Source organism: Telmatherina bonti (genome assembly GCF_933228915.1).
Source record: "Telmatherina bonti genome assembly, chromosome: 17".
NCBI classification, from domain to species: domain Eukaryota; kingdom Metazoa; phylum Chordata; class Actinopteri; order Atheriniformes; family Telmatherinidae; genus Telmatherina; species Telmatherina bonti.
The window spans coordinates 6,318,531-6,379,478 of NC_136615.1; the positions used below are offsets into that span (position 1 = coordinate 6,318,531).

Genomic DNA, 60,948 nt, shown 5'->3' on the forward strand with positions numbered 1-60,948 from the left:
GTCTCGTCTCTGTGGGACAGAAACTCTGGAAGACGTCTGTCTCGTCTCTGTGGGACAGAAACTCTGGAAGACGTCTGTCTCGTCTCTGTGGGACAGAAACTCTGGAGACGTCTGTCTCGTCTCAGTGGGACAGAAACTCTGGAAGACGTCTGTCTCGTGTCGGTGGGACAGAAACTCTGGAAGACGTCTGTCTCGTCTCTGTGGGACAGAAACTCTGGAAGACGTCCGTCTCGTCTCTGTGAGACAGAAACTCTGGAAGACGTCTGTCTCGTCTCCGTGGGACAGAAACTCTGGAAGACGTCTGTCTCTTCTCTGTGGGACAGAAACTCTGGAAGACGTCTGTCTCGTCTCCGTGGGACAGAAACTCTGGAGACGTCTGTCTCGTCTCCGTGGGACAGAAACTCTGGAAGACGTCCGTCTCGTCTCTGTGGGACAGAAACTCTGGAAGACGTCTGTCTCGTCTCCTTGGGACAGAAACTCTGGAAGACGTCTGTCTCGTCTCCGTGGGACAGAAACTCTGGAAGACGTCTGTCTCGTCTCCGTGGGACAGAAACTCTGGAAGACGTCTGTCTCGTCTCTGTGGGACAGAAACTCTGGAAGACGTCTGTCTCGTCTCTGTGGGACAGAAACTCTGGAAGACGTCTGTCTCGTCTCTGTGGGACAGAAACTCTGGAAGACGTCTGTCTCGTCTCCGTGGGACAGAAACTCTGGAAGACGTCTGTCTCGTCTCTGTGGGACAGAAACTCTGGAGACGTCTGTCTCGTCTCCGTGGGACAGAAACTCTGGAGACGTCTGTCTCGTCTCTGTGGGACAGAAACTCTGGAGACGTCTGTCTCGTCTCTGTGGGACAGAAACTCTGGAAGACGTCTGTCTCGTCTCCGTGGGACAGAAACTCTGGAAGACGTCTGTCTCGTCTCTGTGGGACAGAAACTCTGGAAGATGTCTGTCTCGTCTCTGTGGGACAGAAACTCTGGAAGATGTCTGTCTCGTCTCTGTGGGACAGAAACTCTGGAAGACGTCTGTCTCGTCTCCGTGGGAAAGAAACTCTGGAAGACGTCTGTCTCGTCTCCGTGGGAAAGAAACTCTGGAAGACGTCCGTCTCGTCTCTGTGGGACAGAAACTCTGGAAGACGTCTGTCTCGTCTCTGTGAGACAGAAACTCTGGAAGACGTCTGTCTCGTCTCTGTGGGACAGAAACTCTGGAAGACGTCTGTCTCGTCTCTGTGGGACAGAAACTCTGGAAGACGTCCGTCTCGTCTCTGTGGGACAGAAACTCTGGAAGACGTCTGTCTCGTCTCTGTGGGACAGAAACTCTGGAAGACGTCTGTCTCGTCTCTGTGGGACAGAAACTCTGGAAGACGTCCGTCTCGTCTCTGTGAGACAGAAACTCTGGAAGACGTCTGTCTCGTCTCCGTGGGACAGAAACTCTGGAAGACGTCTGTCTCTTCTCTGTGGGACAGAAACTCTGGAAGACGTCTGTCTCTTCTCTGTGGGACAGAAACTCTGGAAGACGTCTGTCTCGTCTCTGTGGGACAGAAACTCTGGAAGACGTCCGTCTCGTCTCCGTAAGACAGAAACTCTGGAAGACGTCCGTCTCGTCTCTGTGGGACAGAAACTCTGGAAGATGTCTGTCTCGTCTCTGTGGGACAGAAACTCTGGAAGACGTCTGTCTCGTCTCCGTGGCAAAGAAACTCTGGAAGACGTCCGTCTCGTCTCTGTGAGACAGAAACTCTGGAAGACGTCCGTCTCGTCTCTGTGGGACAGAAACTCTGGAAGACGTCTTTCTCGTCTCTGTGGGACAGAAACTCTGGAAGACGTCTGTCTCGTCTCTGTGGGACAGAAACTCTGGAAGACGTCTGTCTCGTCTCTGTGAGACAGAAACTCTGGAAGACGTCTGTCTCGTCTCTGTGGGACAGAAACTCTGGAAGACGTCTGTCTCGTCTCTGTGGGACAGAAACTCTGGAAGACGTCTGTCTCTGTGGGACAGAAACTCTGGAAGACGTCTGTCTCGTCTCTGTGGGACAGAAACTCTGGAAGACGTCTGTCTCGTCTCTGTGGGACAGAAACTCTGGAAGACCTCTGTCTCGTCTCTGTGGGACAGAAACTCTGGAAGACCTCTGTCTCGTCTCTGTGGGACAGAAACTCTGGAAGACGTCTGTCTCGTCTCTGTGGGACAGAAATTCAGGAAGACGTCTGTCTCATCTCTGTGGGACAGAAACTCTGGAAGACGTCTGTCTCGTCTCTGTGGGACAGAAACTCTGGAAGACATCCGTCTCGTCTCTGTGAGACAGAAACTCTGGAAGACGTCCGTCTCGTCTCTGTGGGACAGAAATTCAGGAAGACGTCTGTCTCATCTCTGTGGGACAGAAACTCTGGAAGACGTCTGTCTCGTCTCTGTGGGACAGAAATTCAGGAAGACGTCTGTCTCATCTCTGTGGGACAGAAACTCTGGAAGACGTCTGTCTCGTCTCTGTGGGACAGAAACTCTGGAAGACATCCGTCTCGTCTCTGTGGGACAGAAACTCTGGAAGACATCCGTCTCGTCTCTGTGGGACAGAAATTCAGGAAGACATCCGTCTCGTCTCTGTGGGACAGAAACTCTGGAAGACGTCTGTCTCGTCTCTGTGGGACAGAAACTCTGGAAGACGTCCGTCTCGTCTCCGTTGGACATAAATTCAGGAAGACGTCTGTCTCGTCTCCGAGGGACAGAAACTCTGCCAGCCACACATCACACATTATAAAATGAATCATGATGGTCCTGCAAGTTTCCATGGAAACTAAGGTCGTGCTAGTTTCCATGGAGATGAAGGTCCTGCTAGTTTCCATGGAGACTAAGGTTGTGCTGGTTTCCATGGAGATGAAGGGAGTTTTATTGTTTTGTATTCTCTCCTCCGATCATGATCTATCCTGCTCTTCACGTCTGTCTGGACCCTCATTGTGTTTCTGAGGTAAATATGGGATCTAAACCTGGATCCTCGTGACTCTGACCGTTGATGGAGGTGTCCATCTTCATCATCATCATCATGGGGCGATGGCTTCCTGAGATATTTACCTGGTACCACTTAAACACCTGGAAACCTGCTCCCCTGACCTTATCTGCACAGCTCCATGGTCTGATCAGTTAAAATCTCTGCAGGTTGAAGTGAAAAAGATGATGATGATGATGATGATGTAAAAATAGTTTGAAGCCTCCTGTTTTCAAACTGGCAGGTTAAAATGAAACTAACTCAAAGGAATTTTTCTAGGAAACAGCTGGAAGCTTTGTGATCTCTTGATCAGACTCTGGTGATTCAGATAGAAAACAAAAAGAAGCTGACTACCTCTTCTTCTTCTTCTTCTTCTTCTTCTTCTTCTTGTCTTCTCAAAGGGGGCACCATGATGACCTTCAGCCTGTGGGCCTTCCTCCCCCCCCTCTTCTCTTTGGGCACCGCTGCTGGATTATGGATTGTGTAAGTTCACCTTTGGTTCTGTCTGGTTCTTTCCGGTTCTGTCTGGTTCTATCCAGTTCTGTCTGGTTCTGTCTGGTTCTTTCCAGTTCTGTCTGGTTCTATCCAGCTCTGTCTGGTTCTATCCAGTTCTGTCTGGTTATTTCCGGTTCTTTCCAGTTCTGTCTGGTTCTATCCAGTTCTGTCTGGTTCTATCCGGTTCTGTCTGGTTCTATCAAGGTCTGTCTGGTTCTTTCCAGTTCTGTCTGGTTCTTTCCAGTTCTGTCTGGTTCTATCCAGTTCTGTCTGGTTCTTTCCAGTTCTGTCTGGTTCTTTCCAGTTCTGTCTGTTTCTTTCCGGTTCTTTCCAGTTCTGTCTGGTTCTATCAAGGTCTGTCTGGTTCTATCCAGTTCTGTCTGGTTCTATCCAGCTCTGTCTGGTTCTATCCAGTTCTGTCTGGTTATTTCCGGTTCTTTCCAGTTCTGTCTGGTTCTATCCAGTTCTTTCCGGTTCTGTCTGGTTCTATCCGGTTCTGTCTGGTTCTATCAAGGTCTGTCTGGTTCTTTCCAGTTCTGTCTGGTTCTATCCAGTTCTGTTCTATCAAGGTCTGTCTGGTTCTATCCAGTTCTGTCTGGTTCTATCAAGGTCTGTCTGGTTCTATCCAGTTCTGTCTGGTTCTATCCGGTTCTGTCTGGTTCTATCAAGGTCTGTCTGGTTCTATCCAGTTCTGTCTGGTTCGATCCAGTTCTGTCTGGTTCTATCCAGTTCTGTCTGGTTCTATCAAGGTCTGTCTGGTTCTATCCGGTTCTGTCTGGTTCTTTCCGGTTCTGTTTGGTTCTTTCCGGTTCTGTCTGGTTCTTTCCGGTTCTGTCTGGTTCTATCAAGGTCTGTCTGGTTCTATCCAGTTCTTTCTGGTTCTATCCAGGTTTGTCTGGTTCTATCCAGTTCTGTCTGGTTCTATCAAGGTCTGTCTGGTTCTTTCCGGTTCTGTTTGGTTCTTTCCGGTTCTGTCTGGTTCTTTCCAGTTCTGTCTGGTTCTGTCTGGTTCTTTCTGGTTCTATCCAGGTCTGTCTGGTTCCTAACCGGTTCTGTCTGGTTCTTTCCGGTTCTGTCTGGTTCTATCCAGTTCTGTCTGGTTCTTTCCAGTTCTGTCTGGTTCTATCCGGTTCTGTGAGGTTCTTTCCAGTTCTGTCTGGTTCTTTCCGGTTCTGTCTGGTTCTATCAAGGTCTGTCTGGTTCTTTCCGGTTCTGTCTGGTTCTATCCGGTTCTGTGAGGTTCTTTCCAGTTCTGTGAGGTTCTTTCCAGTTCTGTCTGGTTCTATCAATGTCTGTCTGGTTCTATCCAGTTCTGTCTGGTTCTATCAAGGTCTGTCTGGTTCTATCCAGTTCTGTCTGGTTCTATCAAGGTCTGTCTGGTTCTATCCGGTTCTGTTTGGTTCTATCCGGTTCTGTTTGGTTCTTTCCAGTTCTGTCTGGTTCTTTCCAGTTCTGTCTGGTTCTATCCAGTTCTGTCTGGTTCTATCCGGTTCTGTCTGGTTCTATCCGGTTCTGTCTGGTTCTATCCAGTTCTGTCTGGTTCTTTCCAGTTCTGTCTGGTTCTTTCCAGTTCTGTCTGGTTCTATCCGGTTCTGTGAGGTTCTTTCCAGTTCTGTCTGGTTCTATCAATGTCTGTCTGGTTCTTTCCAGTTCTGTCTGGTTCTTTCCGGTTCTGTCTGGTTCTATCAAGGTCTGTCTGGTTCTTTCCGGTTCTGTCTGGTTCTATCCGGTTCTGTGAGGTTCTTTCCGGTTCTGTGTGGTTCTTTCCAGGTCTGTCTGGTTCTTTCTGGTTCTTTCCGGTTCTGTCTGGTTCTATCCGGTTCTGTGAGGTTCTTTCCGGTTCTGTGTGGTTCTTTCCAGGTCTGTCTGGTTCTTTCTGGTTCTTTCCAGTTCTGTCTGGTTCTATCCGGTTCTGTCTGGTTCTATCCAGCTCTGTCTGGTTTTTTCCGGTTCTTTCCAGTTCTGTCTGGTTCTATCCAGTTCTTTCTGGTTCTATCCAGGTCTGTCTGGTTCTATCCAGTTCTATCCAGTTCTGTCTGGTTCTTTCCAGTTCTGTCTGGTTCTTTCCAGTTCTGTCTGGTTCTTTCTGGTTCTATCCAGGTCTGTTTGGTTCCTAACCGGTTCTGTCTGGTTCTTTCCGGTTCTGTCTGGTTCTATCCAGTTCTGTCTGGTTCTTTCCAGGTCTGTCTGGTTCTTTCTGGTTCTATCCGGTTCTGTGAGGTTCTTTCCAGTTCTGTCTGGTTCTATCAATGTCTGTCTGGTTCTTTCCAGTTCTGTCTGGTTCTTTCCAGTTCTGTCTGGTTCTTTCCGGTTCTGTCTGGTTCCATCCGGTTCTGTGAGGTTCTTTCCGGTTCTGTCTGGTTCTTTCCGGTTCTGTCTGGTTCTTTCCGGTTCTTTCTGGTTCTGTACAGGTCTGTCTGATTCTTTCCGGTTCTGTCTGGTTCTATCAAGGTCTGTCTGGTTCTTTCCGGTTCTATCCGGTTCTGTGAGGTTCTTTCCGGTTCTGTGTGGTTCTTTCCAGGTCTGTCTGGTTCTTTCTGGTTCTTTCCGGTTCTGTCTGGTTCTATCCGGTTCTGTGAGGTTCTTTCCGGTTCTGTGTGGTTCTTTCCAGGTCTGTCTGGTTCTTTCTGGTTCTGTCTGGTTCTATCCAGTTCTGTGTGGTTCTTTCCGGTTCTGTGTGGTTCTTTCAAGGTCTGTCTGGTTCTTTCTGGTTCTGTCTGGTTCTATCCGGTTCTGTGAGGTTCTTTCCGGTTCTGTGTGGTTCTTTCCAGGTCTGTCTGGTTCTTTCTGGTTCTTTCCGGTTCTGTCTGGTTCTATCCGGTTCTGTGAGGTTCTTTCCGGTTCTGTGTGGTTCTTACCAGGTCTGTCCGGTTCTGTCTGGTTCTATCCAGGTCTGTCTGGTTCTTTCCAGTTCTGTCTGGTTCTGTCCGGTTCTGTGTGGTTCTTTCCAGTTCTGTCTGGTTCTATCCAGTTCTGTGTGGTTCTTTCCAGTTCTGTCTGGTTCTATCCAGGTCTGTCTGGTTCTGCTTTTTGGTGTTGTGAGGAAAAGGAAGACATGTTCATTCTGAGGAGCTTCAGCTGCAATCAGACTGAAACCAGAGACCGCTTCAGAACGTAGTTCGGATCAGATTTGCCAAAATCAATGATCATTTTTTTCTGTTCCGATTTTCTGTCATTGGATATGAAGCAATTTTGACGTGACGGACATCTGCAGTTCTGTTGTTACATGTCAGGATCCCTGGATAATCAGACTTTTCACAGGTTGTTGTTTAAAATATCTGAATTCAAAAGGAAAAAGATTATTTGGATTTCCTCCGTTCAGTGCAAATCTGAAAGTAACTAAATCCAAAATGATTCATTAAATTACTTTACAACCTTTTAACGTGTTATTCAACAAAGTAGTTTACACATGAATAAAACATGTCATCATTCAGTACAAAGAAGAATTAAATGCATGATTGGAAAAAATGTAAAAGCAAAACTATAAATAAATGAATAAAATGAATGAAAATAGGTCATAAAATAAAAATGTAATGTAAGTTTAGATTAGTAACACAAAGTTTGAAATCATGCAACTTGAAATTAAAGCAGAATTATTTTTATCTGTTCATAATTTAGTCTCCTTCAGGCCTCCGTAGGTTGAACCAAATTCGGCTGAAATCCGGTGAAATGTTCTCGTTCTTTTTACATCTTTCACTGTAAAGCTCCAGATGCAAACTGAGCTCTGAGGTTAAGGGACGGTAAAATCCTCCTGGATGGTCTCATCCGGCTGCAGCAGTGTGTTTCTAAGAAACCTTCCTGTTTCGCTGCTTTCCATCAGATACATCATGGCTGTTTTCCAGGGGAGCGTCACACCGCTGACTACAGTAGAGTACAGGTATGAATCTCACGCCATCATTTAACGTAGCACATGATTCCATTCATCTCCTGGTTTCATCTCTTCTCACCTCCTCCAGCAGGAAGAACGGATCTTTGTTTCCTCCCTTCATCAGGTAGGCATCTGCTTTCATCCCGTCAAACAGTAGAAGAAGAGCGGTGTGTCCATTAAACTCCTCTTCCTCCCGTTTGCTCCCCTTTCCTCGCATTTCCTCCCGTTTGCTCCCATTTTCTCCCATTCCCTCTTGTTCCCTCCCGTTTGCTCCCCTTTCTTCCCGTTTGCTCCCCTTCCCTCCCGTTTGCTCCCCTTTCCTTCCGTTTGCTCCCCTTTCTTCCCCTTCCCTCCCGTTTGTACCCCTTCCCTCCCGTTCGCTCCCCTTTCTTCCCCTTCCCTCCCGTTTGTACCCCTTCCCTCCCGTTTGCTCCCCTTTCCTCCCGTTTGCTCCCCTTTCTTCCCGTTTGCTCCCCTTTCTTCCCGTTTGCTCCCCTTCCCTCCCGTTTGCTCCCCTTTCCTTCCGTTTGCTCCCCTTTCTTCCCGTTTGCTCCCGTTTGCTCCCCTTTCCTTCCGTTTGCTCCCCATTCTTCCCGTTTGCTCCCGTTTGCTCCCCTTTCCTCCCGTTTGCTCCCCTTTCTTCCCGTTCCCTCCCGTTTGTACCCCTTTCCTCCCGTTCCCTCCCTTTCTTCCCGTTCCCTCCCGTTTGTACCCCTTTCCTCCCGTTTGCTCCCCTTTCTTCTCGTTCCCTCTTGTTCCCTCCCGTTTGCTCCCCTTTCCTCCCGTTTGCTCCCCTTTCTTCCCGTTTGCTCCCGTTTGCTCCCCTTCCCTCCCGTTTGCTCCCCTTTCCTCCCGTTTGCTCCCCTTTCTTCCCGTTTGCTCCCCTTCCCTCCCGTTTGCTCCCCTTTCTTCCCGTTTGCTCCCCTTTCCTTCCGTTTGCTCCCCATTCTTCCCGTTTGCTCCCGTTTGCTCCCCTTCCCTCCCGTTTGCTCCCCTTTCTTCCCGTTCCCTCCCGTTTGTACCCCTTTCCTCCCGTTCCCTCCCTTTCTTCCCGTTCCCTCCCGTTTGTACCCCTTTCCTCCCGTTTGCTCCCCTTTCTTCTCGTTCCCTCTTGTTCCCTCCCGTTTGCTCCCCTTTCCTCCCGTTTGCTCCCCTTTCTTCCCGTTTGCTCCCGTTTGCTCCCCTTCCCTCCCGTTTGCTCCCCTTTCCTCCCGTTTGCTCCCCTTCCCTCCCGTTTGCTCCCCTTTCTTCCCGTTTGCTCCCGTTTGTACCCCTTTCCTCCCGTTTGCTCCCCTTTCTTCTCGTTCCCTCTTGTTCCCTCCCGTTTGCTCCCTCCCGTTTGCTCCCCTTTCCTCCCGTTTGCTCCCCTTTCCTCCCGTTTGCTCCCCTTTCTTCCCGTTTGCTCCCGTTTGCTCCCCTTCCCTCCCGTTTGCTCCCCTTTCCTCCCGTTTGCTCCCCTTCCCTCCCGTTTGCTCCCCTTTCTTCCCGTTTGCTCCCGTTTGCTCCCCTTCCCTCCCGTTTGCTCCCCTTTCCTCCCGTTTGCTCCCCTTTCTTCCCGTTCCCTCCCGTTTGTACCCCTTTCCTCCCGTTCCCTCCCTTTCTTCCCGTTCCCTCCCGTTTGTACCCCTTTCCTCCCGTTCCCTCCCGTTTGTACCCCTTTCCTCCCGTTCCCTCCCTTTCTTCCCGTTCCCTCCCGTTTGTACCCCTTTCCTCCCGTTTGCTCCCCTTTCTTCTCGTTCCCTCTTGTTCCCTCCCGTTTGCTCCCTTTCCTCCCGTTTCCTCCCGCAGCCTGTCAGGAAACTTCCCGCCAGCCAGCTGCTTCTTCAGCGAGGTCATGGACCTGGCAGCGTTTCTGGGTAGGAAAGCATCCAGCTGATGTTGGAAGTCCCGCTCTGCTGCCTGTGACTCGTGCGCTGCTTCTGTTTCAGGGTTTGTCATCGGCATCCTCAGATACCTCCAGCTGAGGAACAGATTAGACAAAGCTTGGCTCAACTTTGTTAGCATGCTAGCTTTCTGCGCCGGCTGCTTCGGGATGACCATCGTTGGAAACTTCCAGGTAAAACAACCTCTGCGGGATAAATCCAGACCGCAGACGAACTCCAGCTCACTGACGCTGATTTCCTAGATCCTTAATATGCTGATGATCCACAACGTGGGCACGCTGATGACGTTTGGACTGGGCACGCTGTACTGCTGGGTGCAGTCTTACATCACCCTGAAGGTCAGCCAGAAGCATGAGGGGAGGAGAGTCGCCATCCTTCGCTTCGGGCTGTCTACGTGCATCACTCTCTGCTTCATACTCACATTCGGTATCCTTTCCTGCACAGTTGTGCACCTCCAACACGCTAACATCACACTGAGGAGCCTCATGGGACACCTGAAGAGTCTAACTGTGTAAATGCGTCAAATAAATAAAAATCCATCCATCTTCTGCAGCTTATCCGGGGTCAGGTCGCGGGGGCAGCAGCCTAAGCAGGGAAGCCCAGACTTCCCTCTCCCCAGCCACATTTACCAACTCTGTGGGGGGATCCCGAGGCGTTTCCAGGCCAGCTGAGAGATGTAATCCCTCCAGCGTGTCCTGGGTCTTCCCCGGGGTCTCCTCCCAGAGGGACGTGCCTGTAACACCTCACCAGGGAGGTCCAGGAGGCATCCTGACCAGATGCCCGAGCCACCTCAACTGGTTCCTCTCGATGCGGAGGAGCAGCAGCTCTACTCTGATCTCCTCCCGGATGACCGAGCTCCTCACCCTATCTCTAAGGGAGAGCCCGGCCACCCTGCGGAGGAAACCCATTTCACCCGCCTGTATACGAGATCTCCTTCTTTCGGTCACGACCCACAGCTCATGACCATAGGTGAGGGTAGGAACGTAGATCGGCTGGTAAATCGAGAGCTTCTCCTTCTGGCTCAGCTCCTTCTTCACCACGACAGACCGGCGCAGAGTCCGCATTACTGCAGACGCCGCACCGATCCGTCTGTCCATCTCACGCTCCATCCTTCCCTCACTCGTGAACAAGACCCCGAGATATTTAAACTCCTCCACTTGAGGCAGGACCTGACTCCCGACCCGGAGAGGGCAATCCACCCTATTCCGGCTGAGGACCATGGTCTCAGATTTGGAGGTGCTGATTCTCATCCCAGCTGCTTCACACTCGCCCAAGCGAGAGCTGGAGATCACGGTAAAAAATGTACCAGTGAAGTATAAAACAGAAATCTAAACATATTTCAAACACATGAACAGGCTTGTCCGAAGTCGGTCGTCGATGTCCTGCAGGTTTTCCATGTACCCCTTTCAGACACATTAGGGATCCAGCAGCCAATGCAGACTGACAGATTCATTTGGGTGTTGCAGCAGGGAAACATGGAAACTGCAGGACTGTGGCCCTCGAGGACCTGATTAAGGGTCGCGAGAGGTGGACTGGGACAATGTTGAGTAACCAGTCAACCTAACATGCATGTCTTTGGATGGTGGGAGGAAGCCGGAGAACCACAAGCAACCTTCTTGCTGTGAGGCTGCAGTGCTAACCACTTCGCTACCATGCAGCCTCCGTGCCAACAAAGTTTATTTAACTATTGATCAAATTGGTCAGTTTTCTAAATTACGATATAAATTTACTGAATACATATTTTTTAGACAGTCTGGTGAATCCGACACCTGTACAGATGTACGACGCCTCCGTCACATCACTCATCATATTCCTCATATGCTCCAACAGGTTTAATGTCTGGCAGCTGTTTGTCAGTGGTTGCCATGGTGAATGCAGGAATCAGAGCCTTATTGATGATGGCTTGTTACTGAGAATGAAGATACTTGGAGTAGCTGGAAGCAGCTGATCCGCTGACATGTTGCTAACGTTTCCCTTAACTCCTGATGCAGCGCTGATCCATGTCTCCATCATGCACGCAGCTCGCTGCCAGTGGGCGCTGGTCATGTTCTTCCTCATCTTCATCAGCACTTTCGCAGTCGAGTTTCGTCACATCCACTTCAAGGTGGTGTGCAGCGACACCAAAAGGTCTTCCCTCAGCGAGTGGGACGCCTCGCAAGTGTTCAGAGAGTCGGAGGACCAGCATGAGGACCAGGCGTGGGACCAGCATCAGGATCAGCCCCGGGACCTGCTTTAGGACCATCTGTAGGAATGTTGAAAGATCCAAAGACTGGACCGGCGGGACCGATCAGTCCTCGTTTGTGTTCTGATGAAGCTTTAAGTGTGTCCTCCAGCCTCTCTGGAGAAAAACCGAATCACTACGTCGTTGTCTGGAGGCTTTCTACGCGTCTCTGCATTTAAAAGTCAACATGATATGCATTTTGTCTAATTGTATCCAATTATTCTGCTTATATGTCTAAAAATACATAAAACTGAGATGCATGGATCCAGTATCAGTTCTCAGTGTTCATCAGTAAAATACAGAAACATTTGTTTTTGACATTTCTGTGTAAACGAACAGTTGAAGTAAAACTGGACCTGATCACTTCCACTCTTATCTCTGCCCTCATTTTTACTCCTGATAGACTCAGTTTCTTTCTAGTTGGTTAACACAAACATCTGCCAAAGACATGTGAGCGTCTCGGACGACTCGCAGCGTCTCGGACGACTCGCAGAAGCTCAGACGACTCGCAGAAGCTCAGACGACTCGCAGCGTCTGACGACTCGCAGAAGCTCAGACGACTCGCAGAAGCTCAGACGACTCGCAGAAGCTCAGACGACTCGCAGAAGCTCAGACGACTCGCAGAAGCTCAGACGACTCGCAGAAGCTCAGACGACTCGCAGCGTATGACGACTCGCAGAAGCTCAGACGACTCGCAGCGTATGACGACTCGCAGAAGCTCAGACGACTCGCAGCGTCTGACGACTCGCAGAAGCTCAGACGACTCGCAGCGTCTGACGACTCGCAGAAGCTCAGACGACTCGCAGAAGCTCAGACGACTCGCAGAAGCTCAGACGACTCGCAGCGTCTGACGACTCGCAGAAGCTCAGACGACTCGCAGAAGCTCAGACGACTCGCAGAAGCTCAGACGACTCGCAGCGTATGACGACTCGCAGAAGCTCAGACGACTCGCAGCGTCTGACGACTCGCAGAAGCTCAGACGACTCGCAGCGTATGACGACTCGCAGAAGCTCAGACGACTCGCAGCGTCTGACGACTCGCAGAAGCTCAGACGACTCGCAGCGTATGACGACTCGCAGAAGCTCAGACGACTCGCAGAAGCTCAGACGACTCGCAGAAGCTCAGACGACTCGCAGCAGCTCAGACGACTCGCAGCAGCTCAGACGACTCGCAGCTCAGACGACTCGCAGAAGCTCAGACGACTCGCAGCAGCTCAGACGACTCGCAGCTCAGACGACTCGCAGAAGCTCAGACGACTCGCAGAAGCTCAGACGACTCGCAGAAGCTCAGACGACTCGCAGAAGCTCAGAGTTCCCGCTGCATGTCTGAGCTGCTGAATGAGGAAGGCCGAGCAGAGAGAAACTCATGAAGTGAAGCTGCGAGAAGAAAATGACGTCATTTTCTCGCGCACTGCCGGGGTTGGTATTGATCGGATGAACTACAGAGTCTGACATTGGTCATTCTAGACTCCAACAGAAAGTCTGACAAATCAGATATTCTGCCACCTTTCCCAGTTTCCTGAAGAACAAATATGCTACCAAGATGTTTAGTTGGAAGTCCAACAACGTGTTTGTATGAATCATTTGCTGTTAAAACGTTTGCAGAAATAATGACGAGAGAAAATAAATACCTTCATCTCTGAGAGTTGAATGTTATGTAGATTTCATGGACTGATATGAACTTATGTCCAACATAAAGTTGAAAAAACCACATTAGTACCAAACGTTGCACATCCTATTCATGCTAAGGTGTTCCTACACTGATGGTTTGCATGTGAATGTAGTTAAAGTTGCTGTAATAACTTACAGGTCCTGTATTACACATCTGCATGACCCGCGAGACTATTTCTCTCCATAAAATCAGCTGTTGTCTGTCTGACGGCAGCAGCTGGACGCCTTCCACACGCTGCCGAACAAATGAACATCTGGACACCAGCTGAGTGAGACAAGGCATTTATTAGGTCATTTCCTGATTAATACCCACTGTTTCACACACTGATCATCAGTTTGGCAATTTTTTAGCTTTTTTCTTCACAGATGAACACCACGTTACATTTAAACACGCTCACCTGCAGGGGATTTAGACGGAGGAGGAGTTTTCTACAGACAAACAGGATCACGGGCTAAAAACGAGTTAAAGTGTACAGGTGGGAAATGGAAACAAAACAGCTCACACACACACACACATATACACACGGCTGGAAAGTGGCAGTCAAATATACGCTCTGTCTACACGTTAAAAAGTACAACATCCTCACAGTTTGTCTACAGTTTCCTTCAAACTTTCTCTAATTTCAGTTCATTCAGTGATGCTCCACATAGGTTATTATTAAAATTTATCTGTCCTGCCAGGACGTGAGACTTATTTAGCCATCTGTAAGGCTAAGAGAGTCCCAGCACCTCCAGCTGTCGACGTGGAACAACACAAAACAGGGTTGTAAGAAGTCGGGGACACAAAGAAGAAAGGAAAAGGTGGACATGATGAGGCATCCTCCTTGCTACGTTAAACACATCCCATCAGCTGAAGTTGGCTAAAGGAGGTAATGAGGTTATAGTGGGAGCTCTCCTCATCCATCAGCTCCATGTTTCCAGGCCTGACCACCACCAGCACGTTCACCCCGGCTTCTTCTGCAGCTTTAGCTTCTGCAACAACAAACCCACAAGTGGGACGAGATCCAGGACTAAAGCAGGCTCTGGCAGAGCATTACAAGCTTTTTCTTGTCAAATTCAACCTGAAGCAGCACTTTCACTGGAAGTCATGATCAATTAGACCTTCTAGAAGTTTTACATGAACCTGTTGGGAGCCAGAAACTGCAGTTTACCATGTTTACCTGCTACTAGCAGCAGCGTTACACAGTCTGCTCCAAGCAAGAAGAACAGTTTTACTGGAGCAAATGTCTATTAATATAGACTCTTTTCACTTCATTACCATTGTTTTAATGTTTCTTTAAGGTCTTTTTTTAATGTAAAGTTCTTAAAGTTATGTAACACGCTGCTTGCATGTTACTAACGTGCTTCTAGCATGCTACCAACGTGCTGCTAACATGCTACCAGCACGCAACTAGCAACCTACTAGCATGCCGCTAACACGCTGCTTGCATGGTATTTAGGTGCTTCTTGCATGCTGCTAACATGCTGCTCGTGTACCATTAACATGCTGCTAACATGCTACTAGCACGCAACTAACAAGCTACTAGCAGACAGGTAACGTGCTGCTTGCAGTTAGCGTGCTACGAGAGCCATTAAAATGCTAAGAACATGCTAGCATCATGCTACTCACATAATACTAGCATGCTACTAACATGCTGGTAGCAAGCTACCACCATGTTGCTAGCGTGCCATTAAAAAGCTGCTAAGATCCAGGTAGAAAGCCGCTAACATGCTACTAATGTGCTGCAAATGTGTCATGAACATACTGCTAATATGATAGCATCATGCTACTAACCTATGCTAGCATGTTACTAACATGCTGCTAACTTGCTGGTAGCAAGCTATGGCAGTGTTGCAAGCGTGCCAGATGTTTGCAGCTTATTAAGCTGGAAAACATCTGGTAGCATGAAGCTAACATGCTGCTAGCATGCTAATAATCTGTTAACTGGTTTCTAGCCTGTTATGAGCATGCTACTAGCACTCTTCTAACGTGCTTACCTCTGGTGACGTCTGTCAGGAAGGTTATCTCGTCAGGTTGGCAGCCGATTCTCTCTGCAATCCTCTCGTAGCTTTTAGCCTCTACTTTAGCTCCTATCGTGGTGTCAAAGTGGCCGTCAAATAACTGAAACCATTAAATAAAAACCATCCAATCAGAAGCTGCGCTGCAGAAAAGCTTTTCAGAGGAGTATATTCAGTTTCAAGACTTTATCAAAAAGAAGAGGTATTTCCTCACATCTAGAACGTCGCCTTCCACAGAATATCCGAACAGGAGTTTCTGAGCCTCCACGCTTCCCGAGGAGTAGATGTAGACCTTCAGGCCGCGTTCGCGCCATGTTTTAATGGACGGAACCACATCTGGATAGATTCTGTTTTAAAACAAACAAACACATCAAACAAAACTGTTCATTTTTTTCTTTTACCTGCAAAAACTTTCAAAGGCATCAAGCGCATCTTCTAGAAAATTCCTCCAGAAACTGAATTATGGTATATTTAAATAAATGAGACTGCTGAACCGGGTGTCTTGTTCTGATTGGGCTTTGTTTATTTCTGGACGGAGGTTTCATGAAAAATCATGATTTATGTTGGAAAGTTCCTCTGAGAACAAAGGTGGAGAAACGGCTGGACGTCTTTAGCTTCACCCCCAGATCTTCATCCTACCTGAACTGTGAGATCTCTCTTGTCTTATCTCTTCTTTTGTCTCTCCATCTCTTTTCCTCACTTCCTCTGATCATGTCTTCTTAAATTTCTTTACAGAATCAGCGAATGTGCACGTTCAGAACGGCTAGTGTGTTGACATTAGTTTGCGAGCATATCAAGCAGTTTATAAAAAGAAAATTTAGCTGAAATGTCACGTTGCATACCGGATGATAAAATCGTACAGTTTGGTTCCTCAGACTCAGCATGCTGCGGAAACAACAACTCTAGAAATACACAGAATAGATTTCACAGAGCTGCATCAGCTGCATGTTAGCTAACAAGCTGCTAGCAGCTTGTGTTGACAGCATGTTAGCTGCTTGTTAGCAGCATTTCTAATCTAAGGCACGTGTCGAACTCCAGTCCTCGAGGGTCAGTATCCTGAAGATTTTTGTTGTCTCCCTGCTCCAACACACCTGACCGAAACTTAAAAAGAGGTTGACAAGAAGCCGCTGGACGCATTTGATTCAAATCATCTGTGTTGGGAGAGGGAAACAACAAAAACCCGCCGGATACCGGCCCTCGACCCCTGGTCTAAGGTCTAAGCACCACCCCACTCCCCCCATCAAAAAGCAACTAGACCCGCCCTGTGGTGAGCTGATGAAGACAAAAGCTGGTTTATTTTCAGCGTGAGTGACCAACAGCTTTATGTAACGTTGACGTCAAGACGTTTGTGTTTAGATTTATGCAGACAAGACCGAAGCATTGCCAGGTCAGCGGCGAGCATGTAAACCCGATATGACTGAGTAGTAGCGAGTAAAAGGATGCATTGTCAGGAGGATTTCTGCACTGCGAGGAGGAAGCATGACAGTAGTTTTAAAAGAAAAACATCCTCATGAATGATTCCTCATTTAATTGTCTTAAAGGTTAAAAATAGTTTTAATTATTCAGAACTTCAAACCGTGAGAAACGTTTATTGCTCATGATGAAGCACCAGTTCACGCAGCAGGGCTCAGGACTTAACTCTGGGTCTCGAGCAAAAAGAAAAGTTTATGTATAAAGTCTTCAGGATAACCAGGAAGCAGTGGGCGGAGCCAGGGGAGGGAAAACACAGATTTACTGCGTCAAGCATCCTATTCTCCTTACAGTTAACTATTAGTGATAAAACATGTTCAGACCGGTTTAACTCTGCAGCTCTGAAGAGGCTGAGAAGGAGTACGAGACATGTTATCCATGTCTGTCTGTTCAGAACATCAGCAGAGAATCTGCAGCCTGCATTCAGCATCTAAATGTTTGTCATGTGACTGCGTTTCAGCTCAGCTGTGAGGAGGTTTTGTTCCGAACATTCTTATTGATGTTTCCCGGTGAGCTGCCTATGAGCTGAAGGTTGATGAAACGTTAGAAAATGACCACAACGCAGGTCATCAGAGCCTTAAACATTAGGTTTCAGCAGAGTTTGATTAAAAGTCAGATGTTTAATATCCAGGAAAATGATCGAAGTACTTACTCGCCTTTGATTCTTCCAGAGGTATAAGCTGCCCTCCACATGTGACCCTGGAGCTGTTTGAGTGCTGTGGACTTCCTGTCTGCAGCCATCTGCCACAGCACACTCTCCACCACTTCGTGGATGGCCTTCTCCTCATCGGTGTGGACCGTCTGGTCTACAGTGTGGACGGGACACGCCCGGTTCTGCCTCATGTCCTCCTCAATCTGCCGGGATAAAATGTTACAAGGGGTTATTTATGCATTAAAATGTGCAGGAAATACCTGAGAAGTAACAAAAAATATGTTTTAATGTCTTTTCTGTCTGCTACAAATGTTTTTATCTTTCAGCAACAAAATCAGCTGCATGAAGTCTGAGAAAAATAAACGTTTCCACTTTAATGATTATCTTTTACATTTATATTTAACACATTTAACGGATATTTTTAAAATATTTACTAACTTTAATTTGTAAAAATAAATTCAGTAAGTTCCAAACATTTTGAACGAGACAGCTTTGTGATCTGGATTAAATTATTTCAGCTCCTCTTTCATTCATCTGTCAACACATTTTCCTCCAAGTCTGAGACAACTTTCTGTTTCATCTCATTATCATGATCTGCAGATGAAAACTCTTTATATTCTCACCTGTTTCTTCAGCAGATGAACATCTTGTTTACACTCATCTTCCTCCCAATGAGTGGACAAGTAATCCTCAAGATGCTCCTTGATGTAGGGAAACAAAATATCCTGGGAGAGAGCAAGACAAAGAATTCAGTTCATTTTTTCTTTTAGATCAATGAACAGCATATACAGAAAAAAACTTTATTCTCATCTTATTCCTGTTTTATTCTTTGCTTAAATGATGAAGGCATTGATTGTTGTGCTGCGTTCAATGTACACGGGAAAGGATGTGTTTACTGACCTGGTCGACAACCACGTTATTTATTACTTCGTAAAAAGTGACAATAGTCCCATGATTATAGGGGCTGCCTTTTAATACTCAGGAGCAGATGTTTTTATGTTAACTATGGGGGTTGATGTAAACTTTAAATACGATAAATCTCGTAATTACGAGTATTCCTGAATGCACCTGAAAGCATCGTACGAGTTGCCTGTTTCGCTAACATCGATGCTAAAAACGACCTATTATCTATCCGTTTCTTCTTGAATACATTTCCATACTTGCATGTGAAATAAATTGAGCCAGACTTCATCTTAATCATCATTATGACTCTAGAGATGGAGTGAAAATACCCTGATATGTTTTGTCTGCTTCCCGGTGGGTGACAGACAGCTGTTTGCTGCTTCGCGCAACCAGGAACTGCAAATAAATTTACCTTAACAAACGTTATTGGTGTGGTGGTTCCTTCAATGTCCAGCAAAAGTGCACTGGTGGAAGCAGGGATGGAAACAGAAGCCATTTTTTGTTTGGGTAGTGTGCAGCTGGCGTTAGCTGGCGTTAGCTGGATTAGCAGCACCACCGCGGAGTCGCAGCCAGGCAGCGTCCCGGTCCTCCCCGCTTCTCCCGGCTGGACAGACCAAGCACAGCCGCGGTAACCGAGGAGCTAGAAATATAGTCGGTAATCTGCCACTAACTTACTACCCGTCCCATTTTTCCTCTGCTGACGATCACACAAAGCAGCGACCAACTCACATGTTCAGTTCTGACGGCTCGGCTTCCGTCCAGCAGGTGGCGCCAGCGTGTTTGTATGCGGATTAGAAACAAACGACAAAACTTCATGAGAAACATGTATGTGTATACCCTGCATACTCTCTTGATGTACCACAGAATGTGATCAGACAAATCAATCGAAACAACTTCAATTTTATATGGAAAAATAGACATCACTATATAAGGAAAAATGACATTGTCAAATCGTTAGAGGAAGGTGGACTAAATGCTATTGATTTTGATCCAATGAATGGGGTTCTAAAATTAAGGTGGTTACAAAATTTTATTATCCATATGGATACTCTATGGTTTAATCTCCCTTCTAAAATATTTTCTAGTCTAGGTGGCATCCAATTTCTTCTAAAATGTGATTTTGAACTATCTAAACTCCCCTTAAAACTTTCCAAATTTCATGAACAAGTCCTACAATACTGGAAATTAATATACAAACATAACTTTACGCCTCATGACACGCCAATATGGAACAACAGATATATCCTTATTAAGAAAAAATCTTTTTATTTTAAAGACTGGAATGAACAAGGAGTGTGGTCGGTATTGCACTTAATGGATGATAGGGGGAATTTTCTTAGCCTTGCTGATTTCAGCCGTAAATTTCAAATTGTTTGCTCAGCCCAACAATTCTCCAATGTCATTAATGCAATCCCACAAGCCCTTGTCCACACCATAAAAGGTTCTCTTTTGTATACACAATTTTGCCCTCGCTTGTATAATCTAACTATTCAAGGCTGCCCTTTTGTGGATAAAAAGTGTAACAACAAATTTCTCAGAACAACGCTAACTCATGAATGCTTCCCCTTACCTCTTAGGAGACGGAATTTAGTGGAAGCTTTTACCAGTCAAAAAATTAAAAAGGTTAGCTGTGATTATATCAAGTTCCCTATCAATTTCAAAGCAAAAGAAATACATTTTAAAACCATAAATAATATCTATCCTTGTTCTTAAACTCCAAATTTAACTTTGGCGACAACAAGTGTGTATTTTGTGACAACAATATTGAAACCTTGGAACATTTGTTCTTTGACTGTACTTTTACTAAAATTTTCTGGGACTGCTTTGGCATATGGGGGGTTCATAATGATTTAATTGTCTCTTCTCTAAATTATACTGATATTCAGTTTGGTCTTGGCTTAGAAAACAAAGATAAAAATTTCACTATCAATAACCTGATCATTTTAGCAAAATCTTTTATACATAAGTGTAAATTTGGTAATGCTAAACCATTTTTTGTGGTCTTTTTGAAAGAAGTTGGCTGTCTTGCAGCATCTTTAAAACTCTGTAAAACTAAAAAGGCACTGTGGCTTTATGATAATTTAATGAGTCTATCTCTTGACCCTGTACCACCATGAAGAATTGGCTTTCACTTTGCTCTTTTTTTATGTTTGTCTGTTTTGATTTCTTTTTATATGTTCTGCACAATAGGCTGTTCTTTTGTACAAAGATGTCTTGTATGCCTGCAAGCTTTCTGATATCAATTAAAAAAACAAAAAACAAACAAAAAACATGTATGTATATTAATAAATTATACAAATGAAACAACACACACACACACATATATATATATATATATATATATATATATATATATATATATATATATATATATATATATATATATATATATATATATATATATATAAAAAATACTGATTCAGTCATGTGATGGTAAGCATGCGCTAAGCAAAGGTCTACGATTCTGATGGGTATCCAAAACTAATAAAACACCTGGAAAAAAAAAAAGGTGCGTTTCTCCTAATTTGGGCAGGTGTGCGCGCGCAGCGCAATCAGCGGCGCCGCAGATCAGCTGCGTCAAATTTCGGCCAATGAAGTGGCTCGTGACTTCAAAGAAAAGCGCGGTTGTCGCGCGAGCTGCCAGTTTAGTTCACAAGCGTTTGCCCGCTCATCACCCCGAAGACGCTGAAAACGATGAAGGTAAGAAAGATAGATTTAATTTGGGCTGAATGTTGAAGGAGCTCGCACCTGTTACGGTACGCGTGCGGTGCGGCTTACGCAGTTTTATTTATCTATTTTATTTTAACTTTATTTGAAACTCGAGGCTTCACATTAAAAATGGGGGAAAATATTCAACTTTAACTTTGAATGTAGTTATAAATGTGAAAACTTAGTTTGCGCGTGGGGTAAACACGGATAAAATGCGACCAAACAAATGAAATTCAACATGAAATATCTTTAAAGGTAACGGAGAAACGAGCTCAGACCTGAGGTTTGTGGTTTATTCTGTGACGCAGCTTAAGAAAAGTGACTGAATTTATTTTCATGAACGCGCAGAGCTCAAACTGCGGTTTTACCTGCTGCGACACCTGATGGAGATGAAATGCTTAATGACTAGAGCCAGGTGTGTTGGCGCAGCGAGGCGGAGTTTGAGATGCCGGTGCTCTTTGAAGTGCACGTGACGTGGGCGGCCTCGTTTATCTTTAACCGCTGACGTGGCTGTCTCTCGCTGCCACCCACCGGCCAGTCTGTGGAACTGCAGCAACATTCATAAAAACTAAATCTATTTTTGAACGCTGGCGCGTGGGAGGCTCACGTGATGCGTACAGTGGTTTACGCTTCTTAAACTTAAGAAAAATAAGTAATTTTTACTAAAAAATAACATGTTGGTGAGCTGTGTGGAAGACAGTGTTAACTTTTTATTATAATCAGAAGTGTTGCAGCAGATAAATGTCTTAAACCTGCACCTCAAGGACCGGAGCTCATCCTGCTGATTTCCAAGCATGAGACTCTGAACTCATTTATCTTTAATGGGTTAAGTGTTTGTTAAATTTAAATGCAAAACAGAGTTTTAATGTTTGTTCTGGTTCCCATTGGCAGGATGGAACGTGGACGGCGCCTGATGACGGGCAGGAGGAGGAGACAAGCTTCAGAAACCAAGTTTAAAGGTGCGGACATCCTGACCTAAACATGATTTAATAAAAATTTCAAAAGCTGTTTTGACTAAAAATGACCATGATTAAGGTTTTTATCAACTTGTATTTTGCATAAAATCAGAATCTGCCTGAAGTTTTGAAGAGGTTGCTGTCAACTTCTCCAGGACATTATGTCAACAGATGTTTTAATGTTTCATGTTATTGGAAATGTCTTTGTGTTCCATCTTCAATGATGCGTTGTGTAACGTTCCAACCTCAAAACTCAGAAATCACACTTGACATTCAGACCATCTGCAGTTTTTCTGCTCGGAGGATCAGAGGATGTCGGCAGAGGACAGTCCTACGGCGGCTCTGACATCTCAGCAGTCCCAGGGGGAACATTTTACAGAAATTGGCCATTAAGATTCATCCTTTTTTTGAGAAACACCTAAAACTTGTGATGCCCTTCAGATTTGATCATGTAGTTTTGTCCAAAAGTTTCAGACCTGAAGATATGTTGAGCCTTGGGACAAGCATGGGAAACCTTCAGAATGTCTTGATGCACCATGGGGGGTGGAATGATCTGCATGAAGGGGCTGTAGTTCTGTCCAACATAAGAAGCTGGATGATTCATATGGTGTTAAAGTGGAAGCCATGCTGAATTAGTGTTCAGATGATGCCTGTGACCTGGAAGCTTGAGCCAAACCGTGTTTTCTCCACGCTTAAAACGAGGGCAGTCCATTTTTGATCTCAGCTGGAGGAGGTGGAAACGGGAATATCTGAATGAGGATTCTCGTGGTTGTGGACTCTTCAGCTCTGTCGGTTTCAGGGTTTTTGGAGGGTTTTTCCAGACAAACGAGGACTTGTGCATCATGTGAGGTTGCAGGAAAAGCAACTATCTGGTTTATCATGGCTCCAAAGAGATGAATTTCTTTTAAACCTGTGTTAAATCTTTTCCATTTCAGGAAAATCCTCCAGGTTTGGAACAAGGATTTGATTCATTGTTTCTGTCTCTCCTCCAGGTTGATTGATTGATGGGAAGATCTTCAACCAGTAAGTCTTGGGTTTTTCTAACTTGGCCGCCGTGCCGTCTTTTCTTCTTCATGGCCTCTCTGCCTGGTCTGTTCTGAAGGTGCCTTCTTACTCAGATTTGTAATTGTTACCCGGAGACGACACAAACTTTCTCCCGTTTGAAATTCTTTAAAATCCACTTGGATCAAACGTCACAATGAGGCCTGAATCTGTTTCTGCTGTAAACTAACGTTTGCTCCCGCAGGAAGATCAACAACCTGTAAGTCTAATTTTTTATTATCTCTAAGGAAAAAAAGGTATAATCACGTATTATAATATACGGCGTGTTTATTCTATTTCACTTATGCATAAACTGTATGTATTCTGGAACAAAACGAACTGTAAAACATTCCATGTTCACACTGAGTTATGTTTGCTTCCACTATCACTTTATCAATCGGTTGCGACGTCTTCGTTTTAAAAAAAATTCAATCCTTTGGAGTTGACAGCTTGACTGGTCAACACTGAACTGGATTGAATGGGATTGTTTAGTTGGCTTTGTCAGGAAGTGTTTGTGCAAATAAAGTTGAATTGAATTAAATCTGTGGTTTGTCATTTGTGTGGAAATGTTTCCACTGAAGGTAGGTGTCACTAACAAACTCTTTACAGGGTGTTTCATCAAAGGTAGGAATAACCAACTTTTCACAGGGTTCATCTCAAGTTCTTCGTTTCAACTCATCAGAGATGGCCGTCATCACAAGCTTAATCAGGATGTGTTGCGCGTGTTCGTACGTTAATCTCGCGTAGGTTCTGGAGACTCTCAAAGGTCAGTACCTGGTTTGTCTGGCCGCCGTGCCGCTCTCTCTCTCTGCCACACACACACACACACACACACACACACACACACACACACACACACACACACACACACACACACACCTGGCCGCCGTGCCGCTCTCTCTCTCTCTCTGCCCCCCACACACACACACACACACACACACACACACACACACACACACCTGGCCGCCGTGCCGCTCTCTCTCTCTCTCTCTCTCTCTCTCTCTGCCACACACACACACCTGGCCGCCGTGCCTCTCTCTCTCTCTGCCACACACACACACCTGGCTGCCGTGCCTCTCTCTCTCTCTGCCACACACACACACCTGGCTGCCGTGCCGCTCTCTCTCTCTCTCTCTCTCTCTCTCTCTGCCACACACACACACCTGGCTGCCGTGCCGCTCTCTCTCTCTCTCTCTCTCTCTGCCACACACACACACCTGGCTGCCGTGCCGCTCTCTCTCTCTCTGCCACACACACACACCTGGCTGCCGTGCCGCTCTCTCTCTCTCTGCCACACACACACACACACACACCTGGCTGCCGTGCCGCTCTCTCTCTCTCTCTCTCTCTCTGCCACACACACACACCTGGCCGCCGTGCCTCTCTCTCTCTCTCTGCCACACACACACACCTGGCCGCCGTGCCCTAAACTTTCTTGGCCGCCGTGCCTCTTGTGTTGATGGTTTACTGTTTGTCTTTGCATTTGATGTCATGTGTTAACCTGTATTTTCTCCCCTCACCGGTAGTCCGTTGCATTCCGTTTTTTTTTTTTTTTCTCTCACATCACTGAATATTGTTTGAAACTGTTGCATTTGTTCAGGCCTCATTGTGACGAAGGCACCTTCAGTTTCTCCTCGTTCCCGGTTGCCGTGCCGGACTCTGATCTCTTCCATCTGAAGAGAGGACCATGCCTCCCTTCAGATGTTTCCTCCTGTGCTTTCTGACCAAATTAAACCCTGAAGTAGACTTGTGGTGGTGACTTTTGTTTAATGGTTAAATGTTTGGTCAGGGTTGGATTTGGTCCAGTATCCAAAGGTTTTAGATGCTCACCTGCTGGAAGATAAGTGAGTTTGGTGGATAATTATATTAACTAAGATGTGAGGCATGGTCTATGTAGATTTAACGCTTAAAGCAGTATGAGTCAATTCTATCTAGCATAAAAGTCCAGGTTTAGTCAACTTTTCCAGAAGATATAACCTGATTTTTATCCCAGAATCTCCTTTAGACTTGGACTGTTCCAGGTCTTTCTGGGTGATTCGTGTGGATGGTGTTATGGAATCAGAGGTTGTCAGATATTTTGGTCCTTTATCCTTAGTGCTGGTTTGGTTAACTAGGTTTAGTTATGTTGACCCTTTGAGCTTCTAAAACCTTTAAATCATTTAAACCAGTGGGGACTGTAATCTGGCCCCACTGAATGGTGTCCTGACAGCTTTGTCTAAATATTAAATCATTCATACCCACAAGGTCTGAATGCTTAAGTTGGACACCACGAGTTGGAAATTTAAATGATCCCAACTAAACTGAGTAGCTATTGGATCACTTTTTGAATCAAACTGAACTAAATGGCTCCTAAAGATTCAACACAATTGAACACAAACTAAACATTTGAATTATTTTCCACATTAAGCTTTTTAATTATCCAGATGTTCAGTGTGCTCCATATGAAAACCAGATGCAGGATGGCCCAAGTCCAGTTTCTATTGTTGCACACGAGAAGCATCATAAAAAGATTTGGTAGAGGAAAAAACACTTTAAAGTGTTAAACTGGCATGAAAGTTGCTTTTTCAGCCAGCTGAATCTTAATTTTAATTTTTCCCTCAAAGAAACAAATTGTCTGTTTAAAAGATGTTCCCTCTAAATGGGAATTATCAAAATCTAAAATGTAAAACCAACGCAGGCGTTGGACTGCATGAAAGTCAAAGCAGCAGATGACCTACTTGGGTGTTTGAAGCGGAGTTGCAAAAAGAAGCTAAACTCAGTCACTGTCAAAAAAACAAAACAAAAAAAACCTGATATTAAAGCTGCACCAACTGAGATGCTGAGGGGAAATTGTCCAGTTTTATCCAAAGCTGGATTTTAATTGATGCTAATCTAAATTGGCTTTTGCTACCAAAAGCCACCAGCGGATTTACATAAATACTTGATCATTCCCAGCCATTTAAATACTATATCTAGTGATTTTCCTGAAAATGTTTTAACTTCTGCAGGCAATAAAACTGAATTTACAGCCCTGTTATTTTGTCTCAAGAGACAAAAGTGAATTTCATCCCTCATCCAATTCCAGTGGAAACTGAAACGATATGTGAACTCTGCAGAAACTCATGGATAACCGGCTCTGTAGAAAAGACTGAAAAGGTTTAAATTGTCAGAGCAGGTAGTAAAAGATGAGCTGCTTTTAAATCTAAATTTAAATGTTTTAAATTAAATGAACTGAAATAAAAACCTGCTCATTGACAGTCCACCACTTAACCTGAGTGGACACTATCTTTTCACTGCATATCAAAATTAAACGCATCTGATACGAACCAGAAAACTCTTACCTGCTCGCATGTAAAAATGTGAAATGCAGCTCAATAACCCAAACTTGGTTAAACTCAAAACCAAAAATAGTCACAGCTGGAATTTGTAAGTTCATTCTTAAAGCACTCAAAAAAATGTAACTAGTTAATTACCAAACTCAATCCATGTCCCCTGTCTGTCTGGTGATGGTTTAGTCTTCACTGGTGTCCTGAATGTATGGTCCCTGTTTGTCTGTGTGTGTGTGTGTGTGTGTGTGTGTGTGTGTGTTTTTTTGTTTTTTTTTTTAATTATAAAATTCAATTTATTTTAAACTTTTGTGGGATGTTTAAAATGTGTTGGTTTTTTTTAAACATACTGTGGTTATTGCTGTTCAAACTTGAAGGATTTTATGAATGTATATAAAAATGTAAATTTTAATGGCTTTTTGTCTGTGGTCAGTCATCACTGCCTCCATCTTTAAGGCATTAAATTTAATTACGGGTTGGTGTCACACTGCCATGTTTATTCCTGCGTTGTCCCATTTAAGTTTTTAGTCTCTTAGCTTGAGTTTTGGGAGGCCTCCCAGCAGGGGGTTTAAATCTCACCCCTGCAGACATGTTTTAGATTGCGTGTGAAGAGCCTATAAGACTTAATGGCGTTAGCTTTACAGTCGGTGGCGTTACATGATACCAGTGCCTTGGAGCTCTGGAGGGAGTAAACCTGGCAGAGGGAGACTGAGCTGTAGTGACCTGAACAGGGCTGAATATCTGGTTTGGGTAAATTTACCCATTAATTTTCCTCCAGTGATGCTGACCATAGTCATAAGATCTGACGACTTGATTTAACCTTAATATATTTCAAACTCTGTTAGGAGGAAACTTTGAGGCATGTGAGAATGAGTTAACTGTAGTTGTTACTCACATGGTAGATTTAAACTGTCCTGACAAATGTGAACTTGACAAGTTCTTAATACAGCAAAGCATTGTTTGAAGGGAAGCACAGTGATTTACTAGGAAGAACTGCTGGAAGAAATTACCATCAGCGAATGAGGAGTAGCTGCTTCTAATTTCTGGGAGTCTAAAAATCATCTGGAGGAAAATCTAGCTGGATTACATCATGCCACAGCTTTCTAGTACAAATTGGAAGAAATGGAAAACCAAACGTGGGATGGATGCAGAAAATGGAACAAATGTAGGAAGACAAAATCCACTTGATGGCATCCGTAAGAAGATTTTGCTGTGTGAAGAGGAAAAGGACCAACACTGTGCACGTTAAAGATCCTGCAGCAAGATTGAGCTTCCCAAACCAAACTCCCTCCTCTCCCTGGTTACATCTAGCAGTCCTGTCCATGAAAACCACAAGCAGGATTGGTGGCGAGGGATGGTCTTAACAGAGTCCACCATACACTGAGCGAGTTCAACTTTGTGCAGAGAATGTGAATACAGCTCTTACTTTGGGCCGGCGGGAACCCGATGGGCTGCAACGACGACTCCGGTGTCCCTTACTTCTGGAGCATCCCTGCATGATCCTTGGAAGGACACGATTGTAGGCTTTCTCAGTCTGCAGAGCCCATGTGGACTACATGGTCAAACTCTAGTGACCTCCCTGAGCAACTCTGCAAGGGTGACGGTCTGGTTCACCGATTCACAGGCTGGGTGAAACCCACACTGCCTCAGTCTGAGGTTCGACATCAGCCAGAGCCTCCTTTCTGTCACCCTGGAGTTGACTTCCCCTGGGAGGCTGAGAAGTGGGATCCTCCAGCTGCAGGACCAACACACTCGAGTCTCCTCTCTTGGAAGTGGGGACGACCACCTCAGTCTGCCACTCCACACGGGTTGTTCTGGAACGCCATGCAACACTGAAGAGGTGCATCATCTGAGACTGTTCCACTATCCAGAGCCCTCAGCATCTCAGGATCGTCCTCACCTGCCCCTGGTGCTGCATCTCCGGGTAGCTCAGCTACCTGGACAACCTCTTCCATGGTGATGGGCACATCTTCCCCTAAGCCTTCAACCTCTTCCTACTCAGTGGAAGATGGCCCCTGGCTCAAGACTATCCTCAGTGTTTCTTCTACTGTTGAACATCCCCAGTTCAGCTAAGCAGTCATCCACGGAGGCCAAAATCTAACTTGCATGAATCCTGCCTTCACTTTTGGAACCCTTGCATGGCTGATCAGAGTGCCTTTTAAGATGAATGTGAATTTGTCTTCTGTGGTTTGGCGAGTTCCTCCCATACGGGTATCAACTTCTGGAACCATTCATGCTGCAGCATTTTGGCCATTTGGTACCATCTTGCTGCTTTGGGTGACTCCTTGGACATCCAAGTTTGATGCAACTTGAGCATGATGGCTTGACTCCCTGTTCACATCCCACTTGTCTTCTGGTTGATGCTGCAGTCGGTACGCACCACCTTCTGCTTGCAGCTTTGAGCAACATCTCGTATTAAAGCTCTTTAGATAAGTTGAGTCCATGTTCCTGAGCCTCTAAAAACTTGCTGAATTATGTCCGGGCTTGTGTTGACCTCATTAAACCAATCCCCTCCCAGAAATTCCCATTTCACCCCAACTATGCGTTTGGGTTTACATTTTTTTTTTTTTTTTTTTTAATCCTAGATTTAACTTTTAGCCAAGTGATCAGTAAAAAGCTTTGTTCTTCTTGCTAAAGTGTCTGAAACGTACAACTACAAACTTGAAAGAATTACAAATCAAACTTTAGGGCTGACATGGGGTGGTATCAAATGTTCTTATGAACAACTTTCTGCTCAAATATGGTGTTTGATGGACAATGTGACTCCCACAGAAATCCAACAGAACACCTCTCGGGCTATGATTTGAGAGGCCATCCCCCTCAATCCCACCACTCCAGATGACTCCGTTGGTGCATGGGCTTTTACGTCTGCCAGGAGTACAGTGGAATTCCCAGGTATCTGTGCCACTAGGACACCACCTTCAGGGCTCTGGCTCACAGTTGCAAAAAGCAGTTGGACCCTTCTTCCCCACAATGATCGCTCAAATACCAAGGCATGTATCCTGGTGGTTTTTTTCCCTTCCATTGGGGGTGAGCCCACATGGTGGTGTCATGTTCTCCCAACTGAGTGCAGATGACTACTACGTGGTCTAATGGACTCTGGGGCCTTTTTAGGTCCTTGAGTTGCTCCAAGTCTGCCTCTCTAGCCTAATTCCCTGGGAAGACCACAAAAAGCCCTAATGATCCCAACACTGCCCTCAGGATTATGGGGGAGTTCAAACTCCTACCCCAAATGTGATTCTGCAGGGGCGTGTGATGGAGGTCTGATTTTGATTTGTAATGTCAGAAATGTGGTTGTGTGCTTTGGATTACTTGAATAGAAGGGCAGAGTGATAAACTGATAGCCATCTGAGTTAAATTTGACTGCTGGGCAGAAAGGGTAAACCCAAAAAGGTAGTGAGTGAACTGTGAATCTGGCAAAAGATAGTGTTCATGAGGTCTCAAACACCCCCCCCCCCCCCCCCCCCGAAATGTTTAAAGGCTGTAGACATGAATTCTGAACAGACCATTTTTCTGAGCTTTATACGAGACGTGGCTACCAACAGCTGCTACCAGAAGGTTCTGTGCCGATTAAAGCATCAACCAGAAGACATGAAAGTAGTATGCTAACAGGAAGTTAAGACATACTGCTCAAGGAATTACATCAGACGTTGACGTTTTCAGGGTCACTCAGAGCAGCAAGATGATACCAATGGCTAAAATGCTGCAGCATCCATGCTTCCAGAAGTTGATCTCTGGTATGGAAGGGATTCTTCCAACTTATAGAAAACTACTTCAGGTCAGCCTCAAGGGCACTCTAGTCAGCCTTTTGAGGGTTCTTAGAGGGAAGGCAGGATCCATCCCAGCTTAGATCTTGGCCTTAGTGGATTACTGCTGATCTGAACTGCAGATGTTGAACAGTGGGAGAACCACTGAGGAAAGTCTTGAGCCAGGGGCCATCTTCCACTGCGTAGGTAGAGTTTGAAGGCTTGGGGGAAGATGTGCCCATCACTGTGGAAGAGGTTGTCCAGGTAGCTGAGCTCCCTGGAGATGCAGCACCAGGGGCAGATGAGGACGATCCTGAGATGCTGAGGGCTCTGGATAGTGGAACAGTCTCAGATGATGCACCTCTTCCGTGTTGCATGGAGTTCCAGAACAACCCCTGTGGAGTGGCAGACTGAGGTGGTCGTCCCCACTTCCAAGAGAGGAGACTCGAGTGTGTTGGTCCTGCTGCTGGAGGATCCCACTTCTCAGCCTCCCAGGGGAAGTTTACACTAGAGTGATGGAAAGGAGACTCTTGCTGATGTTAACTCACTCTGGGTACTGTGGATTTTGTCCAGGTTGTGGATCAGTGGACCAGATCTGGCCTTTGCAAAGATGTTGAGAGGGGTCAAGAGGTCTTGACCACCTAGCCTGCATGGGCTTTGTGGATTTGTAGAAGGCTGACAGTCACGTTCCTCAGGGGATCATGCAGGGGGGCTGCAGGAGCAAGAGGTGCTGGAGTCATCACTGTGGCTCATCAGGTTCCTGTATGCCTGGAGCAGGAACCATGTTCACATTCTCTGCACAAGGTTGGACTGGTTCAGTGTGTTGGACTCTGTCAAGGCTATCCCTTGTCATCAATACTGTTTTTGGCTTTCATGGACCGGATGTTCAGACATGGTTAGGGAGAGCAGTGTTTGTTTTTGGGAACATCAGCCATATATCCCTGCTCCTTGCAAATGTGACTGACTTCCTTAGTAAGATCTGAAGCTCTTATTTGGGCAGTTGTTGGCAGTGGGAAGAAGGCCAGAAGAGCTATCTTTGAAGACCTTGGTTCCAAATCAGAGAATGAAGTGATCCTCCTGGGTTTGGGATGGGTAATCACTGGAGGTGGAATTCAAGCATCTCTGGATCACTATTCGTGGATGGAGTGAGGGATGAATGGATGAATTGAGGCTCCTTTTTGGAGGATGACTGGGCTTACCCTAAGCAAATGTGGAGCAGACTCATCAGGAGATGGCTTGACATGGAGATCCTGGACCACCTCAATGGAAATGGCTTAGCAGAGCATCTAATTGGGATGATTTCTGGTTGATCAAGATGTTTTCTAGGAATGTGCTTCTGTAGACAGGGACAGATAGGTCTTTCTGTAGAGGATGTACATTTCTTTCTGGCTCTAGAATGGCTTGGATGTGGCTTCTCTAGAGCTCCTTCTGGTGGACCAGGAGGAGCTGTAGAGAAGGACATCCAGGTCAGTAGGTGCAGCAGTTTCCAGGAAGACCAACATGAGATGGTGCCAGCCTGAAGCTTCTTCCTGGATGGCCTGTGGGGAGTGTTGAGCGTTTTATCCGAGATCTCATCTTGCAAACAGCAGATAACCACGTGAGTATGAAAGCTGTTGTAACCCCAGGAATCCACTGAATGCAGAGGCGTTGTGGAAGCGGAGCAGGTGCACTGAGCTTCCCGCCTGACATCCTGTTTAACTAGCAGTTTCAGAGCGTACATCTGTGACGTGGTTCACATGATTGTGTAATTGCACAAAATGGCTGGTGTAGGCCTACTTTAACACTGTTTTTATAAAGCATTTTAAGTGAATAGTAAACCAGCAAATGCTGCTCTTTATTAATAGTGGGGGATGTGTGGTGTCAAAACAGGCTTCAAAACTGTGCAGCTTTCCTCCAATGTAAAAGCACGTTTTCCACAGTCATTTATAAAGTAAAACCATTTCGCACCTACGGCTTGGTGCCGGTGATGAAATGTTTCAGAGTAAAATGCATCTGAAGTGGACATGTAGTTCTGGCAAAATCCACCAGATCCACTGGTTATCAGCTGATCTGCCTGAATGATCCATTCTGCTATGGATTGACCAGGTTTCAAAACGGCAAAAATAGAGTTGTATTTTAGGGAAGCAGCAGCAGCACTTCTGGGATGCTTTAACGCACCGCAGCATACCTTGTAAAACCAGTTTTTGTGTTTTTTTTGTTTTGTTTTTTTTAACTTGTTGCCGCAATCAGCTGCAAAGGCACAGCACAGTGCTTCTGCATTCAGTGGATCCCCGGCATAACTACATGACACAAATTTAACGTGTAAGACACAAACCTTCTGGATTTTCAAATTTCCATTTTACATCTCGACTTGTATCCATAAATCAGTGAAATTAAATTTTCAGGAAGCTGATTCATCTCCCATGTTGGCCAGAGTGTAGATGAGGTTTCACCATGACTGTCGTGTCTGAAGGTCATCAGGATTACCTGAATTTAAGGTGAGTTTGCATTAGTCTATTTAATACCTGGTACTGAAAATTTAAAACTTTGCTCTAGTGGCACAATTTTCCTTCAGATCAGCAGTGTATCAAGCTTTTAGCACAGGTGAGACCACTGCAGGTTCTGCATGAAAGTACATTAAAGAAGCTCAAATAGATTAAAAGAAATGTTTGAGTTTTTATTAGTGTTGAAGTTTATTCTTTGAAAATAAAACCTAAATGCTGACTCCACGTGTGGTTCAGACTCTGGGATCGGAAAGTAGACTTGACCCTGATGACCTGGAGGTCCTGATTTTTGTACATAAACCAGTGTTTTAACAAAGCAGGATTTTGAAGTAGATTCTTTGACGGGTCAGTGTAAAGATCTGACTGGAGTTTTAATCCAGGTTCCTTGTCTGAGAACTGGAGAAACATTCTGGATTAACTGCATCTGTCTGGACCTTTTTTTTTTTTTTTTTTTTAGGGAGGACAGGGATACAGTAGTCTGGTCTACTGAAGATAAATGCAGAAATCTGGCCGGGATATGAGTCCTTTAACTTAACTTTGCTTTTTGATGAACATTCAGTTGTAAATTTGATCAATGCCTGTGATCTAAGTTTGGATCAGACTGTAGTCTCCTGGTGAGATGGTTTTAACTTTCTCTCCAATCTGAGGCAGTGGGAGCATGAAGATGTTGAACAGCAGTGGTCCCAAAATAGAGCCTTTGATAACTTCCAGGTTATTTTGGTTCGCTCAGATTTATAACTAAATCTGAGCTAAATGTAAATTATTGGTGAGACAGCAAGTAGTCTTTCACAAGACTAAAACAAGTTAACCGCAATGTCAAAGTCCTTCCCAGTTTTCCAGCCGGTCTAGTAAAATGACCTTTTCATTGTTCATGTATCTATAAGGCATTTCTTAACGTGCAGGTTTTACAGGCTGTATGTTGTGCTGACACCTGATGACTGTTTATCTGTGTGGGAGTAACTACTCTACTGTGTTTCCAGAGAAGCGGAGGCATGAGGAGGAAAGGTCGGGAGAACTGGAGTTCGTGTGGCAGACCGAAGAAACTGTTGCCCTGAGCTGAAGTGGAGGCACTGTGGCGGGTGGGTGCTGCTCGCAGCTTATAGTGCTGCCGGCAGTGAAGACAGCTGAGTAGGAGAGGGATGATGCTGGTTAGGAGGGGAGGCTGGATGCCTCCTTTAGGTAGTTAGGGACTGGGGATTAGTGAGTGCCTGGCCTGCATGTCACCAAGCTTCGTCCATTTTGGTGACTGCCGCCACACAAGACTCCGTCCAGCCTGCAAATCAGCTCAGCCTTGCTTTCAGTGGTTAATCCCGACCAGTCGTGGCACCTTCCAGCCCTGTGGGAGACCCCAGAGGGGAAGGGGTCTAGTCCCCACACCAGGGCGCAGGGTAAGGCTAAAAAAATTGTCTGCATGCATGTATTGTTTCAAAGTGCAAAGAACTCATTTTAAGTTTAAAACGAACTGACCTTGTCTTGCTCATTAAAGCAGCTGGTTGGTCAGTACTCTGCATATTTATAGCAACACCAGTGTATTCTGACCTGACTATGCTTGTGGGGTCCTTAAAGGATGCTGTAATGAATCCTCCGGTGCACTGCACCTGCTACTGGGCAGTTTATCCTGTGCTTCTAAGTGACTTCTCTGTTTGCAGTGTTGGTGTGCAGAATTGTGGCGTTGCAGCCTGGTCCGCGAGGTGTCCTTCCTGGCCTGCCGTCCATCTTTAGTTTGCCATTTATTCTAATAAAGATGTATATTTTTGTACTCTGGACCTGTCTGGTTGGTGCTTTTTCTTTCTGATACCAGATCAGACTGGATAAACAAAGATGTTGGCTGCAGTGTTTTAAAGAAAATATTTGAACATTTAGACTTAGTCTTTATTTTATTTCACATTGGAGAAATTAGCTTGTTGCAGCAGCTCTTTATACTGGATAAGGTTCATGTAGCAGAAAGAGATGAACATGCATCACAGCAAATCCAAATAGTGTGAAGTGTTTAAGGAAGAAAAAAAACCCTCAGATTGTGTATAACAAATACAATAGAAATATGGTACAACATGGAAAAGAGATAACTGTACAGATGAGTTGTACATAGGAGATTTATTTGGACCTAATGGACTCTACTTTACCCTGCAGTTATGCATGTTTGGATTTTAAACGAGGATAGTTTCAGATTTAAGATCCATATTAAAATAAGGACCACAAACCCTTTCAAATATTCACCTGGAAGCAGAAAATGTCTGTGCATCAGTGTCACGTGAAAGTACAGAAACACCGTAAGGATCTTTCTTGTGCTTAAATCAGATGTGAGAGATTTAAGTTGAACACCTAAGATTTTAATCAGATTGCCATTAAATTTAAGCCAAGTATCCAGATCAGACATGAAGGCCGAAATGTGCTTGTCAGCTTTAAAGCACATTTCTACAGCAAATGTATGAACAGCAGTAGACATGCAGGGTTGTTTTTCTTTTTATGCAAATAAAATAATCCAGGCTTGCAAATATATGTACATGAAGCTTTTGCAAGATCTGGCTGGAGGAGATGGATCTGGAAATGTTGCAGAGAAACTTGACTATGTGCTGAGAATAAAGCATGAAGCATTCAGTTCTGGTCCCGACTCATTTCTGTGAATGTTTACCCACATGAGTCATGCATGTTATAATGGAGAGATTAAAGGATTATCTGTAATTTTGCCTGGTTTCATAATGTGATTATGGTATTTATCAAGAATGTGGCTGAAAAACCTAGTGAATGTGCTGCTTTAATTGGTGTGTGAAGAGCTGTAGGCTTCAGTTCAGCTTTTTAATTATCTGGAGAGTTTAACATGAAAAGCAGGAAGAAACTGCTTCAGAAAGGTAATTTAGGTGCAGTTTCCACCTCTGCAGGGCTGGCCCACGTTCAGGTCTCTCTCTGGGGCCCTTTGCTGCATGTCCTTCCCCATTTGAACCACCTTCACAACCAGCCTGCTGTTAAAGGGCACTGGAGCCCAAAAAACATTTTCAGAGAAGGTAATCCAGTTCTGTATAGAAATGTTTGTACAGTCCATATGGGACATTCTGCAGATAAAAGTGATGCAACAATGTAGAGAGAATTTTAGGCTCAGTAAAGATGTGGCTTTCTCACAGGAGAAGCAGATGTGTTTTCATGTGTAGACAGCAGCATAAGGAACTCCGAAGATGAAAACTTGCAGTTAACTGTTTAACATCCACTTATTACATGATTGTTTTACAATCTGGACTCTTGCTAAATTCAATTCAGCTTTGTGTACAGCACCACTTCACAACGTTTTCTCAGGACAAACCAATTCATAAATATACGAACTAATAAAAACTGATTGCATTGAATGTTGACTTCGATCCAATCCTCCATCCTGAGCTGCACGAGGCGACAGTGGGAAGGAAAAAACTCCCTTTTAACAGGAAGAAAACCTCCAGCAGAACCCGGCTCAGGGAGGGCAGCCATCTGCTGGACTATATATTAAAGTGATCCTGATCAATAGTTATCCTCTTTTATTTGGTTTCTGAAGGTCTTTCAACGTTTTTCTTTCGACATTTTATGCCTTGTCACTCATTTTCAGTCTGGTCTTTGTACCCGAAGAGGAGGAGGAAAGTTTTTAAGCCACTAAATTATCATTATCATCAATCATTAAAAGAAAGCAGCTTCCTGAAGGCAATAAACCATTTATCGCAACATAAAGTGGGAAACATTTTAATGATAATTTAGTCTGGAAATTTAATTTTAAACTGACTTTTTGTAGTCTGAAAACATTTGTTCCATGTTAGTTTAATCTGTGAAAACCAACAAAAAAATCAGACAGAAAGCAGGATTTTAGCTGTTTGCTTGTACATTCCAGCCTGGTAGCAGAATCTGGACATATGGTGGGCAAAATAAGAGTCTGTATTTAAAAAAAACCAAACAGGATATTTGGAGCTGAGAGGTGCATCTGGAACTTCAGCTGATCCATCTGCAGATGGCCAAAGCATCATCAGAAAAGGTCGCCATGGAAATATGGCTTTAAGAAGCCAAAAAAGGTGAGGTGTGTCACATGACACGTTAGCAAGGCTGGATTATCCAAGGGGCATTATGGGCACAGGCCGAGGGGCCCACACCCATTGGGGGCCCATGTGGAGCCCACGTAAGGGCATACACCGGTAGTTTGGAAATAAAAACAAAATGTATATAAAAGCAAGATACTTGTACCGCTGGCTGAGAGATGTTAGAAATGTCATTTCCTTGTGTATTTGAAATTTTTACAATGTTATGGTGTGGAACGGGGCCCCTGGAACACTCTCGGCCCAGGGCCTCGTGCACTTTTAATCCGGCCCTGCACATTAGTTTCTTTTCTCTGTACAGAGAAAAGACAAACATCCAAGGAGGTTTGGAAAGTCCTTCAAGAATTCTAGGAAAGTAATACTGAAGAATAAATAAACGAGGTGCCAGTCTAAAAGGTTCAGACTGATGAAGAATTAAGCTGCTCAGACAAAATATTCTTTCAACATCTCTATAAGAAACTGGTTTCCTTGATACTCCTATGTTTGTATTATGGTGCTTGGTTTGCAGATATTTGTGGTAATAATTAATGAATGAATGAAATTATCCTCACCGCTTAGTTCAATTTAGGGTTCGCGGGGAAGCTGGAGCCTATCCCTGCTGTCTTTGGCAGGGTACACCCTGGACAAGTTCGCCAGTCCATCGCAGGGCTGTGGTAATTTCATCAGTTATTAGTGAATTACTGCATCTTATAATGACCCTGATTAAGCAGATTATATTTAGCTTCTTCTTCTGTTGCCTTTGTTTGGTTGTTGTCCTTTCCTCACATTTAACTGGCTAATTTTTAAGTTTAAACATCGTTTTGAAGAATGTTAACTAAAATTAGTATCATTTTTTCTGTAATGCGCTCTGGTTTCGTAGATGGCGCTATTCACCATGTTGCTTGTTTGACCGCTTTAAGAAAAACCACAGAAGAAGACGGCTCGACGCCGATAAAAACAAAACGCTCTCAAATTAGCCGTAAAAATTTTTTAAAGCTGAACGTGTTTTAATCAATGAAACAGTTTATGCATATACACAGCTAAACTTCGGGTTGAACTACGTTAAACAAGCGCACGTGCTTTTGTTTCCCTTTCATTGTATTTGATCTCTGCTAGCTCTTAGCCTGCTAGCGAGGTTAGCTTCTGCTCGGGTTTTAGAGGCGCTTCAGTCAGAAACCAGGGTTATAAACACCTAAAAACATGTCAGAAGATTATGAATTCAGCGAAGACCCCAGCATGATGAGAATGGAGGAGGATGGAGAGGCCAACAGTGATGATCCGATGTCAGCGGCTGGGGACGGTGGCCTGATGGGGGGTGAGGCCGAGGGCTCCAGGATTGACGCCAGTAAAAATGAGGAGGATGAAGGGTGAGAAAACATCAGAGATGTTTAGATTAAAATATTACTTCTGTATGATAATAAACATTGTTCAAGTTGAAATATGAGTTGTCTGATCATAAACATTGTTTAGGTTAAAATATTAGTTCTGTCTGATGATAAACATTGTTTAGGTTAAAATATTAGTTCTGTCTGATCATAAACATTGTTAAGGTTAAAATATGAGCTCTGTCTGATCATAAACATTGTTTAGGTTAAAATATGAGCTCTGTCTGATCATAAACATTGTTTAGGTTAAAATATGAGTTCTGTCTGATAATAAACATTAATGATGGTGAAGCATTGCTGGGATGTATTATGTAACTATTATGGACCACAAACAGGGATTAGAAAGCTGGTTGAAAGAATTTTTTATGTTATTCACAAGATCAGCGTGCTGGCATTGAGTTTTAGATACAAATATTTGTTGATTTGACTATTTTAAATGACTCTCTAAATAAATTGAAAGTTTAAGAAACCAACAGAGGATATGATGGCTCTATTAGAACTAAGAGGTCTGAACACATTACACCAGTTTTAAAATCTTTATACTGGTTTCCAGTCAGATAGGGTCAAATAGTCCAGACCAGAGTCCAGACGAAACATGGAGAAGCGGCATTTAGCTGTTACGCTACAAACAAGTGGAACAAACTGCCAGAGGAGATTAAACTTTCACCAAATGTACAAACTTTTAAATCCAGGTTAAAAACATTTCTTTTCTCATGCGCCTATGCATGACATCTGCACAGTAGCTTTTAATTAATTCTGCTTTTAATTATTTTAATATAATTAATGATTTTATTGTGATTTTGTTATTTGTATTTTCTTTAAAAGCACAACAGAAAAAAGCATAAATGTTTCATGTAAAGCACTTTGAATTGTCTTGTACATGAAAGGTGCTATACAAATAAACTTACCTTGCCTATTATTGCAGTTTAATGGTTAAAAGACATTTCTGATTTTATTGAAGCCAGTTGAAAGAAACAAACTTTAATTTTAAAATATCTTTTTAAACGTAATAAATTAAACAATGATTCATTCAGCCCACACTGACCCTTTAATTTATTATGTTAAACACTGAGTTGTTATCGGTTGTGAATTTAACCCTTAATGCTGACACTTCAGTGACTGAAATGCATTTAATTAAGTTAGAAAAGGTCAAAGTTGAAGCCTGCTTAAACCAGAACTGGGTCTTTCTCTTAGACCTGACCACCGCTCTGCACATTTAGAACAGAGCCAGAGAAAAATCATAACTTTACGTGTGTTAAATATTCTGCTGCACGCTTTGCGTAGTTGCTTCCAGCCTGACACGATTCTCTTTTGCTGCTTCGCCACGTTTGTTTTGTCAACAGGAAAATGTTTGTCGGGGGTCTCAGCTGGGATACCACTAAGAAGGACCTGAAGGATTACTTTTCAAAGTTCGGGGAGGTCGTAGACTGCACGTTAAAACTGGACCCCTTGACTGGACGTTCGAGGGGATTCGGGTTTGTTCTCTTCAAAGACCCTGAAAGTGTTGAGAAGGTATTTTCCTGCTCGAATACATATTTACATTATTTTTATGTGTTGCATCATCAGTCAACAGTTCAAAACTAATTTGTGATCACTTATCAGATTAATTTTGCTTCTCTTTCTGTCTGTAAATCAAGGACCTCCAGCTCCTTGTGAGCTTCCGTCCTGCAGGTTTGCATGTTTTCCCACTGCAACACTTAAATCAGTGGGTCTTCGATAGGATGCGGAGCTGTTTATGTTGGTGAGGTGTGGTGCCTGGGGAAACATGTAAAACCTGCAGGGTTGTCGCTCACAGGGACCAGAGTTGGTCTGAAGTGTAAGTTGGATCAGACAAACTTGGTTTGCTGTCGTTTCCTTCTAAAAAACCGTCTTGTTTCCATATTTTTTCTCATTTTGTCGGCCAGCTGCCTGAAAATATTTGGATTTGAGCTGAAAAGATATGACAGACTGAACTAAGGCGACTTAATATTTGCTTTGGGCTCAGATAAGTCCTGGAGAATGTTCTGTGTGAGCAGTTTATCATTTATTCCATGATAAAGGTTGCCTCACAGAAGGAGCATAAACTCAATGGGAAGGTGATCGACCCTAAAAAAGCCAAGGCCATGAAGAGCAAGGAGCCCGTGAAGAAGATCTTTGTTGGTGGTCTGTCTCCAGACACCCCCGAGGAGAAAGTCAGAGAGTATTTTGGTGCCTTTGGAGAGGTTTGTCTTCATGTCTACAGATTCAGTCCAGCCTCGTCGGGCTTCTGTTTAACCTGCAGATTCATTTTCTTTGTTCAAATAATTCCAACATTAAATGTTTCTTTCATGGATGCGACCAGGTGGAGTCGATCGAACTCCCCATGGAAAACAAGACGAACAAACGGAGAGGCTTCTGCTTCATCACGTTTAAAGAGGAGGAGCCGGTGAAGCTGATCATGGAGAAGAAGTACCATAATATCGGACTGAGCAAGGTGCAGCAGTGTTTTACCTCGCTATGAAATACTAAACTATCATTCTGTAAAATGTCCTGGTGGTCATGTGGGTAAAATCTGATGTGTGGTTTGATTTGCTCCCTCAGTGTGAAATAAAGGTGGCCGTGTCTAAGGAGCAGTACCAGCAGCAGCAGTACTGGGGGGGCAGAGGGGGCTACTCGTCCCGGTCTCGAGGAAGAGGAGGTGGTGAGTTAGAAACCAGGCGTAGCTCCTAAAAACTGCAGTGGATTTAAACAAAATATTGCAGCTTAATGAACATCAGTAGCAACAGGCTGATGGAAACATGCAGGATTGTAGCAAATAAACTGATTTCCTGGTAAGAAGGGAATAAAAAATACAAATAAACATGAAACAGATTGATTTTGACAACATGAAAACTAACCATGATCACAGGTTTCATGCTGTTTCATTAAACACTTTCAAACTAAATCAAATCTTTATTTATAAAACAATTTCATAAACCACAAGGTATCCAAAGTGCTGTACAGGTTAATAAAATAAATCAACATTAAAAGCTTGAATAAAAACAGTTAAATAGACAAGATATATGACAAAACTAAAAGGGGGCCTGGTAGTTAAAAGCCAATTTAAAAAGATGATTTTAAAAGAGACTTACAACCACTTAAAGTCGTAGCAGACCTCACAGAAAGAAGGAGATTATTCCAGAATGATTAGACTAAAATGAAATAAAAACATATTAAAGTCCACAGTTATTCCCACTCATGTCAGTCAGGATTTAATCAGCAACAAACGTAATGAAGTCTGTGTTTCAGTCGCTTCAGAGCAGCGCTGCATTCCTCTCCTGGTTTCCTCCCAGTGGGGAAATTAACTGGGAGTTTTCACTGGTCAAAGGTGAATAAAGTCCAGTAAGAGCGCCACCTGGTGGCTGGTTGGACCAGTACGACCAGAGATGCAACGAAATGCTTCGTTTCCTGCCATACTGGGGTGAAACTGGTCCAGGAAACGAAATTGCTGATTGTGGTTGATTAAAAACAAAATAATTGTATAAAACTTATTCTTTGGCTCGTCATTTTTCCTGATTTAAATTAGGAAAAAAACAAGTCAGTAGCCAGACCATCATTCTGCTGCTATAATGCCCAAAGTAAACAGATCAATAAAAATGACAAAAATGTTTATAATGGATTAGTTTTATTTGTTTAAAAAAAAAAAAAAAAATTTAAACAAAAAATTGATTTTAAAATTGTGAAGCAAAAAAATCCAGATTTTTCTATTCGATTTTCTCACCCCTAGGAGTACAGATTAAGACCTGGTTAGGTCTCTAAAACCACCTCTTCGTAGCTTAAAGTCCGTTCAGCTGCTTATAAATAAAGTTTAGTTTGATGTTTTTTACCTTCATTCCCTCAACAGGAGTCTGAAGCTTCAAAACAAACTTTTCTTCCATCCCCACCTTGAGAAGCGTCTCTTAAACCATCTGACGTCTGTTTACCTGCAGGCCCCAGTCAGAACTGGAACCAGGGCTACGGAAACTACTGGAATCAAGGTTATGGGAATTATGGGAATTACGGTTACAGTAATCAAGGATACGGAGGATACGGAGGCTACGATTATTCTGGTTACAACAACTACTATGGATATGGTGACTACAACAGTGAGTCTGAGCAGAAATCCTCTTTTGTTTTTTTTTTCTTTTTATAAGTCGATGAAAATGATTGAAATGTTCCTCCTGTCTGTGATCGTAGATCAATCAGGTGGTTATGGAAAGTCTCCACGGCGTGGTGGTCACACCAACAGCTACAAGCCGTATTAAAGGGACGAACCCTCGTCTTCAAGCAGGTGTGTACTGACAAAAACAAACCTATCACTATAAACTTAATTTAGTTAAATTAACTTTGGTGTTTTTAATATTTTTTGCATTATTTCCTCATGTAAATTTCTTTTTCTCAGCACCCTCAAGTGCTTTACAGTAGTGGTAACATAGACGCTACGCTCTTGTGGCGATTATTTTTAACAGCCGGCCTTCTGCTGCCTCTTTTGCACCTTCTCTTTTTTTAACTGTAAAGTTAACAGGTAAAGTACTGCTACTACAGTAAATGGATGCCAAAGTTAAGGATGTGCAAGGAAACAGAAAAGGAAGTATGTTGTCTCCTAACTCTGACATACCTTGTTTGTACCTGCCAGCGGAGCTTCCTTGCAGGCCATGAGCTGACTCCCAGATACTCTCAGGGCCCGCTCAATGCGGACCGGGTACGAGAAGCATACGCTCTCGAATGCTGCCATTTGGTATGGTCTTACAACATCCTGTATCAGCATTTCTAAACTAAACAATATGGGGACACGTCCAGCTTTGTCATCTTTCTTTCCATTTTAATTTGGTTGCAACTGTTTTGTAATGTAAAACTTAAAATATACACATGTAATTGTCATTTTTTACAGGCCCTTACTCCCCCACAAGTAATGATTTATAAATATGAGAAAATAACTATTTGCTTTTCAAAGGATACAAACAGCTTTCTCTGGACTTTCCAGTTCCTAATGTAAACGTATGCATTCCTAATCTTTACCTAAAATGCTTGTTTCTTTATTTAGCCAGTAGTCCATGAGCTTAAACCTGCTTCGTGTTGGGGGATAAAGTGCTTTATTTGTGTAATTGTACTCTTCTGTTTGTGTTACTGACAGCGATGGAAAAGACTCCTCATTTTCCTCTTACAACAAAGAATCAAAGTGTCGCTACATTTCCAGAATTTTGCATGTTAATGCTTCCTTTAATGTGTATTTTTTGAAGGTTTCTTCCATTTTTTTGTAGTATTTTTGGCTTTAACTTCCTCAGTTTATGTCACTTCCAGATCTCTAGTTTAACTTTCGGACTTTTTAAGATGTAAAATGTTAAAATAATTTGTTTTTTCTTACTGTTTTTAATTATTGGACATTAAAAACACGGGGATTCCTAATTTTGTCTTTGTGATTGGCCGGTTTGTCGTTCGTCTGCAGCTGATTTGCTTCTTTTTGTTTCCCGCAGGCGTCAGTGATGAACGTCTGCTGTGCGCTGGTGGAGCGTTGGCCAGAGAGATGATCCAACACAGTTCACATAGCTAGTTGTAATAACGTTGACCGAGACTGCTATGACCTCCAGTCAGCTTCCTCTATATTTACAACAGGATTTCCTTTCAGTTAGATTGCTTCACACTTTGTTCCTCGTCTTTTTTTGTATTTAAATGCTAATTGTGAGTTGCTTCATTTATTCCTTTTAGCCAAAATGTTCAGTTTATTTGAACAAAACCTTCATTTCTGGTTCTGTGGCAGCAAATAAAGAAGTTCCTCTCTTCATCGGTCATATGATACATGTTATTACAGAGATTAACAGACATAAACATCAGATATATACACGCTGTATTGGACATTTAAATTGCATCAAATATAAACAATAAACACTCACTTGTATCTGTCATTAGTGGTTACTATGTTGTGTTAATAAGTGGCTCTCGACCTGTTTTCCCTGATCACCCCCCCCACCCCCATTGGTGCAGTTGGGTTAAAAATAAGAACAAATTATGTGAAATGGTGCTTTTTGTGTTTTCTTGCTCCAAAAACACTGGTTCCATCTGAATAAACCACCTAAATGATTAAAACGCCGAAGCGGCGGCATCAGCCTCGTCTCTGGCAACGTCTCGGGAACCGCAGGTTGGGAACCACTGGTGTTGCTGGCTGTTGGAGTGTTCAGGATGTTAAATCACATCACCAGAGGTTCTTACAGCCTCCTTAACCTTCACATTTACAGACACTTAAAAAGAGAAGAAAAGTCAATTTGTGAGTGCAATTAAAGACTAGGAGGACGAGCGGCGTCTTCGTAGCTTTCAGTCCCGGCCCGGTGAAGAGGCCGCTCATATAACCTTGGTGGCAGCGAGGACGATGAGGATCAGGATGATGAGCACAACCACACCGATTATAATCATCATTTTAATGTTCTTCCACCAGTACTTCCGGGCCACCCGCGTGGACGTCCGCTGGAAGGAGTCGGCCTGGAAAGAGCAGAGGTGCTTAGTTCTTACGATGCAGAGCAGGTTTAGCTGCTCAGTTTAACAACCAGATGAGTCCAAGAGATCCTCAGACACATTTAAACATTAAAATAAAAAACACGAGAATAGAAACAGCTGATCTGAGGGTTTCTGGGAGTTTCTTCCAGACGTGGAGCATAGAAGTTGAATGCAGCTTCTCCAGGTCTGCTTCCGACTCTGGGAACTAATGAAAGACCGGATCCGGATGACCTGACGGGTCTGGTTTGTTCATTCTGGGTCCTGAACCAGTCGGAGCTACAGACCAGCAGAACTTTTAAGTCAATCATCTGACGGACAGGCAGCCAGCATGAAGACCTGGGAACTGGACTGATGTGGTCCACTTTCTGGGTCTTCGTGAGGACTGGACTAGTTTTCAGGGTCCTGCTGTGATAAAACATTTTTAAGACTTCATAAGTCTCAAAGCGATAGTAAGCAGGTTTTCAGGTCCGGGTCCATCGCTACACCCAGACTTCTGGCCCGGTTGGTGGTTTTCAGGTCCGGGTCCATCGCTACACCCAGACTTCTGGCCCAGTTGGTGGTTTTCAGGTCCGGGTCCATCGCTACACCCAGACTTCTGGCCCAGTTGGTGGTTTTCAGGTCCGGGTCCATCGCTTCACCCAGACTTCTGGCCCGGTTGGTGGTTTTCAGGTCCGGGTCCATCGCTACACCCAGACTTCTGGCCCGGTTGGTGGTTTTCAGGTCCGGGTCCATCGCTACACCCAGACTTCTGGCCCAGTTGGTGGTTTTCAGGTCCGGGTCCATCGCTTCACCCAGACTTCTGGCCCGGTTGGTGGTTTTCAGGTCCGGGTCCATCGCTACACCCAGACTTCTGGCCCAGTTGGTGGTTTTCAGGTCCGGGTCCATCGCTTCACCCAGACTTCTGGCCCGGTTGGTGGTTTTCAGGTCCGGGTCCATCGCTACACCCAGACTTCTGGCCCAGTTGGTGGTTTTCAGGTCCGGGTCCATCGCTTCACCCAGACTTCTGGCCCGGTTGGTGGTTTTCAGGTCCAGATGTGTGAATCTCACATTCACACATCCATCTTAACATTAAAACCAGCAAATCCATGCTGATTTAATAAATAATAAACCAAAGGTAATTTAGAGGTGGATGGGGGCTTGAGCAGCCCTGAATGAAAGCGTGAATAAATGACAAACTGCAGGCAGTTTCTAGTGTCCTAGAAAACGTAGTTAATGGTCCCCAGATTTTAAATATTATTTTAAATAAACATTTTATGTAAAATTGTGTCCAGATTCCTATGACCTTTAACTGGACTCAGTAGGTCAGAAAATTAGATGAAATGAAATTAAATGTCCAACTATTAACCACAGAGTTCAGAAATGAGTTTTATTTTTCCGAAATGAGGTGGATTTTTCTTAACATTCACATATGGCAGATAAACAATCGACCAATCAGAGAAGACATACTGACAGCGTCACCAGAGACGGTCGCTAGCATCACGTTGTTGGTAGCATCATGTCACTAGCATCACGTCGCTAGCATCATGTTGTCACTAGCATCACGTCGTCGCTCGCATCACATTGTCACTAGTATCACGTTGTCGCTAGCATCATGTTGTCACTAGCATCATGTCGTCGCTCGCATCACATTGTCACTAGTATCACGTCGCTAGCATCATGTTGTCACTAGCATCACATTGTCGCTAGCATCACATTTTCGCTATCATCACGTTGTCACTAGCATCACGTCGTCGCTCGCATCACATTGTCACTAGTATCACGTTGTCGCTAGCATCATGTTGTCACTAGCATCACGTCGTCGCTCGCATCACATTGTCACTAGTATCACGTCGCTAGCATCATGTTGTCACTAGCATCACGTCGTCGCTCGCATCACATTGTCACTATTATCACGTCGCTAGCATCATGTTGTCACTAGCATCACGTCGTCGCTCGCATCACATTGTCACTAGTATCACGTTGTCACTAGCATCATGTTGTCACTAGCATCACGTCGTCGCTCGCATCACATTGTCACTAGCATCACATTGTCACTAGTATCACGTTGTCACTAGCATCACCTTTTCGCTAGCATCACCTTTTCGTTAGCATCACGTTGTCACTCGCATAACATGTGAGTGACAACGTGGTGCGAGCGACAACGTGATGCGACTGGGACTGTGTAGTCCCAGTGGGAAACTGTGTAGAATGTGGACTGGAGACCCCTAAGTCCACTAGGACTTGGGGGTCTCCAGTCCACATTCTGCATGTCGTCGCTCGCATCACATTGTCACTAGCATTACATTGTCGCTCGCATCACGTTGTTGCTCGCATCACATTGTCACTAGCATTACATTGTCGCTCGCATCACGTTGTTGCTCGCATCACATTGTCACTAGCATTACATTGTCGCTCGCATCACGTTGTTGCTCGCATCACGTTGTCACTAGCATTACATTGTTGCTCACATCACGTTGTCGCTGCTGCTTCATTCAGACTTACTATCACCATGACGACCATGACCGAGCATCTTACTGTCAGATTTTCCTCTGCTTCTTCAAGCTAGCGGCTAGTTGCAGAGTGATCCTCAAACTGTACCGCGGACGTCCTGAAGTCGGTTGTGTAGCGGTCGTGGTCCAGCTTAAGTTCCTGGACTAAACCAGTTCCTCTCTCTTTCCAGTGAGTTCTCCAGCGAGTCTGTCACTTTGCGTGGAATTCTTGTTTGTTTTTTACCCCTTGCCAGTTTGTTTCAGAATCTTCAACATTTATTTGCAGTTTTTTTCACATCACTCTTGGTGGCATAAACAAAAACACAATTTTGTGTCATTTATTCTCCTCGGTTCCGGTGTGTAAGACCTTTGGCCGCCAATAGGGGGCGTGTCACAGAGAAAACCCAACTGAGTTCTGCAGGGCGTCTTCAATAAAAGTCTGGACTTTGTTTTTTTCACCACTCTGCCTCATCCTCCTGACTGCAGACTCCACATTTCACCATCCTTCTTCGCTCATATTTAAATTCACCTGGAGTAAAAATTTATGGGATGCTGCTGTAAACTGGTTCAGAGAATTGGTGGATTATTGATCAACCTGTCCTCTCCCTCAGTGTTCCTCTTCAGAAGAGCGGTGTGTGAAAGTTAAGTTGCAGTGAAGTTAAATGTAACGCTGTGGCTCTTTCTGAAGTGCGTTATAAATAAAGTTGTAGATACATGGAAAAAAAGTTCTGATACAAATTTTCACCCCGTGTTTGACAGAGTTACACATCAGGATTAAACATTTAGCTTTTAACCAGTGGAGTCCTGTTTAATTATTTATTTTTAGGCCTTGATAATAATCTCCATCTCTGCAACCAGATGGTCTTTTTAAACACTTAAAGGAGGGATGGAAAATGTTGGATTTGTGTTAATGCTGAAGAATAATGAGAAAATGAAAAAGGTTTCAGGCTTGACGAGAAAAGAAGACTAGGACTGTCGGGATGAAAATGGATGAAGCAGCTTTAACCCTTCATCGGAGTCTTTGTGACCATTTTCTCTCCTCATGGACCGACCGGGAGACCTCAGCTGTAAAAGGTTAACTAGTTGGACGTTTTGTGAGTTAATGTTGGAAACTGGATTGGTTTATATTCTCATATTGGAGCTAAAATGATGATTCGGTGATGTGACACATTTCATACAGTTTCTGAAACATTTTGCATCACTTGACGGTGAAAACTTTGGTCAAAGTCCAGAAAACAGATACTTGTCTTCTGCCTCCTAACAGATACCAGGAAGCAGGAGATTTCACTGGAAACATTTTTAAATGGTGAATATCAACCATGTAAAGACTATATTGGAAAAAAGGACTTAAAATCTGACCTCATTAACATGTAAAACAGGTTCTGTTTCAGCTCTTTGTGAGACACATGACGCGTTAGAAACGCCGGACCGTTGGAATGAATTTGTCCCAGATCGGGTGAGGACTGAATCAGATCTTTTCTGTGGAAATGTCTGAATGTAATAAACGTAATAAATCCTGTCAAACTGTAAAACTCCGTTTATGTGTGAAAATGAGTTGGAACTTACAGAGGCCTGCAGGTCGTCCGTCTTGCCGATCAGATCGTCCAGCCGGTCTCCCCTCTCCAGCACCTTGTTGATGTTGTCTTTCAGAATAACTTTGACCTCGTTCACCTGGTTCTGCACCTGGTCGAGCTTCGGGGCCGAGCCCGAGGCGGGCGTTTGAGGGTTCATGTCAGCCTGCGGGAACCGGTGGAGGAGACGTGGTCAGTTTCAGAGACACCGAACGTTTCCTGTCCTGGAAACTGAAAGACTGAAGGCCTGATTTCACTTCCTGCTTCAGTGTTAACAGGAAGGAGAGCCGTCAGCTGTGGGTCGCTTCAACACGGCCCCAACACCAAACCCACCTCAACGCTCTGATTATTTCGTTTGGACTGAGATAAGAGACAAAAACCGGAACTTTTTAGTTATTTCAGAGAGGAAAACCTTTAACATGAGCTCTAAGTTACAGTTGAGAGTAAAAAGAGGAGACAACTGACCATGGCAGCAGTAAATTAGTCCAAAGCAGCAAAACTCGGCTTCATGCAGATAAAACGAACCAGAAATCCTCCCCACAGGTTCCAGTCCAGCTTGAGTGATAAACAAAACGTCTGCTGAGGGTTGCACCTCTGCTCGGTTACTCATTAACTACCTGTTGCCTCAATCAAAATCCCATTGGCTTTACTGGAGCGGATCACCACAAAGAACTAGATTTACTCTGCTCATGAACAAGCCCTGCTTTCATTTCCTGCTTTTCACAAACAAGACTGCAGAAAAGCAACAAAACCCCCCATCTGTGAAACCTACGAGGAACAGAAGCAAAGTTTAGAGCTGAAAGCCAGTCTGTTGGTCTCAGTTCTATGTTTTACCTACCATCAGCCGCCAGAGAGGATCAACTGATACGTCCGGGCAAAGGGCTCTGTGTTTGCAGCTCGGGGAGATTTGCAAGGCAATAAAGGGTGAAGTCACTTCATTTCCTCATCCTGTTGTGCAGCAAGCGGACGGCTGGCAGTCCTGCTGCGGAGAAGGAGTTTACCTCGTTCATCATTTCACTCCAACTAAAATAAGTTCCAACCCGAACCAGAGATGCTTGTTTGACTCTGAGGGTCTTTCCTGTTTGTTTTAGGTTTTTACAAACACGTTTCTCTTTGGACCTGATTGAAACGGTCTTCTTCGTGTTTATAATGTCTTTTATAATGAGTTTTTGTAGGCGTGTTTGTTTAGTTGCTGCTTTTCTTTGCTTGTCTTCATGCTGTCTCTCTTCTATTCTGCCTTTATTCTCTGTTAACAAAATAAAGACATAGAAGCCAAAATTAACAGATTCTACGTGTGACTTTCTGTTTTCTGTTGTCATTTGGACTTTTTCTGTCTTTCTGCTTGTTTTGCAGAAATCTTGCAGGTTTTTTATTTATTTTGTGCTCATTCTGGGTGTTTTTTGTCAGATTTTCACCTTTTTGTTGCTCCATGCATGCTGCATTCGGGAAATGTTCATGATGTTCAGCTTTACGGTGAAATCTACAGGAAATGTGAAAAGTTCAAAGCGAACTGATTGTGATTGTAGGATGCTTCAGCAGAATCATTGCATGGTAAACAGAGTTTATTCAAGCTACAGCAAACAGTGTTGGGTTTGCCACTGCATGTATGTACGCTACACACATGAAGTTGGGATATTCTGCTCTTTGCATCACGTCTACTAACATCACGTTTTACTAACAGACTTTCCTTTGACCCTCTAATCCTCGACATGCACATGTAGGACTGCTTTATGCTACAGCATATCCTGTAACAACGACCGGATCACTAAATGTTCTGGTTCAGTAACAGACGTTCCACCAGGTATGTGTTGGAGCCACTTCTCCAGTGTGGGGGACACGGCCCCCAGTGCTCCCATTACTATGGGTACTACTGCTGCTTTCACCCTCCAGGCCTTCTCCAGGTCTTCCTTGAGGCCTTGGTACTTCTCCAGTTTCTCCTTTTTCCTGATATTTCCATCATTGGGGATGGATCCATCGATCACTACGGCTTTCCTCTGCTGCTTCTCCATGATCACTATGTCCGCTTGGTTGGCCACCACCATTTTATCTGTCTGGATCTGGAAGTCCCAGAGGATCTTAGCCCTCTCATTCTCCACCACCTTGGGGGGAGTTTCCCACTGGGACTTGGGGGTCTCCAGTCCACATTCTGGACAGTTTCCCACTGGGACTTGGGGGTCTCCAGTCCACATTCTGGACAGTTTCCCACTGGGACTTGGGGGTCTCCAGTCCACATTCTGGACAGTTTCCCACTGGGACTTGGGGGTCTCCAGTCCACATTCTGGACAGTTTCCCACTGGGACTTGGGGGTCTCCAGTCCACATTCTGGACAGTTTCCCACTGGGACTTGGGGGGTCTCCAGTCCACATTCTGGACAGTTTCCCACTGGGACTTGGGGGGTCTCCAGTCCATATTCTGCAGTTTCCCACTGGGACTTGGGGGGTCTCCAGTCCACATTCTGGACAGTTTCCCACTGGGACTTGAGGGGTCTCCAGTCCATATTCTGCAGTTTCCCACTGGGACTTGGGGGTCTCCAGTCCACATTCTGGACAGTTTCCCACTGGGACTTGAGGGGTCTCCAGTCCATATTCTGCAGTTTCCCACTGGGACTTGGGGGTCTCCAGTCCACATTCTGGACAGTTTCCCACTGGGACTTGGGGGGTCTCCAGTCCACATTCTGGACAGTTTCCCACTGGGACTTGGGGGGTCTCCAGTCCACATTCTGGACAGTTTCCCACTGGGACTTGGGGGGGTCTCCAGTCCACATTCTGGACAGTTTCCCACTGGGACTTGGGGGGGTCTCCAGTCCACATTCTGGACAGTTTCCCACTGGGACTTGGGGGGTCTCCAGTCCATATTCTACACAGTTTCCCACTGGGACTTGGGGGGTCTCCAGTCCACATTCTACACAGTTTCCCACTGGGACTTGGGGGTCTCCAGTCCACATTCTACACAGTTTCCCACTGGGACTTGGGGGTCTCCAGTCCATATTCTGCAGTTTCCCACTGGGACTTGGGGGGTCTCCAGTCCACATTCTGGACAGTTTCCCACTGGGACTTGAGGGGTCTCCAGTCCATATTCTGCAGTTTCCCACTGGGACTTGGGGGGTCTCCAGTCCACATTCTGGACAGTTTCCCACTGGGACTTGAGGGGTCTCCAGTCCATATTCTGCAGTTTCCCACTGGGACTTGGGGGGTCTCCAGTCCGCATTCTGGACAGTTTCCCACTGGGACTTGGGGGTCTCCAGTCCACATTCTGGACAGTTTCCCACTGGGACTTGGGGGGTCTCCAGTCCACATTCTGGACAGTTTCCCACTGGGACTTGGGGGTCTCCAGTCCGCATTCTGGACAGTTTCCCACTGGGACTTGGGGGTCTCCAGTCCACATTCTGGACAGTTTCCCACTGGGACTTGGGGGTCTCCAGTCCACATTCTACACAGTTTCCCACTGGGACTTGGGGGTCTCCAGTCCATATTCTGGACAGTTTCCCACTGGGACTTGGGGGGTCTCCAGTCCACATTCTGGACAGTTTCCCACTGGGACTTGGGGGTCTCCAGTCCACATTCTACACAGTTTCCCACTGGGACTTGGGGGTCTCCAGTCCATATTCTACACAGTTTCCCACTGGGACTTGGGGGTCTCCAGTCCACATTCTGGACAGTTTCCCACTGGGACTTGGGGGTCTCCAGTCCACATTCTGGACAGTTTCCCACTGGGACTTGGGGGTCTCCAGTCCACATTCTACACAGTTTCCCACTGGGACTTGGGGGTCTCCAGTCCGCATTCTGGACAGTTTCCCACTGGGACTTGGGGGTCTCCAGTCCACATTCTACACAGTTTCCCACTGGGACTTGGGGGTCTCCAGTCCATATTCTACACAGTTTCCCACTGGAACTTGGGGGTCTCCAGTCCACATTCTGGACAGTTTCCCACTGGGACTTGGGGGGTCTCCAGTCCATATTCTGCAGTTTCCCACTGGGACTTGGGGGTCTCCAGTCCATATTCTACACAGTTTCCCACTGGGACTTGGGGGGTCTCCAGTCCATATTCTACACAGTTTCCCACTGGGACTTGGGGGGTCTCCAGTCCACATTCTACACAGTTTCCCACTGGGACTTGGGGGGGGTCTCCAGTCCACATTCTGGACAGTTTCCCACTGGGACTTGGGGGGTCTCCAGTCCATATTCTGCAGTTTCCCACTGGGACTTGGGGGGTCTCCAGTCCATATTCTACACAGTTTCCCACTGGGACTTGGGGGGTCTCCAGTCCACATTCTACACAGTTTCCCACTGGGACTTGGGGGTCTCCAGTCCATATTCTGCAGTTTCCCACTGGGACTTGGGGGGTCTCCAGTCCACATTCTACACAGTTTCCCACTGGGACTTGGGGGGTCTCCAGTCCATATTCTACACAGTTTCCCACTGGGACTTGGGGGTCTCCAGTCCACATTCTACACAGTTTCCCACTGGGACTTGGGGGGTCTCCAGTCCATATTCTACACAGTTTCCCACTGGGACTTGGGGGTCTCCAGTCCACATTCTGATGTTCCTGTACACGATGCAGGCTACTCGGTTATGGCGTTCCATTCCCTGCTGTGAGGTGAAGGATTGTTTCTGCAGTTTCTTTACAGTCTTAAGTCCTGCCTGCTGTGTGTGTGTGTGTGTGTGTGTGTGTGTGTGTGTGTCCTATGGTTATGACATATCTGTGTTAAGATGTGAGGAAGCTCACTTGGTATTTGTTTTGTTTTTATAATGTTTTCTTTTTGTAAATATGTTTGCTTGGACCGCAGAGAGAACATCTGTGTGTATCTGCAGCTGACGGGGTCTTAACAAACACAAACACACGGTAAGATAATGACATGCGGAGACAACACCAGGTAGTTGTGAGGGAGAGAACTTTTCTGCCTCTATTTTTTTTTAGTTTTCCTTTTTAATTCAGTTTTTGTCTCATTTTTGCTTTTTTTTAATAAACTTTTCCAGCTGCTGTTGTGAAGTGTTATTTGTAAACCTGGCGAATGCTGCTTTAGTTAGTATCTCTAATTGTTTTCAGTCTTTTTGAAGCTGTTTGTGTATTTTTTATATAAGATTTTTAATTTTTTTTCCCACTATTTGTAGATTGAAAGTCTTTTTCCGTACTTTGTGGTTCCGTGTCGAGTCAGTAAAGTTCATCCAGCTTGAATAAAATCCTGAACTTGATGCGGTTTGTCTTATCTGTGGTTTTCTCCGCCTCCTGGATGGCGACATCAGTTTACATCACTGGAGCTGAGCGAGAAGAGGAAGCAGATTAACTGAAACTGGGATCTGGGTGGGGTCAGAAATGATTCATTACTCCTCTGATTCTTTTCTCATTTGTTATCGATAAGAAATGAGTCCCGTGTTTGTCCAGGAATCCCAGCCTGAGCTCAGAGAAGCAGATCAGGCTGGAGATGGGGAGGAGCACCAGACAACACATTAATGTATAAATGATTCTGCAGCACCGATGACAAACGATGTGATAAATCAGACTGTTGTGTCTGATGGATCGGGAGAGTCTGATCAGGTTCTGGTTCTGTTTTAAACTTGTTCTGTTGGACCCGTTTTCACCTGAGGCTGATTTCAGATTCACTTTATGAAGAGATGATTCACCTGGAAGCTGCAGTTTAACACATATTCACTGTAAAATGCTTCATTACAGAGTCCAGACCCGGGAAGAAAACCTCCATCTGGACCAGAACCGTGGAGGAAAACCTCCATCAGAACCAGAACCAGGAAGGAAAACCTCCATCGGGACCAGATCCAGGAGGAAAACCTCCATCAGGACCAGAACCAGGAAGGAAAACCTCCATCAGGACCAGAACGAGGAAGGAAAACCTCCATCAGAACCAGAACCGTGGAGGAAAACCTCCATCAGGACCAGAACCAGAACCAGGAAGGAAAACCTCCATCAGGACCAGAACCAGGAAGGAAAACCTCCATCAGAACCAGAACCAGGAAGGAAAACCTCCATCAGAACCAGAACCGTGGAGGAAAACCTCCATCAGGACCAGAACCAGGAAGGAAAACCTCCATCAGGACCAGAACCGTGGAGGAAAACCTCCATCAGAACCAGAACCGTGGAGGAAAACCTCCATCAGAACCAGAACCATGAGGAAAACCTCCATCAGGACCAGAACCAGGAAGGAAAACCTCCATCAGGACCAGAACCAGGAGGAAAACCTCCATCAGGACCAGAACCAGGAAGTAAAACCTCCATCAGAACCAGAACCGTGGAGGAAAACCTCCATCAGGACCAGAACCAGGAAGTAAAACCTCCATCAGGACCAGAACCAGGAAGGAAAACCTCCATCAGGACCAGAACCAGGAAGGAAAACCTCCATCAGGACCAGAACCAGGAAGTAAATCTGACAGTGAAGTTCTGATGGAAAATAAAAGTGAGTAGAATTTAAATTCTGTTCTGGGTTTATTCTCATCAGAACCATCGATGCAGCACTTTGGATCAGCTGGAGTCCAGAACATGTGTGAAGAGGTCCAAACTTCTAAATGTCTAAAAAAGGATGAAATCTTAGTAAACCTGGAGAATAAAGGTTTTCAGCTGAGCGCGAGCGGAGAGGTGAAAGGTGCGCCCCCTGCAGGCTGCGCGCGCTGCTTACATGTGGAAAACAGTCAGCCATTTCAGTCCAGAAAGGAAATGACAGTGATAAGGTGATTTATGAGCCGTGTCCCGAGGAGCAGAGATAAGCGTGTTGTTTCTGCCTGTTCTCCTCCAGCCTGCGCAGCGAAACATCGCTTCCAGCGCGGAACGTCCCAGCGTCGCTTCTCTCTCCGAGCCTCCAACTTTCTGCAGGATGAACCCGAGCAGCGGAGCCCGCAGAGGGAAGACTTTCCTCTTCACGTCCGAGTCTGTCGGAGAAGGACACTCCGGTACTGTAGACCAGAACTGGATCCGGGTCCCGGTAGAGGCGTGTGTGGACACGTTCCGGGTCAGACAGAGCGCATTGTTCCGTTCAGGCCATTTTAATCAGAAACCTTTCTTTACTCCAGTTCAGATCCACGTTAAAGAGATAAAACGGAGAATTTATGGTTAAGACTAAACGCTTTCTGACAGAATAAATGTTTAGAATTAGCTTTTAAAACCTCAAACTTTTAAGCAAATAGGAAATAAAGAAATAATCAGTATTTAACTGGAGATGTTAACTCCAGAAACTAGAGAAGGGTTGGATTTGGACATTTGGACCCTTCTGCTTCTCTTTTACAGCAGTTTCCAGCCCTGTTTGACTCCTTTCAGCCATCTTCACTTAGCTGGACTCAAACTGGTTTTCCAGCCATGAAATGTAAGACAGAGATCCTCCAGATGGTTCACAGAAACTTCAGCATTTGGCATCTCTGTTCCATCTGGAGTTCTGGATGTTTGTGTCTGACGCTGAAAGATTTTAACGTGTCCACTAAGCTTAGGTAGACATTAAAAGATGCACATCTTTTTCTAAACTTACAGTTTAGATCTATTCATTTATGTCTTTTTATTTGTGTGTAGTTGTTGTTTGTAAACGTGCATCTCTTGATTTTCTGTCCGTGAGCTTCACCAGTCCTGCATGTCGCTGTGAGCCCTTAGGCTCCAGGTGTCTAAAACCTGCAGGATAGTGGTCCCGGAGGACCGGATTTGACACACCGGGCTTTATTGTGACTCTAATGCAGGTTAATCCAGCTGCTATCAGACCACAAGCAGGAGACCCTTCACTTGCCTTGAGTTTCTTTCCAAGGCAGCTTCAGTTGCATCATCTGGTCATCATTTAAACACTTTAAACCGGGCCGGTCCGAGCCTCTCTGAGCCCCAAGAAGAATTTCATACGTTTCAAATATGCAGAGTGAAGCATGAACATGGTTTACTGACTTTGCATTTAAAAGAAAGAAAATATCAGCAGATGAGACAAAAACTTAACCTTCTTTGTCTCTTGTTTTTCTAAAAAGTGTGCAAAAATGCAATTTTCCACATCAAACTTCAGCCGATTTGTCTTTCCTTTTCTCTGTGAGTGAATGTCAGCGACTCGTCTGTGCATGCTATGTATGAAGACCGAGCCAGTAGGAACTGATAAAATTCCTTTTACATGCATTCCAACAGATTCAAATCAAGTTTTTTGTACATTTTAATGCTTTTATTTGAAATATTCAGTTAACTTTTTTTTTTTTCATAATTATTCTTAAATAAGTCAAAGTATTGTGACATTTTAACCACATTAAAACAGTTTTTCATTGAGTCATGGAGTTAGAAACAAAGAAGTTCCTTCAGTACGTTGAGGCCCCAGACGATCTCTGATAGGCTCTGCTGGTGTCAAACACATATATCCAGCTGTGTGTGTTTTTTCAGATAAAATGTGTGATCAGATCAGTGATGCCGTGCTCGATGCGTACCTGAGTCAAGACCCCGACTCTAAAGTGGCCTGTGGTGAGTTTTCCTGTCATGATGCTGATTTCACTGTTTTTAACCAGAAATTTAAGTCATTTCACTAAGTAAGCACAAGCAGCTTAAACAGTTAAATCCTGAGCTGGAATAATAAGATAATTACACAATACTTGCTTTAAAATAGTTCAAAGGTCTTTTTTCTATTAATAATTAAACAGTGTTATCTCAGCGGCGGCTCGTGGCTTCATGTTCTTCTTTGTTGTTTTTTATTAGACGTTTTATCTTTGCTGTGCAGCTGCTTCAGATTTAAAGGTGTTGAACAAAAAGCAACTTGTTCTTTAATTATGTAATGTGTCTATGTGAAGTCACAAAGGTCTGAAGTAAAGGTTCATTCTTCTTATGATGAGAAATCTGAAATACACTCCACGTCCAGTTTGCCAGCTCCACCTGCTCAGCTTCTTGTTAAAATGAATGTCTAACCAGCAGATCACATGGCAAAACAGTGGCATGTGGTCATGTAGGCGTGTCGAAGAAGTTAAAACTGAGCATCATGGTGAGAAGGAAAGGCGGTTTGAGACCAGAAAGCAGCAGAAGACCACAGCGGGTTCCCTCCTGTCAGTAAGAACAGGAAACTGAGGCTACAATTCACACAGACTCACCAGAACTGGACAAGAGAAGATGGAGAAACGTTGCTGGTCTGATGAGTCTCCAGTTCAGCTCCACATTCACATGGTAGGATCAGAATCTGCTGGAAACATCATGACAACATGGATCCATCCTGCCGTCAGGATCAACGCTTCAGGCTGCTGCTGGGATGGTTTCTGGTCCCAGTTTGGTCCCCTTGGTACCAACATGACCTGGTTTAACCTCCACAGCCTACCTGAGTCCTGCTGCTGACCATGTCCATCCCTTTCTGAGCACAGTGGAGCATCTTCTGATGGAAACTTCCAGCAGGATGATGCACCATGTCACAAAGCTCACATCATCTCCACCATGACGATGAGTTCACTGTCCTCCAACGGCTCCACAGTCACCAGATCTACATCCAGCAGAGCAGCTTTGGGATGTGGTGGAACGGGAGATTCAGGCAGTTCTGGGGGTCATTCTGTCCTCGGGTCAAAGGGGTTGTACCAAGTATGAAGGTGGTTCTGATGTTTAGCTGCATCCGCATTTAATTCAGTTTTGATCAGAAACATTTTTTTCAGCTGTTTATTTCTGCTTCTTCACATCATCCATCCTGCGAACATCAGGTGTTAATTTAACTTCCCCCAGTAAATGAATAATTCTGACTTCCCCCGTGTTCATCTTCACAGCAGTGAACGCCTCATTACAGAAGATGACCAACCATGAACATTCAGACTCTTTGTCCTTCCAGAGTGTGTCGCCAAAACTGGGATGATTTTACTGGTTGGAGAAGTGACCTCCAGAGCCATCGTGGATCTCCAGTCTGTGGTCCGGAACACCGTGAAGAAGATCGGTTACGACGACTCCTCTAAAGGTGACGTGTGAAGTGATGCAGGGTTCATTAAATCTGCTGTTAGTGAGGAAGATGTCTCTCATTGTGGACTCGCTGGTGCAGGCTTTGACTACAAGACCTGTAATGTGCTGGTGGCTCTGGAGCCGCAGTGTGCCGAGATATCGGACTGCGTGTTTGAAGGCCGGGAACAGGAGGACATCGGAGCTGGAGACCAGGTCAGTATTTGATCTTTAACACACACAGTACTAAATTTCTTTTTAATAATGCACATTTCACAAAAGAATGATAAAAGATTCTTTTTTAATTTACATGTATTTGATTTGATGAGCAAATAATGATGATAATCCCATAAAAGACTCTGCAGCCATCAGGAAGTGATGCAGACTCTTCCAATGAAGCAGCTGTTTGGGTTCCTTTCAGGATTAAAGCCATTAAGTGTCGATAAACGACATCTTTTCTCCTGCTGTTCCTTGTTCATGTCCCTCCTCTGACCCAGATGTGGGGGATGTGTGTTTCTGTAAAACATTTTTGGTCCTGGTTTAACTTTGACCTTTAACTTCAAAAGTTTTGTTTTAAAAGTCTTTGACTACTTGTCTAGTATAACATGCACTGAATACATGAAGTATGTGTGAAGAAGTACAAGAGCTGCAAAAGGATGTTGGTCTCTGCTGGAAGCCGAGACGTGTCAGACAGAAGATGCCTACTGTGTCACAGTAAATACACCTGGAACACAGCAGGACATGTACATGTAATCTCCTTGATCTAGGAAGGAGTCAAGTAATCCTAGAATGAGTCAAGTAATCCTAGAATGAGTCAAGTAATCCTAGAATGAGTCAAGTCATGCTAGAATGAGTCAAGTAATCCTAGAATGAGTCAAGTAATCCTAGAATGAGTCAAGTAATCCTAGAATGAGTCAAGTAATCCTAGAATGAGTCAAGTAATCCTAGAATGAGTCAAGTCATGCTAGAATGAGTCAAGTCATGCTAGAATGAGTCAAGTAATCCTAGAATGAGTCAAGTAATCCTAGAATGAGTCAAGTAATCCTAGAATGAGTCAAGTCATGCTAGAATGAGTCAAGTAATCCTAGAATGAGTCGAGTAATTCTGTCAAGGAGTAAAATAATCCTCGGAAGAAGTAAAGTAATCCTAGAATGAGTAAAGTAATCCTAAAATGAGTCAAGTAATCCTAGAATGAGTAAAGTAATCCTAAAATGAGTAAAGTAATCCCAGGAAGAAGTAAAGTAATCGTAGAATGAGAAAAGTATTCCTAAAACGTCTTCCAGAGTTTCTGTCCCGCCGTGATGAGTCAGACGTCTCTGTGTCACATGGCACCTTGTTAGTCTGGAGAAATGATCAGACGCTGACTTCTAATCCGTCTAACCCGGGTTGTTTCATCGATCTAACTGCTCCGCGACGTCTTGCTGCTGCTGTTTGTCTGTTCAGGGACTGATGTTTGGGTACGCTACAGATGAGACGGAGGAGTGTATGCCTCTAACCGTCCTACTGGCCCATAAACTCAACCACAGGATGAAGGAGCTGTCTCGTAGCGGAGAGTGTCCCTGGATTCTGCCTGACTCTAAAACACAGGTGAGCCTCTGTAGAGGAAGAACGAGACTCTTCTGCTCCTTTGTGGGTGATGAAGTTGACTGTCAGCCGTGCGCCGCGTTTCCGCAGGTCACGGTGGAGTACCGGGACAACACGGGAGCCATGGAGCCGCTACGCGTCCACACTCTGGTCATCTCGGTCCAGCACAGCCCGGACATCTCGCTGGAGGACATCAGACGCAACCTGATGGAGAAGGTGGTGAAGGTGGTCATCCCTGCCAAGTACCTGGATGATAAAACCATCTACCACCTTCTCCCCAGCGGGAAGTTCCTCGTTGGAGGCCCGCAGGTTGGTGACACCGCCGCCGCAGAGGTAGGCGTGTTTCTGACGAGATGCAGCGACCTCATGTTCCGGATCTGCAGGGCGATGCAGGGCTGACGGGCCGGAAAATCATCGTGGACACCTACGGTGGATGGGGTGGACACGGAGGCGGGGCTTTCTCTGGAAAAGACTACTCCAAAGTGGATCGATCGGGCGCTTACGCGGCCCGTTGGGTCGCCAAGTCTCTGGTCAAAGCCGGTCTGTGCAGGAGGGTTCTTGTTCAGGTGAACATGTTCACAGTTTAAAGCTCCTTTGTCGGCCATGTTTGCAGCTGAGAGCGTTGGTTTCCTGTCCGTCCCTCAGATCTCCTACGCCATCAGTGTGAGCCACCCGCTCTCCATCACCGTGTTTCATTACGGGACGTCCAACAGGGACGAAGACGAGCTGCTGCAGATCGTGCAGAAGAACTTCGACCTCCGTCCCGGAATCATTGTGAAGTACGTCCAGTTTTCCTCTTCACAGATCGGTCCAATCAAACCTGTAACGGTGTTGTTTTTCCAGGGAGCTCAGACTGAAGCGACCCATCTACCAGCCCACCGCCTGCTACGGACATTTTGGAAGGAAGGAGTTTCCATGGGAACAACCGAAGCCGCTGATCTTCTGAACGCCACCCAGTTTGGTCCAATCATTTCCAACCCGGTCCTCTGAATCACTAAAACGCCTCATCTTTTAATGCTGATCCTGTCTTTGTAATCAGACTGTAAATATCTTGTAGGATGCAGTTTTGATAATAAAAAGCTGAATAAAAACTTAATCTTGGGATAAAATATATACTTCTCCTGGATTTATTTCCTCATTAAACAGCTTTATCTGTTGAACAGAAATATTTAATAATTATTCAACCGGAAACGTCAAACAGGAAGTTGTTGTTCTGTTGCTTCACCAGTAGATGGC

The 60,948-nt window shown here is 44.8% G+C and overlaps 5 protein-coding genes across 6 annotated transcripts in view; 3 read left to right on the top strand and 2 right to left on the bottom strand.

Annotated features, from left to right (window-relative positions):
- Nucleotides 1-11,674, top strand: part of tmem150c (transmembrane protein 150C) — a 16,041-nt gene extending 4,367 nt beyond the window's left edge. Inside the window, exons 2-8 of one of the 2 annotated variants that reach the window (XM_079256900.1) lie at nt 3,367-3,448; nt 7,281-7,337; nt 7,417-7,452; nt 9,117-9,184; nt 9,257-9,384; nt 9,454-9,637; nt 11,203-11,674. In XM_079256900.1, coding sequence (XP_079113026.1) covers nt 3,367-3,448; nt 7,281-7,337; nt 7,417-7,452; nt 9,117-9,184; nt 9,257-9,384; nt 9,454-9,637; nt 11,203-11,447 — 800 coding nt within the window. In that variant the 3' untranslated portion in view covers nt 11,448-11,674. The remainder of the gene's footprint in view (nt 1-3,366; nt 3,449-7,280; nt 7,338-7,416; nt 7,453-9,116; nt 9,185-9,256; nt 9,385-9,453; nt 9,638-11,202) is intronic. The other variant, XM_079256901.1, reaches the window with a different exon arrangement.
- Nucleotides 11,675-13,375: 1,701 nt separating this feature from the next.
- Nucleotides 13,376-18,871, bottom strand: enoph1 (enolase-phosphatase 1). The gene is made up of 6 exons (XM_079257230.1): nt 18,538-18,871; nt 17,846-17,947; nt 17,223-17,425; nt 15,315-15,447; nt 15,080-15,203; nt 13,376-14,074 (listed from the first exon to the last, which is right to left on the bottom strand). Exons 1-6 carry the CDS (start codon nt 18,619-18,621, stop codon nt 13,935-13,937), a joined length of 786 nt encoding a protein of 261 aa, XP_079113356.1. The 5' UTR covers nt 18,622-18,871; the 3' UTR covers nt 13,376-13,934.
- An 18,443-nt stretch (nt 18,872-37,314) lies between these two features.
- Nucleotides 37,315-43,531, top strand: hnrnpd (heterogeneous nuclear ribonucleoprotein D). Its single transcript, XM_079256744.1, has 8 exons — nt 37,315-37,757; nt 39,119-39,287; nt 39,815-39,976; nt 40,096-40,227; nt 40,335-40,434; nt 41,702-41,857; nt 41,949-42,042; nt 43,226-43,531. Exons 1-7 carry the CDS (start codon nt 37,591-37,593, stop codon nt 42,014-42,016), a joined length of 954 nt encoding a protein of 317 aa, XP_079112870.1. The 5' UTR covers nt 37,315-37,590; the 3' UTR covers nt 42,017-42,042; nt 43,226-43,531.
- Nucleotides 43,532-43,658: 127 nt separating this feature from the next.
- Nucleotides 43,659-49,185, bottom strand: LOC306768398 (vesicle-associated membrane protein 3). The gene is made up of 3 exons (XM_079256745.1): nt 49,118-49,185; nt 48,275-48,445; nt 43,659-44,225 (listed from the first exon to the last, which is right to left on the bottom strand). The coding sequence occupies exons 1-3, from the start codon at nt 49,118-49,120 to the stop codon at nt 44,088-44,090; spliced, it is 312 nt and encodes a 103-aa protein (XP_079112871.1). The 5' UTR covers nt 49,121-49,185; the 3' UTR covers nt 43,659-44,087.
- Nucleotides 49,186-54,944: 5,759 nt separating this feature from the next.
- On the top strand, nt 54,945-60,730 carry mat2al (methionine adenosyltransferase II, alpha-like). Its single transcript, XM_079257091.1, has 9 exons — nt 54,945-55,175; nt 56,617-56,694; nt 58,028-58,150; nt 58,232-58,344; nt 59,572-59,715; nt 59,803-60,021; nt 60,096-60,278; nt 60,358-60,491; nt 60,556-60,730. Exons 1-9 carry the CDS (start codon nt 55,100-55,102, stop codon nt 60,656-60,658), a joined length of 1,173 nt encoding a protein of 390 aa, XP_079113217.1. The 5' UTR covers nt 54,945-55,099; the 3' UTR covers nt 60,659-60,730.
- Nucleotides 60,731-60,948: the final 218 nt, after the last annotated feature.

What these genes read in the sequence shown, in the direction of transcription:
- hnrnpd (XM_079256744.1), top strand. Translation starts at nt 37,591, where the DNA reads ATGTCAGAAGATTATGAATTCAGCGAAGACCCCAGCATGATGAGAATG. An exon ending in AAAAATGAGGAGGATGAAGG is followed by an intron (nt 37,758 to 39,118) that starts GTGAGAAAACAT and finishes TTTTGTCAACAG; the next exon opens with GAAAATGTTTGTCGGGGGTC. An exon ending in TGGATATGGTGACTACAACA is followed by an intron (nt 41,858 to 41,948) that starts GTGAGTCTGAGC and finishes CTGTGATCGTAG; the next exon opens with ATCAATCAGGTGGTTATGGA.
- enoph1 (XM_079257230.1), bottom strand. Translation starts at nt 18,621, where the DNA reads ATGGCTTCTGTTTCCATCCCTGCTTCCACCAGTGCACTTTTGCTGGAC. An exon ending in TCTGGAAGAATCAAAGGCGA is followed by an intron (nt 15,448 to 17,222) that starts GTAAGTACTTCG and finishes GTTTTAAAACAG; the next exon opens with AATCTATCCAGATGTGGTTC. An exon ending in CCTGACAGACGTCACCAGAG is followed by an intron (nt 14,075 to 15,079) that starts GTAAGCACGTTA and finishes TTGTTGTTGCAG; the next exon opens with AAGCTAAAGCTGCAGAAGAA.
- mat2al (XM_079257091.1), top strand. Translation starts at nt 55,100, where the DNA reads ATGAACCCGAGCAGCGGAGCCCGCAGAGGGAAGACTTTCCTCTTCACG. An exon ending in TGTCGGAGAAGGACACTCCG is followed by an intron (nt 55,176 to 56,616) that starts GTACTGTAGACC and finishes GTGTTTTTTCAG; the next exon opens with ATAAAATGTGTGATCAGATC. An exon ending in CGACTCTAAAGTGGCCTGTG is followed by an intron (nt 56,695 to 58,027) that starts GTGAGTTTTCCT and finishes TTGTCCTTCCAG; the next exon opens with AGTGTGTCGCCAAAACTGGG.
- LOC306768398 (XM_079256745.1), bottom strand. An exon ending in CGGACGACCTGCAGGCCTCT is followed by an intron (nt 44,226 to 48,274) that starts GTAAGTTCCAAC and finishes TGCTCTTTCCAG; the next exon opens with GCCGACTCCTTCCAGCGGAC.